This window comes from Nerophis lumbriciformis, linkage group LG04 (assembly GCF_033978685.3).
Source record: "Nerophis lumbriciformis linkage group LG04, RoL_Nlum_v2.1, whole genome shotgun sequence".
NCBI lineage: Eukaryota > Metazoa > Chordata > Actinopteri > Syngnathiformes > Syngnathidae > Nerophis > Nerophis lumbriciformis.
The window spans coordinates 8,019,451-8,080,398 of NC_084551.2; the positions used below are offsets into that span (position 1 = coordinate 8,019,451).

Below are 60,948 nucleotides of genomic sequence, written 5' to 3' on the forward strand. Positions count from 1 at the left end.
TTCAACCTTAAGCCGCGTGCTATTAATCCAAAGCTGTCAGGTTGTCTGAGGAGCGGCGCGTAATCTTCCAAACTGCAAAGGAAGGTATAGAACATGCATCACCCGCTGTAGATTTTAATACTCTAAATCAAAAACAGGGGGTTAGAAGCTACAGAAAGTGCACTTATGTCTCAGTGAAGGTCACTCCAATTATGTTTGATGGAAGTGCATCCTCATAAGCCACTTTTCCATAAGAGGTGTCTGCTTATGAATATAAATCAGAATAAGAAGCCGCGGTGTGGTAGGAAGAAGGTATGCTGTCCAGTTTTTGCAGTAGACGTTCCCAATGTCAGTGTGACAGGAGAGGACGGAGCTTCCATTAGGGCGGGGAATAGGTGCAAATTTCAATCTGAGCTCCACATAAAAAAAAAAAGGCAATATACTTACTAACATTTTTATGTCCTCTGTAAAATGAATGCTCATGTAGTGCAAAAAGCATCTAATATTCTAATATGTTTATTGAAAGGTCATCAGTGGCCATGGCCATATAAAAATGAAGCAATTTAAACAAAATAATAACTCATTAATAGTATATTATGTTGCATTATTGCAGTGCGAGCAGCTTTTACTGCATACATCAAAAATGTCTTTGCTTAGTTGCAAAAAAAAAAAAAAAAACATGCAGTATTTCTCCTTTCCTCCGTTGTTGTGTCCCTGACACAATATGTTGGAGAGTTTGTGAGATTATTAAGGACATAACCACAGCGCGGCAGGTGAAAACAGAATTTATATGGATCCTCCTTGACCTCTAAAAGAGAGCAAGGGGAGAGTCAGACGGAGTTTATTAGATTACCTCTGATGCCTGGTGATGGACTGCTTTCCCCTTTGCAACCAATGGCACGGGGAAGAAGGCTCCATGGCTCCATGGCTCGCCACTGGCACCAAGTGGAATAAAAAGAGCATCGCCAGACAGTGAAAGTATACATTCAGAAGGAATATCACTTGTATATCTATTACATGGGGTTGTGGCCATTGTTACACAGTAGTGCCTTGCTTCTGTGCAGGCATGTTGAGACCAGTTCATTGCGTTTGTTTAACGTGGACATGCTGGGGTGATATATAATAAAAAATGTTTATTATAAAACATTTTCATAATAATTTTTTTTTTTAATTATATACTACCCCAGCATGTCCACTTTAAACAAAAGCAATGAACTGGCAATATAGTGTGTGTGTGTGTGTGTGTATATATATATATATATATATATATATATATATATATATATATATATATATACACACTATATATATATATATTAGAGATGCGCGGTTTGCGGGCACAACCGCAGAGTCCGCGGATTATCCGCGGATCGGGCGGATGAAATTTAAAAAAATTAGATTTTATCCGCGGGTCGGGTGGTTAAAAAAAAATTAGATTTTAAATAGATTCAGGCGGGTGGCAGTTAAACCAATTGGGAAATATACATACATAGTTAAATGTTGTTACCCACATACGAAAAACGAGCAGGCACCTGCAGCATATGCCACAACAGAAGAAAAAAAAAAAAAGAGATGGACACTTTTACGGAGCGGAGAAGTGACGCCTCGCCGGGGTCCGGGACCGAGGCCCCTTCCCCCGAGAGGGCCCCACCGGGAGCCGTAGCTGAGGCGATCCGCGAGAAGGGCCCGACGCACGTCCAGGGTCACCACCGCGCCCACCGCACCGACACCCCGCCTCGTCCGCCTTCGCCGCGGCCGGCGTCACGCGCAGCGGGTAAGCAGCTTACCTGCCCGCCACTCCCCGTGGCCGGGGGCTCGTAACAGGGGTCACTCCGCGCGCAGTGCGCTCACGAAAGGGGTGGGGCTCACCCTGGTTGATATAGACAGCAGGACGGTGGCCATGGAAGTCGGAACCCGCTAAGGAGTGTGTAACAACCCACCTGCCGAATCAACTAGCCCTGAAAATGGATGGCGCTGGAGCGTCGGGCCCATATACCCGGCCGTCGCCTGCAGCGAGACGCGCTTGGAGGTGCGCTCAGCGCGGCTCCCATATGATTGCGCACTGGTGTGCGTCTGGGTTGTGACAGCGTGGCACGCGAATATCTGTGCGGCATTGGATCAGTCTCCTTTCTTTAACAGGCAAAAGCTTTATAACCTCACTAATGCCTTGCATCGTCTATATTAGATATATAACAACGGGCGGGTGCGGGCGGATGGCGGGCGGATGGCGGGCGGATGCGGTTCTGATCAAATGTTAGATCGGGTGGATTGCGGATGGTTGACGACTTTCTGATGCGGTTGCGGATGAAATAATTGCCTATCCGCGCATCTCTAATATATACATATATCCATCCATCCATCCATCTTCCGCTTATCCGAGGTCGGGTCACGGGGGCAGCAGCCTAAGCAGGGAAGCCCAGACTGTCCTCTCCCCATATATATATACTATATTGCACTATTGCTATATATATATATATATATACATATATATATATATAGCCAAAAGTATTTGGCCACCTGTACAAATGATCAGAATCCGGTGTCCTAATCACTCAAGCAGTTTAGGCATGGAGACTGTTTCTACAAACATTTGTGCAAGAATGAGCCGCTCTCAGGAGTATTGAGTTTCAGAGCACAAACTCTTTGGAACAACCTTCCAAAAAAAGATCAGGAAATTTAGCAGATTCAATGTCTTCATTTAAATCCCCTTTGAAAACACATTTTGACAGATCCGCTTTGATTGGGTTTACTTAAATTCCGCTTTTACCTGTTGTTATTATGGGTCTGCTGCTAAAAAGCTGCACCAAATGGGTGCATAGCAACGATGCCCGTATTATTATTGCTCATATATCAAGTTTATATATTTTATGCATGCTGTTTTACAATTGTATTATTTGTTGCTATTACACGTATTGAATGTTTTTAGTACTTACTTATGTCTTGTAGAGCACTTGGTATCTCTGTTTTGAACAGTGTCATATATTATTATGATTGGTATTATTATTGTTACAATGTCATGGCACGGCAATTCATTTTTCATAGCGGACATTCATCAACGTCATACATTTTATTCACGTCATAAAAACGCACCAGCCAGTTATCTCCCTGTTCATTGGCTGTCCACTTCTATGACGCGTTTCTCTGGAGCCAATCAGAACCTACTTCTCGCCCGCGTGCTGTCGCGGGAACTGCCGCAGACTCAAAGAAGGAAGGAAGCAGGAAGGACGGACTTTGTTGTTTTGCGTGTTTCATGTGAGTTGAATTACATACAGTACATGGACATTTTTACAGAAATATAAGTCAAGCCACGTTAGTAATAACTCATCTCGCTTAGTTGCAAGAAATGGAGCTGTGAGCAGTAAGCCAGCCGGGCTAACGTTAAGAGCTAACGAGATAAATAACTTCGTAAACGTCATTAGATGTCTACAGCACCGGAAATAGGATTTGTAACTTCAAAATAAATACATTTGGACTTCTACGTAGCTGCTATTCCGTAGATTAACACTGCAATCACATTAAGATTAAGACAAATTAATAGTTGCTTGTTATATTTGTTACTGCAGCCAGGACAGCGTATTCAAATAAGAATGGGATATTATCAAATGTTTTTTGTGTGAAATATATTTCTGACTTCCACCCAAATCTATCTAAATGTTTTAGCACTCAGGCGATCAAGTTGAAAATCATGTTTGACACTAGTGCCTTTTACAGTTATTTACCGCGCTTGCTAGTAATGTAAACCCAGAGACTAAGTAATGCTTAGAACAGAGGTGTCAAACTCTTTTTTTATTGACAGTTATATTTTTTTTTATTAATGGAAGGGGACAAGCGGTAGAAAAATGGTTGGATGGCTGAGTTGCATTGAAATTATAAGTGAAGGTGACAAGCAGATGTTTCGGTTAAGGGTTCCTTGATCCGATAATAATATGAATACGATATCAGCATAGCAAACACGTTGGTCTTTTATTTTATTTTGTTTATTTTGTGAAATAATTTACCAAAGGTAAACATGGTAGGCCACAGGCTATTAGGAGCTAGCAGCTACACAACAGCTAAGCACAATATTGACATCAATAAAAACAAGTAACAAATAATTATAGTTGCATTTTACTTACGCATACAAAATGTCCAAGGCAGAAACATATTAGAAAGTATCCAGTAACAAATGTGTCCACGTCATTCAACTTGCTAAGTCATAAGCTTGACTTCATGAATTACTGTAACCACTTGGTGTAACCAAAAACAAATACCATTTTACTTCAACTTAAAGACAGTATAAGTCCACTCCAATTGGTTAATAATTAATAGGTTAGTGGGTTTTTATACCTACTATTTTCTGTTTGATTTATTTCACTTGATCAAAACTTTTGTAACACTACAAAATAATATATGATTCCGGCTGATATCATATCAGATTAATATCGGCCAATACTCAAGGCTCCAATGTCCTTATTGTTTTGGAAGTGATAAAGTTGAATCGGGACACCCCTAATCTAAGTATTTATTTTTTGATAACACAAATCTTTTAAAATATCTTGTTGCCTGACCAGATAATGATACAGTTTAGAACAGCTGTGTTTATTTATTTTTATTGTTTTTATTTAAATAAAAATATTTGTAATATATTGCAGTATAATAATTGTTACATGATCGGATGATAATACAGTTTAAAAGACATGCAAATGCGTGCAGTACATGCACATTTTCTGTCAAAATTGAAAGAATAAATGCATTTAACAAGAAAGATGAAGTGGTCAGATAGTTATAAAGTTTAGAACATGTGTGCTTTTTATTTTCAATGTTTTATTTAAACAAAAATGTAATACATGACATTATAATAATTGTTGGATGATCAGATGATAATGCAGTTTAAAAGATATGCAATTGCATGCAGTACATACATTTTTTTTGGTCAAAATTAAAAGAACAAATACATTTTACAAGAAAGATGAAGTGGTTTGTTGACGCACATTATTTTCAGGCTTTCGCGGGCCGTCTATAAAATGCTGTGGCGGGCCAGATGTGGCCCCTGTGCTTTGAGTTTGACACCTGCGCTTTAGAAAAAAGCTTGAAAGAATAATTGACTTTGTAGTGCCACATTTTACTAGTCTTTGTTTTGGATTATAATAATTTGTGTTTATCTTCTTAACAACATAAAGACAAAACACAACAACTTCAAGACACAACACAGGCATGTGATTTTTCCGTCTTTAGTCGGAAATCCGTCTTTTATCTCTGTAAAAATATAAAATCTAATCCATTATTATTATTATTATTAAACAAATATTTTTCAGTTTTTCTTAGTTTTTTCCGACCTACAATGTGTGTTAAAATCTGTCTCTTTGCCATACCTGCCAACAACTACGGTTTTCCCGTAATGAGTACAGTTTTTGATAATCCTTTACGTTTTTTCAGCTGCAGTGGTAAAAACTAGGGTTTTCCCTTAAAAATTATTAACTTAAAAATCGAAGTTACATAGCAAAGCTACGTAGCATAACTACATTTCCCAGTAGGTTGGCAGTAGCGAATTTAAACAAGTGACGATTTCCGTAGCTTAGTTATTTTTAGACCCATGTAGCGGTTAGTTAAGCTACATGCTACAAAAGAAGAGAGAGGTAGAAGAGAAAGAGAGGACTGATTGGTTTACGTATAATGATTGGTTGGTTGGTTTACAATGATGAGTCATGATTGGGTAAGATTAAGGCAAAACATTATGGACAGGCCAATCAGAGGCAAGATAGGGCGGGTCATGGAACCAGGAAGGGAAATCACAACAGACATCCCAAATGACGACGAGAGAGTCGGAGAAGAGAAGAGGGAATATTCAAGCGGTCGATTTATATATTTAAAAAAAAATTGTAGAAGATGGCATAGGGATTTTCTTCCTTAGATTTTTATTTTAACAAAGTAGACGACGTCCGGGAAACCTACTGTGCGTCTACTTGGCCATATTTGGACAAATGTATGCATCTGGATAAAACAATGCCCAAAACATTCATTTTAGTTGTTTACCATATAAGCCCAAATCAAAACTGCTCTCGACATGGAAGACGTGGAACACACATTTAAGAACACACATGTGATGACTTTTGCTACAGTATCCATCCATCCATTTACTACCGCTTGTCTCTTATGGGGTCGCGGGGGGTGCTGGAGCCTATCTCAGCTGCATTCGGGCAGTAGGCAGGGTACACCCTGGACAAGTCGCCACCTCATCACAGGGCCAACACAGATAGACAGAACATTCACACTCACATTCACACACTAGGGCCAATTTTAGTGTTGCAAATCAACCTATCCCCAGGTGCATGTCTTTGGAGGTGGGAGGAAGCCGGAGTACCCGGAGGGAACCCACGCAGTCACGGGGAGAACATGCAAACTCCACACAAGTATAGTCTTGTCTAAATGCTACATTTAATTTTAATTGGTGATTTAGAACAAGACAGTAGCTGACATTTTGTTCATTATTTCTACTGTTTATATTTTGACATTGAATAGTTGAATCATTTTGAAACATAAACAACATGACTGCAAGATATTTGTTATTTTTTTATATATATATTTTTAATTTTTTTTTAATTTTAGCTAAGTACCATGTGACTTGTTGAAGGGTGGACTAGCAAAGTAAGATTTTCATTGTACGGCAAACTGTCTGTTTAACTGTGCATATAAATGGGTTGTACTTGTATAGCGCTTTTCTACCTTCAAGGTACTCAAAGCGCTTTGACACTACTTCCACATTTACCCATTCACACACACATTCACACACTGATGGAGGGAGCTGCCATGCAAGGCGCTAACCAGCACCCATCAGGAGCAAGGGTGAAGTGTCTTGCTCAGGACACAACGGACATGACGAGGTTGGTACTAGGTGGGGATTGAACCAGAGACCCTCGGGTCGTGCACGGCCATTCTTCCACTGCGCCACGCCGTCCCCCCATATGACAATAAACAATCTTGAATCTTATGCTATAAATCATGAATGGTTATTCCGATAAAGGAAGTTAGCTAATAGAATAAAGATTGTTTGTACTCTTTATGATTTTTGCGTTTGGAGCAGTTAGAAATGGAGAGGGAGTTGAAGAGGCAAATTGGTTATAAAATCCAAGGCAGAATCTACTAAAGCAGAAACAAAAAGGAAAATGCAAGCTGCTCAGAAATTTGCCATGAAGGCTCATGTCAGAGCCATCAAAGCAAAAATGCCAAAGTAATGTGTGAATGAACCAATGTAATGTGTAAATAATGTAAATAACTAGATGAGCCATCTGTGGCTGTGAAGTGAACACTAGTAAGGTTGTAAATACTGAATAGAGTGGGCTAACCCATGTGGTTCCTGTGGATGTGAACACAAGTTGTAATTACTGTAGTGACTAAATAACATAGTGACTGAAACAGACATAGTGAATCATTTGGATGAATGGGGTATGTATTTATATAAACTCTTGTTGATCATTTTTAAATTCTTTAAACACTAAAACATCATTAAATGGTGCTTTTTTTTGGTAAATTTTAGCATGTTTAATTGCTGAAAAACCAGGAGCTTCGGTGGCGGGGTTTCCCCCCCGGATTACCCACCAGGGCACCCGGACCTGGCTGGGGACCTGCGGCCCCTTAGACCCCTGGCTTATTTTCAGTCTTTTTCATTAAATTCAAATGACATGCCTGTTAGTGGAACATGTATAGTTGTATTGAATGTAAGATACTGCAGACATGTCTGTGTCTTCACAGATTCAAGTCTTAACAGTCTCTATCTATCCTAAACAGCGATCAACGTGGACGTCTAATCAGTGGAGAGCACCAGTATGTCTCACATTATGTCCAACGAAAAGCTGAATGAGCAGTTTGAACTGTTCATGAAGGAGGTAAGTACACATTCAGATTTAGTAAGATTTTTCCGATTACGCTTAACGTTTCGGTTAAGTCAAATAGCACCAACTTTGTTTAGTTTAGTTTAGAATACACCTGAGTGTACCACCTCAACAGTGAGTTCTTCAGAGGCCCACAGTCTTGATGGGGTTCCAGGTTGTCATGACAGGTGGTTGTTAGACTTAAACTTGTGTTGTTAGTTTTTTTGTGTTATGGTATTTGTTTCGTGTCCAGGGCTCCTATTTTTCATTCACTTCCTGTTTGTCTCCACTATCATCCACTTTACCTTTGCCTGAGTGTTGTTTCCCCCATCTGTTTCCTGATTGGCAATCAGTATACACTCCTGTCCCTGTTTGCTAATCAGGTAGCTCTTATGTCAACGTTGTCGCTCTTGATGCAGAGGCAGTGCATGGAACGGCCACAGTTGCCTGCTGACAAAGCACCCACTCGGTGCTCGACCTCCACGACAGTTGACAATGTGCCAGTCTCGCGTTTGTCTTCCTCCTCTTCTGCCTTTATCGTTTTGCCTATCAATGCTTTGCTCAGCAGAAAGTTTCCTTTTTTACAGCTGCGATGTCCCGATCCGATATCAGTAAAGAAACACTAAAAAAACCAACTATTATCTTTATTATAGTTGTTGAATTATACCAGCTTGCATATAAAATACCTGATATAAGCAGCGAGTTTACTTGCGCAAACTTCGGCAGCCGTTCATTTTCTACCACTTGTCTCTCTCTGGGTCGTTGGATCATATCCCAGCTGCACCCTGGACAAGTCGCAACCTCATCGCAGGCTCCACAGCCAGTTAACAGCTAAATGTTCTCCAATGAGCACAGAAGGTTGGTCTTTTCTTGTGTTTTAGTGAAGTTATTTACAAAAGGTAAGCTTTAAGGTTCCTAGGAGCTAACAGCTAAGCACACAATAGCACACAAGCTTGACATACGAAATTCCTAAGTGTCCTTGATTTAACTTTAATTAACTCAAAAGACTGATCATATTCTGATTTGTTTTCTACATTTAAAACACTTCCTTGTGGTCAGAATTTTGCATAAATTATGTTTTCCAGATCATTTTCAAGCTGCTTTCTGACCATCAGAATGTGCCGTTTTGTGGGCGGTCTTACTGTATGTATGTGCCTCCACTTCGACTGCGTCTCCACCCTGTGAAGCATGTTGTAGTTTTTAGTACTTCCATATAGAGTTTACTGTGACGATCTGTCACTTCATTTCTGTTTGTGCTTCCTTGTTTTGTGTTGATTTCCTATCTTTGCTCTTATTTTGATTTCCATTTTCTGCATGTCTCCTCTGAGCTCTGTTTTTCTCTCACCTGCTGTTGATTGGCAGCCAGTCCACACCTGGTGCCAATCAGCAGGCTTCCATTTATGCCAGCCTCGCGCACTCCTCAAGGATTTGACTTATTGTTTGGTAACTTTTAGATGCAAGACTGCTTTCTCCTCTGTTTAATTTAATTAAAATCATGTTACCTGTTCATTGTCCTCCTGGTTCCTGCATCTTGGGGTCACAAATACTGCAGCCATCCAATCTAATCCACTTTATTTATATAGCACATTTGAACAACAAAAATGTTTCCAAAGTGCTGCACAAAAATATTAAAAACAAGATTCAAATACTATCCATAGTTCCACCAACGACTAAATAAAAACAAAATAAATAAATATAAAACGAGTTCCTGACTGATATAAGTTAAAACTACATGCTACTGTGTGTTAGAAATGGCAACAGCGGAGGATGCATGTACATGTATGACCCAGTCTGCCCCACAACACGGGGATAGAGGGAAAAAAAGGAACTTAAAGTTGGACTCGCGCAAAGCTCTTTGGGTAAAACTTGACCATACATGGAGATATCTGCTGATGTAACTAGCGACAAAATCATCACTAGCAACTCAAAGTCCAAACAGCTCATTTAGAGAAAGTATGAAGGAAGGCAATTTTTTTTCTTTTTTTAATATCTCCCCCATCCCTCCATAGTTTGAATTCAAATTTTTGGGACTTATGGGGATCCTTACTGGTTAAACGCCAAATGTATCAGAAGTGATAATTTAGTTTTTGAGCCCTCTACACAATCAGTGTAATTAGTTATTTCCTAAAAAGCCTGACGTATCAGATCAGATGCATGCATTAAATGTATAATCCACATGAGAACAGTAATTGACTAATTAGAGGACTGTCCAGTGATCCTTCAAGATTGCCACAAAGAAGAAAAAAGAGGCACCTGTTTTTGAAGATAAACTTTGCCAAATTTGAAAGGGATATGGTCAGATTTTATTTTATTTTTTATTTTTTTACTGAGACATCAGTATGTACAATCATTCCGTTGATGCTAGGGGAAATTATTAAATATTTCATAATATATTTTATAGTAAAACTGTTTTGAAAATGAGTCTCAAAATTGAAACAGCAGGTATAGAAGGTCATATAAGACTATAAAAATGGGACCCATTGCCTCCCTGCTTGGCACTCAGCATCAAGGGTTGGAATTGGGGGTTAAATCACCAAAATGATTCCCGGGCGCGGCCACCGCTGCTGCCCACTGCTCCCCTCACCTCCCAGGGGGTGATCAAGGGTGATGGGTCAAATGCAGAGAATAATCTCGCCACACCTAGTGTGTGTGTGACAATCATTGGTACTTTAACTTTAACTTTTTTATACTGTAACTCTAAATGAGTCAATTGGCATTTTATTTAATACTTTTGAATACCATTGAGCAACATACAGTCTTAAAATGTTTCAAATAAACAAATATGATGTTACATTACACAATATGGTATATTTAGAGGTAAACTATATATATCTAAACTGCTGTATTATTTTGTGGCGATTACTGGGTGTGTTAAGATAATAAATTATAGCTTTCTGATTTTTATGAGAGAATGTTGATGACGAATGTTATTTTTATGTTTGGAAATAACCTGATAGACATTTGTGTATTGCATTATGTTTTGGTTTGTTATAAAAATAACAGAAAAATAATATTTTGTGAATATGATACAAATTGAAAATAACATATAGACATGGATTTTTATAAAAAAAAAAAACATTTGTTCAGAAGGACCGATAAAAGCTCCAGTTTCTCTGTAAATGATTTAGTTGTTCAGACTTTAAAAAGTACCGTATTTTTCGGACTATAAGTCGCAGTTTTTTTCATAGTTTGGCCGGGGGTGCGACTTATACTCAGGAGCGACTTATGTGTGAAATTATTAATACATTACCGTAAAATATCAAATAATATTATTTTGCTCATTCACGTAAGAGACTAGACGTATAAGATTTCATGGGATTTAGCGATTAGGAGTGACAGATTGTTTGGTAAACGTATAGCATGTTCTATATGTTATAGTTATTTGAATGACCATAATATGTTACGTTAACATTACAGGCACGTTCTCAGTTGGTTATTTATGCGTCATATAACGTAGACTTATTCAGCCTGTTCACTATTCTTTATTTATTTTAAATTGCCTTTCAAATGTCTATTCTTGGTGTTTGCTTTTATCAAATACATTTCCCCCAAAAATGCGACTTATATATGTTTTTTCCCTTCTTTATTATGCATTTTCGGCCGGTGCGACTTATACTCCGGAGCGACTTATACTCCGAAAAATACGGTAATACACAAAAACAGGTACCAACAAGTAAACAAGTTGGTTTTGCATAATAGGACCCTTTTCAATGCTAACATGAAAACTAAATAAAATAACGTCATTCCCCATTAGGAAACGGCATACACCAATCTTAACTTGTATAAACTAAGACATTAACTTGTGCACTTTGAACCCACACGTTATGCTCTTAGCACGGAGTAATCATTCTATACTCAGAGGACGCAGGTATTTTTACGGTGCGTTCAAAGATAGCTGAATAGAGTAGGACGCCACAATTCCCACCATGGACATTAGATAATAAACACATTTTACTTGTTGCGCAGTTTTCATATATATCAATAACAATGATAATCGTGATAATTTTGGTCACTATAACCATAAAATTTAATTCTGTAGCGTACTGTCGTTATCTGAGTAATTTCACTTGGTCAAGACTTTTCTAACATTCCACTCTATAAAATAATAAGTGTTTCATTTATTGGCCATTCACAGAGCTCTAGTAATCGGTATTGTATTTTAAATTAAAAAGTTTGTATCGGGTCACCCCTATGGATGTTGATTGGAATAGACATTATATATAAATGCATTGCCTGTCTGTACAATGTGTTACGCCTGACAGAGAGCTATGAAAGAACTGGAAAATTACATCACTGAGATTTTGCATTCGAAATTCACAAGAAAATGTAATTTCATACAAAGGCATTTTTGTACATTACTATCTGACAGGAATGAATATTTTTCAGTCTGTTTCAGATGACTCTGGGGATTTTTGTGACAAGCAGCCAGATTCTACTGGCAGGGACCAATTACAGAAAGCAACAGTACCACCGTGGCAAAGTGACGAACATGAACACAAACTCAGCAGTGAAGTGGAAACAGGTAAGGCAACATATAAGAAAACTAACTAACAATACTACTGTATGTGCATTTGGAAAACAAAATGCTTTCCTAATTTGCTATTCGTATTTCTTGTCATTGGGGGAGTCGTTCCTGCAGTGCCATTTCTCTACAGATTAGATACTATTCAGGCAGCACAACAAGTGTTTAGTTAAAGTTAAAGTACCAATTATTGCCACACACACACTAGGTGTGGTGCCGCGCCCGGGAATCATTTTTGGTGATTTAACCCCCAATTCCAACCCTTGATGCTGAGTGTCAAGCAGGGAGGTAATGGGTCCCATTTTTATAGTCTTTGGTATGACTCCGGGGTTTTAACTCACAACCTACCGATCTCAGGGCGGACACTCTAACCACTAGGCCACTGAGTATTATATCTGCCTCATAGCCAGGGGTCGTTCTGGGATCACATATCGGCTCTGATCTTTCTGTGTGGAATTTGCATAGTCATCCTGTGCTCATATGGGTTTTCACTGGGTAGTCTAGTTAACTCCCAAAACATATATTGAATACTCAAAAATAATTTCATAGACATCAGAGCAGGCGGGGGACAACTTTGAGTGAGTGGGAGAAGGCTAGCCAACAGCATGCATTAGTAATGCCCACATAAGTACGTACACCACACCGTGAAGTCACACTGTGCCAACTGTTAAAACAGTACTGCAAAACACAGCGTTCTAGAGGCATCCAAAACTGCTTGCAAGCTGACGCCCAAATGCATGAACCTTATGATTTGACGTTTACGCGTTGTTTAACATGAGTATTCAACACTGTAACAACATTTATAAGTCAGAAAAGAGGATAGTCATCATAAGTCCTCTTTTTAATATTATGCTGTTTTTTGTAGCTCACAGTATGGTGACGATTGATTGATACATCGATTTATATTCCTAAATTACAAGTATATCCATCTGTGCTCAGCAAGTTTGCCTTCCAAGAGATAGGTATCAATCCAAAATTGTTTAAAAGAGAAACGACCAATTTTATTGATACTCGCAAAAGCAAAACATTGGCTTTAAGAACGGCCTTCTTTATATGAAGTTTTAACAGTTTTAATGATATAGATTTTAAACGTTAAGTCTATTTTCTCGTATGTGGCGTCATCAAAACAAAAATGGCGGATATCTACAGTGGTTGAGAAAGGTCTTAACAAACTCAAACGCCACAAGACAATAGTGTAATATCTGTGACAAGTGTGTCTGTGTTTCTTTAAGAAGTGGTGCTGTTGTGTGTAACGTGCGATAGCGGCAGCGTTAACATGAGAGTTTGGGGGTGTGTGTGTGCTGACTGAGTGTCTGAACGTGAGTTGTGGCGAATAGCAACTCTTGTATATCTGTGTTTTGACTCTGCCTTTGTTACCGCCAGTGTTGGGTTGGTTACTGAAAACCAGTAACTAGTTACAGTTACTAGTTACTTTATTTCAAAAGTAACTCAGTTACTAACTCAGTTACTTACACCAAAAAGTAATGCGTTACTGTGAAAAGTAACTATTTAGTTACTTATTTTTTTCCCTTTTTTTTAAGGCTCCCATTAATGCCCTTTTAGCCTTCATTTCAGCACTGTTATTGCACTGGAGAATAATACAATCTGTTGATCAACTTGACATGCATTTGCATCACTGAACTCAGAAAGCAATGTGGTCTACATACAACACACAAAGATATATGTTTCAAAGGGCCAATTTATTTCAGGCCAGAACAAATTGACAAAACTATTTTAAATAGCTGCAACATAATGGCACTTTAACTTAACTTTAAGTAGATAGGATCTTTGATCCAAGACACAACTTACATTTAACTAAAATGTTATTTTCTTTGTGCTCGACAAAAGAAAAGTATTGAGAATGTCTCCATGTTAAAAAAAACTCGACTTCTGGCTTTGCCATGATGTCTTGTTAGTTGTTATGAGAGTCGCGTATGTGTGTGTGTGTGTGTGTGTGTGTGGCCCTTTAAGATATGACAGCGTGTGAGGTGAGTGACGTCAGTGAGTGAGTGGTCGAGAGAGGTGAGCGAGCGGCGACAGTGAGTGCGTGCAGGTGCTCTATCTTGGTGGATGGCTGCGTCCAATAAAGTCACAAAGTTGCAACAAACCGCCCGTCTTGTCATTCACCCTCAGCTGTAAAGACCCACTGCCGGGTAAAGTGAAGGTTGTTAGCCCCGAAGACGTACATAGGCCCTGGAGGAACGTCTCCCTTGCGCTCCTCAACTGCGGTATGGTAGTCTCCCCCGCCCCCACCCACACAAAGCACGCCTTTTCTTTTCCACCGCTGCAATAAAACACACTCAGATCTTCTGTTTCTATCCGATACTACATGAAAAATAACGTAAAATAACGCAGTAACGCATCATGTAGTAACGGTAACTGAGTTACTGAATATAAAAAATAACGCATCAGATTACTAGTTACCGCCGAAACTAACGGCGTTACAGTAACGCGTTACAAAGTAACGCGTTAGTCCCAACACCGGTTACCGCTTGTTAAAAAAAAGCTTCCGAGAATGTATCTTCGACTGTTTATACTTCTCCACTGCCAGGTATTTAAATATCATAACTTTCATCTACAGCAGGGGTGTCAAACTCAAATACAGAGTGGGCCAAAATTTAAAACTGAACAAAGCCGCGGGCCAAGGTTGAACAAATTAACCTTTTAATAGGGACCCAAACAAGTTTTGCATTGAATATTGAACAAGAAATATGGCGCATATTTCTAACAGTGTTAAAATTATTTATACGGGCACCGTCAGTGTAACCTGTATCACTGTTGGCCAAGTATGCATTGCATTTACGTATGTGTGTGTGTGTGTATTATGTGACTGGGCCAGCACTCGCTGGACCGGGTGAAAAGCGGACGTGACGATGTTTGGGAGGGGCACTGAAATTTGAGAGTCTTCCGGGAGGGTTGGCAAGTATGAGAATTAGCGGTGAATATAATCGGCGGGCCAGCTCGAGTGTTAATTTGATATCGCCTCAAGAGCCAAGTGAAATTACACGGCGGGCCAAATTTGGCACGCGGGCCAGAGTTTGACACCCATGATCTACAGCATAATTTCAAAAGCCACAACAAATACAAACGCCGCAACACAACAGTACTGTACTTTTATTGAAAATTGCTTAAAGGTTTAAAATGTGAGCAGAAAATGTTTCTTTATGGTAATTCAACTTTAAGTGTTGACTTTATTCAAAGAAGAAATTCAAATGCATTGACCATTAATTATTGCTTACTTGCTTGTTTGTATCCATAATTCATTTATACATAATTCCTTTACAATAAATAACAGGAATATAGGAAACTTCACCTGCATTGTCCCAGTATCCACTATTTATTCCATAGGCACACTGCTTGATTCATTTTGCTAAAAAGTTACTGAACCGATTTCAACTCACTGTATTGTTTCGTATCGTATCGTTCGGAAAAAAATTATATTGTCCCTGAATCGTATCGGCAACCACAAAAATCTAATCGTTGTTAAAACAAATCGTTACGCCCCTAATAAACATGTGTTCCATAATGTTAGTGTTATCCCTCCAGACATTTATAAGTTCGTTTGGTGCTTTTATAGTGCTCTCATATCAACTACAAGGATTGTTTTGGTCTTCTTTGGTTACTAATAATGATCTAATGACATCCATTATACAGCTCACAAATATATATACACATGCTAAAATGTTGATAAGTACAATATATTAATTCTGTCTTCAACCATTCTTTAATCCACATTTAAATTGCAATTATACTTCCTGTTTGCAATTTCGATTCAAATTCAATCCAAATTCATGCAATTTAAGTGGAATTCAGGATACATTCTCAAATCATTTTGGAATTTTGCTTAAGTCTGGCAGGCACATGTGTTTTAAGCAATGTTAATATCCAGTCCCTGTTGATTTCTATGTTACACGATGTGATGGCCCGTGGTAGCAAAAGGTACTTAGATCAATTGCAACTTGTAAAAAGACGTACATTGAAATGTTCATTCGGATATTGTTAATATTTTTTCTGTTTTGTTTGCATCTTTTGCAGTGATGACCAAAAGCCGATTCCTTAAAACCAAAAAGCCCCAAATGGAAAATGAAGGTAATTTCTGTTTGTGCCTCTCTAGGGTCTTGAGTATGAAGTATAATGAGCAAAAATTATCTGTTTGTGTTAGATAAGTGCTTTGTTTTTAGTTGGTGTAAAATCAGTCTTTAGATGATAAATGACAGTAAGCATGTTACCATAGTTTCCCATAGCTCTCATAAATTAGATGTAATCTAAGCACTCTAATGGTAATAATCAACTAATGTGTTACAGATAGAGTACACAATTGTAAATCATGCCTTTGGTCTTAGCTACTTACCAATTAATAAACAGTTTCCTTATTTACTTTACATTGAGAGAATAGTGCATTTTAATTGGAATTAGATACATTTGTGTGCTTTGTTCGTTATGACACTGTGTTAGTGTAACCTGCCTGGTACAGTCCCTCGTTTCTGTCCAGAGTTTGAACCCGTCCATGATTGAGAATTGAGAGCTTTAGTAAACAATCTGTTGGCTTGTTGTCCTAGCCACACTTGCTGGTATCTGTTACACTCAACCCCACTAAACCTCACTCGGAATCTAGGTAATGGCACAATGTAACCCGCCTGGTTCAGGTCCAGACACATCAGTGGCTACATTATGGAGCTTAATAGTAATGATATCGTAAACATGGATGTGTAGCTCCGCTTCACGCTCGCAGAAGGGGACACAAGCTCTGCCGCGGAAAAGAAAAATAAGTTAAATTGCTAGTATTTTATTTGGCGTACTCTTGCACTGATTTATTGCTGGAATTGTACTATGAATCGAGTTAATTGTGCTTGAGAAAATGCTGAAAGAACATAAATAGATGGATACTTTATTTGTCTTCAAAATAAACACACATTTCCAGCAGCTTTATAAGGGTGGGAACACGCAAAGTTATGCAAGGTTTACATTTTTTTTTTAGATGTTCAAAATGTCATAATAAGCTTAAGAAAATACCCATGACAGGTAGACATTGAAGATAAGGAAACACAGGCTATGGTGTCTATATATTATTATATACATTTTTTTTCCTATAATGTTAACCATATCAGTTTTGAAGTACTTATGGAACAGGGCGAACAAAACGTGCAATGAACTGATCAAAATAAAAGTTTTATATTCCTTTATCCACACTGTCTCTGTGGGGAAATGGGCTCCAGTTCTGTAGGTGACGTCACACCAAGAGACGATAAAAGGGGGGCATGTTCCAAATACAATTAGTTACCTACCATCCATCCATCCATCCATCCATCCATCTTCTTCCCCTTATCCGAGGTCGGGTCGCGGGGGCAGCAGCCTAAGCAGGGAAGCCCAGACTTCCCTCTCCCCAGCCACTTCGTCCAGCTCTTCCTGTGGGACCCCGAGGCGTTCCCAGGCCAGTCGGGAGACATAGTCTTCCCAACGTGTCCTGGGTCTTCCCCGCGGCCTCCTACCGGTCGGACGTGCCCTAAACACCTCCCTAGTTACCTACCAGTTAGTTAAAAACTGAGAAATTAGTGCCACAATAATTTTTCAGAACAAAAAATACATAAAGAGAACTAGTTATGGAAATGTTATCTGTTCGCCATGGGTCCTTCAAGGCATCGGAGAGTGAGGTTTACACACGCTCTTCCGCACAGCCTCACAAGCTGGCATCTGTTACACTCAGCCCCCTCACAATTGTCTCCCTGCAAAAGTAAATTTACTATCTGAAGTCTAGAGTTTGTAATTGTAAAATTAGAGACATATAAGGCCAGCTTCTATTAACTACGGTAAATGACATTACATGAATGTTTTCATATACTGTTATACAGAACTGTTTGGATCGCTGGCAACTGCAACAAAGTCTTTGAGGAAATCTCGGGCAGTTGAAGAAGAGGATGACTATATTACAGGAAACACTGGTTTGAAGGATCTGACTAGAGAAAGTTCACATGCAGAAGGTGGGTTTAGTAAAATAGAAGTGTATTGTGTTTGAAAATTATTTAAATGCTGCATCTTTTGTATTAAAGGCTTAATTGGCATTATAGGTAAAGCAATTGAAATGTCAGTGTGACTCACTTATTCAATGCTACCAATGTCTAATTATTTATATGCACCTGACTAAAAAATGTTAAGTTGCTACTTTGTACATTAATAGTTTACTTACATAACCTTAATCTTGAAATATTAACCAAATCAAGAGCAATTGTCTTTGGTTATTGATATAAAAAAGGTCAATGTGGTGATGATGGTGTCCTGTTTTCACATGACTTCCTGATATGAAATGAAGATTGTTAAAACAAAAGAAAAAAGTAAGCTTGGGATTCAGGCTTTCAGTTTTTATAAACATATGATATGGACTGTCTGCTTATCCTTATGCCAGCTTTGAACTTGAGCATAGGACTGGACACTTTGGTGGAAGAAGAGGAAAAAGTTCAATTTTTTGGCCAATTCGAAGCAAGTGCTTTGTCAAATATCGATTACAGGCAGCTGAACAAAGAGATGGACTTTACAAGTTCTACCACTGGTAGTTTCCTCGGGTAAGTAAAGTGATCTTATTGTATTTCTGTATATCAGTCTTTTTGTCTTTCTATTGTGGATATCTGAACATTTCAAACAAAGTACTGTGAAATACATTTCATGCCTTACCTATTTGCTCTCTGAGACAGAATTTCTATCATTACAACATATTCACGTCCTATCAAAAGTTACTCATTCACCATTAATACAAAATTACTCCAAATTTGGCCAAATTATGGGGTGGCGTGGCTCGGTCGAGCGGCGATGTCAGCAACTTGAGGTTTCCCGGTTCGATCCACGCTTCCGCCATCCTAGTCACTGCCGTTGTGTCCTTGGGCAAGACACTTCACCCACCTGCTCCTAGTGCCACCCACATTTGTTTAAATGTAGTTTAAGGATGTAGATAATGGGTTTCACTATGTAAAGCGCTTTGAGTCAATCGAGCATAGCGCTATATACATATAATTCACTTCACTAATTCACTACATTTGCGCATACTGCACTATGGTTAATTTAAACAGGCATCCTTGTTGCAGGGTTGCAGAAGAGTCTGTTTATCCTAGTGACGATGATCAAAAGAAGAAAGAAAGCTCTCCATGTAAGTGTGATGAAGTTACTGGATGCTTCATAACTTTGCTATTGTGCTTTATTGGCCTTTTTCTTCTCTCCGCATTCATAGGTTTGCAACACTACAGTGAAGATTTTGAAGACGACGACGTGGAAATAAAGGTTTGTGGGAATCTTACATACTGATGTTGTGTGACCTGTGTTCAGCATGGCTCATATGATCAAGTGGCAGTCTAAGATTGTTTGACGCTTGTTTCAATTTAGGTATTTTTAATAAACAAAAACTAGTTCCAGATGATTGGCTTTCTTTAACAACCTGTTTTTTCTGAGTGGGTGAATGAGACAGTACAATTGTGTGTACTTCACAGAACATACTGTAAACCATACTTGCCAACCCTCCCGGATTTTCCGGGAGACTCCCGAAATTCAGCGCCTCTCCCGAAAACCTCCCGGGACAAATTTTCTCCCGAAAATCTCCCGAAATTCAGGCGGAGCTGGAGGCCACGCCCCCTCCAGCTCCATGCGGACCTGAGTGACGTGTTGACAACCTGTTCACACGTCCGCTTTCCCACAATTTAAACAGCTAATGATCGAGGGCGAGTTCTTGGTTTCTTATGTGGGTTTATTGTACGGCAGTTTCATTAACGTCCTCCCAGCGCGGTAACAACACACAACAACAGCAGTCAAGTTTTCGTCCCCCGTAAAGCAGTTCGTCTGCCGTAAACAGCAATGTTGTGACACTTTTAAACAGGACAATACTGCCATCTACTGTACATGCATATGTGACCTCCCCATAATGTGTCACATTTTTGTGTTGATTTATTTATTTTATTTTGTGGTTGGAATTCCTTTTTGGAGCTGTCATTCCACATTTATCAGTATTCACATTGGTCAGTAGGGGGCAGTAGGGCGTTTCTTCCCAATTGAATGCTATCACCTGCAGACCGGAAGTGTCTTGTCATTCTGATGAGCGCGACCAGTCTGAACAATTGAAACGTCCTGTGTGCTTTTTCCTCCTGTATAATAGGTTAGTTTTGGTGAATCAACTCACTGAATAATATCCATGTGATCTTTATAAGTTTAAGTACACATTCTGATGGTGGAGCCTAACTCTAAAGTGTTTGTGATTGTAGTTTGTATTTGTGAATGAATCCAGTGCACAGCTGCAGTAAATACAAAATGGCGACTTGAGTACGATAGGAACTTCTGATCCTAATTCAGACTCCCAAATTAGAGCTCCCGTTTTCTTATTGATTTTATAATGTATATTTGTATAATGTGTGTGTTCTGAAATAGTGACAGAGAATAGAACAAGGATGGACAATTCAACCCTTAACCCAACAATTAGTAGATGAGTGTTATGTGTGTGTTTATGTGTAAATAAATGAACACTGAAATTCAAGTATTTATTTTATTTATTTATATATATATATATATAAATAAATAATTTATTATATATATATATATATATATATATATATATATATATATATATATATATATATATATATATATATATATATATATGTAATAAAATATATATATATAGCTAGAATTCACTGAAAGTCAAGTATTTTTTATATATATATATCTTAACCACGCCCCCCACCCCACCCCCGACCACACCCCCCACCCCCTACCCCCACCTCCCGAAATCGGAGGTCTCAAGGTTGGCAAGTATGCTGTAAACAGAGAATCTAAAAAGTATGCACCAAAACATACTTTCATTCTTCACATTCACACACATATGTGGTAAAAACAATTCTAAAACTGTTTTTTGTTTGTTTTTCAGAAGTCAAGAATATCTCCAATATTGACAAAAGGTAAGAAAATAGACCACCGAGATAGACAGTTGATCCAGCCTGAGAGGAAAACAATACACATACAAATATTTGTATTTATAAGTCTTTATTTTTTTAATACTTATGTACACTGAGGAGGTAGACAGGGTGACAGTTCTCCCACTGTGTAATCCTGTGTTACCCTCTTATTTGCTCTAAGCATGGTTTTCAGTTGGGGCGGACGATACTGGGAATTTTGGTACGCATCCGATACTAAGTAAACTCGGGGCTAGTAGTACCGAGACTGATACTTTTAACTTGAAATGTAATGATTTTTTAATAACATTGTGAGTTTGCTTCTCCATCCATCCAATTTCTACCGCATATCGCTTTCGGGGTCGCGGAGGGTGCCGGAGCCCATCTCAGCTACAATCGGGCGGAAGGCGGGGTACACCCTGGACAAGTCGCCACCTCATCGCAAAGCCAACACAGATAGACAGACAACATTCACACAATTTAGTGTTGCCAATCAACATATAGTTTGCTTCTATTCAGTTGACTTTGATTATGAGAACATAGGAGACCTTTTATGCAACAAAAAATAATTTACAACTAAATACAACAATCTAAACCGCATATGTCAAACTCAAAGCCCGGGGCCCAATCTGGCCTGCTATTTCATTCAATGTAGCCCGCGAAATCCTGGAAATGTGTGTCAATAAGGCATTCCTCTCTCTTGACTAATGTATTTCAATTGTGATAGAAAAACAAGTAATGCAAGCAAATGCAGTCCTTTACTCAATATTATTTGATACAACAAGATTCCCAGTTTGTTGGTTTATTTCCATTGGAACCCTTTTTGGAAAAAAATTAACATTAGCCAAACTAAAATTTCTGCTTGTCATTTTGATTTCTGATTTCAGATTTCCCATCACTTTGTTGGTAAACAATGATAATAATCAAATGAAGGGGAAATAGTGTAAAAATCAATCCCTCCAGGATTTTGCTGGGTTTTTTTAATTGCTGTGGCCTAAAATGCCTGATTTCGGTGCAGCAAAAAAAACTGGCGACATCGCCTCCATGATGCATAGAGACATTTGATTGACAGACAGTTGCGTTGCGTTTGAGAACTGATGGGATGAATTCCTTTGGCGCAAATGTTGATGATTGGCCAAAATTAGCAGGAACATTGCAGGGATAGGGCAAAGTTGGGTGTGGCTGTGCATAATTTGCGTGGCTTGGATGGATTTGTGTAAATTGGCACAATCACAACCTCGGGAAGTCCTGGTGGAATCAATTAATATTCTGAAACGGCCCTCTGAGGGCTTCCACGATTTCCATGTGGCCCACGATGAAAATGAGTTTGCCACCTGTGATCTAGTATTAGTATTAATTCGTATGCCAATGAAATAGTATATAAATTAAAAAAAAATATTCCCTGCTTGAGATAAAAGTCACTATTACAAAATAACACAAAAAAAGCAACAACGTAACAAACAATATAAATAAAAAAAATGTAAACAAAACAACTAAAATGGCAAGCAGATATTTGTGAAAAATAACATTAAGTAACATAGCAGGGAGAGGAGGGGCGACGCATGTCTGAGTGAGAGAGGAAGAAATGCTCTGTTGGCATTGACAGACTAGGACAGATGCTGTTGTTACATGAACTCTGAAGAAAATTGAGTAATTTGCTCCACGTAAGGAAGAAAACCCGTGACAAAGTATCGATTCCACCTTGCTAGTATTGATCTGCCCAGCTCTAGTTTTCCGGGTTGAATAACAGAAGAAGCTTTTTAAGCATTTATTTGCTAGCCTTGACTCCTGCTGTATATTCACTGTATGTGAATATGAAGCAGTGGAGTGACTCTCCTGTCCCTCACCTTGTGTGGGAACTTGGTACACCTTACAAATAATGACTATACGAATGTTGTCCTTTTTTTTTTACGTTTATGTCAAATATTTTTTCATTAAAAACAATAGAGGTGGTAATCTTTGGGCACCTCACGATTCCATTACAGTTACGATTAAGGAGCTACGATTCGAATACAAATGTGTTATTGATGCATCTTTAATTTATCTACATTGATGCAGTTTTACACTTTTTTTTTGTTTCACTAAATCAGCGCTTATCACTTGCAATTTAAAAAAACGGTGCTTTTGTAACAAGAAATGAATGGAAATCTGTGCAAAACAATGAAGGTAATTGCCCCACAATAAAGGAGCTGGTCGGATCTCTCGATAAGGTGGCTCGCTGCAGTCAGCAAAATTTTACAACTGTCTGAATTACTTTATTTACAATAAGGAAATCGAGTATTGACATTTACTTATCAATTTAATCGTCCATGTCCGAACTGCAAAGCATCTAAAAATTGATTATTTCCCCCACCTCTAAAAAACAACACTGTTGTGTAAGTTTTAAATATAAGGTATGTTATGGTAAATTATTTTAATCAAAATTTTAAACAATTGATATTTGGTTTCAGTTTCTTTAGATGATCCGCACAATGACTTCAAAGGACAGATGGAAGACAGAGGGAAAGAAGTACCAGAATCTCTGGACAAAGGTAACATATGTAGCTACTAACAGTGTGCGTGTGTGTGTGCATGATTTCACTGCAAAGCAAACACAAGGGTCAAACTTTAATACAGTGGTACCTCAATTTGAGAGTGTTTTGAGATAAGAGCTGTCTCTTGACTAAATGTTATCCTTTAAGTTGCTAGCAAAAATGCATGTTCATGAGTTGGCATAGCAAATGTCACAGTCAAGCTTGTAAACATTTGGTCTCACTTGCTAGCATGAGCTAATAGCTACAGATCAACATAACTTTGTGTTTCAACCCTGGGAAGAAAGAAAGTTGGTGCGAGGAACAGTGCTGAGAAAAATAAGCAAATGATATTAATTTAATTTAAAAAACAAAGTGATTAAAAACATAACCGAGCGTGTGGCCAACTTGGCAAAGCAGTTAAAGCGTGCTAGACTGCACCATACTGAAGCAGAATGAGTGAATGTGAAAATAATATCTCAACGGTGAACATTGTCCATACAAATATAGAAAAGCTGCTGATGGTGTGTTTGACATAGAAGCAGCTGGAAGGAGGTACCGTAGAAGTCTACTATCCAAGATAAATGCTCATCACAATTAAGCTTGTAAATTGAGGTACTATTGTATTCCTTATTGTTGCCTTTGTGCCTTTTCTAAATGTGGTTTTCTTCAGGCTCCTGATTTACAGATACATAAGAATGTTTAAAACCTATTTTGTGACCTAATTATTACATTGATGTTGTAAATGGGCAAAATCTTAATCCTGTGCCTTTATAATAATCAAATGACATATCCAAAATATATACGAAGGATAAAATAACGACAAAAATATTGTTTGATAAGAGCTTATGTTTTTTTTTAGTTGGCCTGTCGAATGCACATAGTGCAGGCTCAGATATGGAAGCTCTTCACAATGCCTACAGACAGATTAATACTGGGGAGGATTCAGATGATCCTAAACACCATCACCCACCACCGGACAGAAATGAGAGCAGACTCAGTCTGTCTTCCCAACGGCCAATACAGTCTCCTGGTCCTGCTTCTACCAACGAGTCTGGTAACTTATTGTGATTTATATTAAGCAAATATGTATGTTGTAGTCAGGTAATTTTCCCAATCCCTACAATAATACCTTATCCCGGGTTTGGAAGCCCTGATTTAGAACAAGTATGCACAGTAACAATAGGAAAGCTAGTGTCTTAAGTTTAGCTTAAAGTTCAGCTAACTTTGTAGTTACTAATGAAGCTGTGTAGATATATGAGCAGTACAAATCTGGATCAAGATTTAAGAAGTATTTGCCATTGCTAAAGGTTTGATGCAGGTTTACACAATTGCTCAAAATTCATTAACATAATTGTTCAGTTTTGTTCTAATGAATGATTTTGCAGTTGTTAAAATTGTACATACATGACTAAATAAAGTCTGTATGTCTGTACTTAGAGTTACCCACAGCAGAAGAACTGATGAGACCCATCCGACCAGTCAGGTTAGTAATACAACATGTTATAAGAAAATTACTAATATTAATATTGTGGGATCTGAGCCGAGAATGTCGTTGTGGCTTGCTTGTGCAGTGATTAAGGGCTATATAAATAAACTTTGATTGATTGAATTGTGTGGTTGATGTTTTCTAATAATTTACAATATCTTTGCAAACAAACCATTACTGACTCAAACATTTTTCACCCAAATGTTTGGCTTGCCTACTAGAAAACACGCCAATAAAACATGCACGGCGACAAATGATGAATTCCACGATCTGCAGTATTTGTATGTATATACAATAGCTGATGATTGCCTAATATATATATATTTTTTGTCACATTTCTTTGACTACAGTGCTGTGGAACCTGATGAGAAGATTTGTAATCCATTAGACATAACATTTATTGCTACCAAAAATACAAAACAGAAGGAAACATCAGAAAAGGCAGACATTGGGAAGTGTAAAGGAGCCAAGACTTTGAAAACCCCTCAATCCAGTCACTCAAAACATCCTAACCTTGGTGTCACATTCAACATCAGAGAAGAAGTGGAAAGACTGATGGAGGAACAGACCACAGTCGCACAGACGGACAAAGCAAAGAAAGTACCTGTAAGCTAAATGTTTTGCTTGATAATTTCTGGAACTATGTGTTATGGTTGGTGTACAGTAATCGATCACTATCTGTTCCGAGATACTGGTCGACCTGCATTTGGTTGTTCTTATTGTCAGTTTGGGGTTGTCCAAACCTTTCCACTGAGGGACACACACTGAAAAAATCAAAGGTTGCACGGCTAATTTTATCATTTTGATTTTCAAAACCGACACACTATAAACTGTCCCGCAGGGTGTTTAGAAATTAACAAAAAATCTGAATTTTTGCAATTTTGCCGCCATCTCGCTGACATTGTGAGTAAATCAGGTCAATTACCATGATTTGTGTTTTGAAGTCCGTATAGCACCACATTTACTTATATTACCCAATCCAAACAACCTTCCCCACTCATGGCACAAAAAAATGCAACCAACACAAAAGTCAACACACAAAACACAACCTGCCCGCCGAACATTGTAATATAATAGAAAATGTCCACGCACCATATACAATTCAAAATACACCCATTTAAATCCATTACAATGCATGATGGGAAAAATGCAAAACACTCTCCACATCATCCATGTTTGGCGCATTTAAGCTGCTTAATATTTCTGATTGTTTACAAAACTTTAAGCAGGTCGTCACGCAAATAAACAAGGTAGGAGTCACACTTTTACATATTCCTAATATCCAATTATATTAATTATGAATTAAACATCCAATATATTACTATAATATGTACACATATATATGTATAAGCTACATCTATTGTTGCTTTACATGCAGTCGGCTTTTAGACCCCGGCCAAATTTTGTTTGCCCTTAATATGTACAGTGGGTATATATAGAGACATGTAAACGACATGTATGCCAGCTTTGTGTCATTAGCATCAACATTTTAACTTTGCACCTGTTTCCTCTTTAACTCCCCTTTTATTTGTCAATATTTTTTAATAATAGTATTCTTACAATGTGCCACAGGCCGCAAATGGAACTGCACTTTGGACGTCCCTACTTTGGACGTCCCTGGTTTATAGTTTGGTCATGTGCGTTCTGCCAAAAGGCGGCATGTTCACTGCTACTGTCTTTTCTTCTTTGCCATCACTATTACATTTCTGTGGCAGCTTCACAAAAAGTGCCTTTGTCCAGTTAATCCTTATACTCACCAGCTAACATCATGCAAGATATACATACAAACATGCATGGTGGAGGTTCAACTGCAAGTGGTGTGTCATTTAAGCGGAAATGTCTTCCATGAAATGTTGGTCTAATTCAAAATTGTATTGATTGATTGATTGAAACTTTTATTAGTAGATTGCACAGTACAGTACATATTCCGTACAATTGACCACTAAATGGTAACACCCGAATAAGTTTTTCAACTTGTTTAAGTCGGGGTCCACGTAAATCAATTCATGGTAACTGTACCTGTATCGCTAATGTAAAAGCAGCCATTTGTATGGAAATATTGTCCATAAAATCACTAGGAATACTAGTTACATTTTCTAATCTTTTTTTGCAACAATTAAACCAGCATCTATACATACTATGTTTGGTCACTTTTTTCGGTCCATTTTTTAGGTAACTGTAACATTTTCTCATAGAACCACCGTGGCTCTCCCAGTAAACCAACCCTAACATCGTCCGTAAGAAGAAAGCTCATTGGGGCGACTCCAAAAGTCCAGAAGGATGACAGTAGAAGACTGACAGGAGTGAATAAAACCACTGCTGCCGCCAAATCACAATCTTCGGTTTCTCGAACCATAAGGCCTTGCCTCAAAACCGCAAAGAAGAAAGAAAAAGAAAATGCCAACCCCGTCGGTTAGTACTGATGCTTCAGTCATCAAACATTTGGATCATTTACCAATATCACTGTACTAGTACTGTACATATAAATGCAATATAACTGTAAATCATGTTTGGTGATGTTTTCCACATCTATCGTACTTAATAATGAAAGTCACTGGTATTGTAATATCAACATGTTTTGTTTTGTTTTACAGACACAGATGTGAATGTTAGCAGTGAACTTGTGGTGTCTGTCCAGTCATTAGTGACTGCCCTCAAACAGCAGATTATTGCAAGTAGTCGACAGGATGTGACTGATGGACAGGACTGCAAAATGCCTACTACAAGTGTAAGAAAACCCTGTTTATTTTACTTTGTGTCTCAACATCACATACTGTATGACTAATATACCATGTTCCCTTGAATAGCGCGGGTGTTACAAAGGTGAATTTCTGCAAAGTAGGTACGCTAAAGATCTGAATTCGCAAACGAATCAAGTCTTTTGAATGGTTCTTTTAAGTGAACAGTGAGAACGGATTCAAATTTTGGAGCTGTTTTTCATGCTGATGCAGCGTCTGCAATTGCCCACGGTGCATGAAAATGTGTCGGAGGAAACAAAGCAACATTTACATTGCATCCAGGAAATATTCACTTTTGTCTCACGTTCGATAGTTCAACATGTGGCACCGAGGGAACTCATGATCTGATTTGCCATCGCAACTGTCTATCAACTGTATGTGCCCCGTTACAGCCTTATTCCGAAATGGGAAAAACATATTTTTGTACTCATAATTCCACACAACATACCACATAATAACAATATGAAACACATGTTTTTAGATATTTTTAGTAATTCATTAAAAAAAGAAATCACATATGCATAAGTATTCACAGCTTTTGCTAAATACTTTGTTGATGCACCTTTCGCAGCAATTGCAGCCTCACGTCTTGCCACAAGCTAGGCACACATATCCTAGGGCAGTTTCATTCATTCCTCTTTGTAGCACCTCTCAAGCTCTGTCAGGTTGGATGGGAAGCGTCAGATCTCGACAGAGATGTTCAATGGGATGCAAGTCTGGGCTCTGGCAGGGCCACTCAATGACATTTACAAAGTTGTCCTGAAGCCATTCCTTTGATATCTGGCTGTGTGTTTGTGGTCGTTGTCCTGCTGAAAGATGAACCGTTGACTCAGTCTGACTTCAAGAGCACCCTGAAACAGGTTTTCATCCAGGATCTCTCTGTACATTGCTGCATTCATCTTTCCCTCTATCCTGACGGGTCTCCCATCCCTGCCGCTGAAAAACATCCTCACAGCATTATGATGCCACCACCATGCTTCATTGTAGGGATGCTATTGGCCTGGTGATGAGCGGTGCCTGTGTCCTCCGAACATGACGCCTGTCATTCACGTCAAGGATTTCAATCTTTGTCTCATCAGACCAGAGAGTTTTGTTTCTAGTAGTTGCATGTTGGCAAACTTTTTATGACGAAATGGCTTCCGTCTGGCCACTCTACAATACAGGCCTGATTGGTGGATTGCTGCAGAGATGGTAGTCCTTCTATACGTTTTTCCTCTCTCCACAAAGGAATGTTGGAGCTCTGACAGAGTGACCTTGGGGTTCTTGGTCACCTCCTTGACTAAGGCCCCTTTCCCCCGATCGCTCAGTTTAGACAGCCGACCAGCTCTAGGAAGAGTCCTGGTGGTTCCAAAGTTCTTCCATCTACGGCTGATAGAGGACACTGTGCTCATTGGGACCTTCAAGACAGCAGATATTTTTCAGTACCTTTTCCGAGATTTGTGCCTCGAGACAATCCTGTCTCGGAGGCTTACAGACAATTCCTTCGACTTCATTCTTGGTTTGCACTGACTGTCAAGTGTGGGATTTTAAATAAAGACAGTGTGGGTGTGGGTGTGCATTTCCAAATCATGTCCAACCAACTGAATTTATCACAGATGGACTCCAATTAAGCTGTAGGAACATCTCAAAGATGACCAGTTGAAACGGGATGCACTTCTGTGGTTTTGTGGCAAAGGTTGTGAAACTTATGTACATGAGATTTCTTAGTTTTTTATTTTTAACACATTTGCAAAAAAAAAAATTCACATAATGGGATATTGTGTGTAGAATAAAACAACTTGCACTGAGCCTAGTCTACAAAATCCGCTACACCTCCCTGATACCGAAGTACATGTCAATCTACTTCCTTAACGTAAATGACCGTCATAACCACAACACCAGGGGGAGCTCCACTAACCACGTTAAACCCAGATTCCGATCTAACAAAGGTCATTTTCTTTCTATGTCAGGTTGGATGCTTATGCTTATACTTGTATAGCGCTTTTCTACCTTCAAGGTACTCAAAGCGCTTTGACAGTATTTCCACATTCACCCATTCACACACACATTCACACACTGATGGCGGGAGCTGCCATGCAAGGCGCTAACCAGCACCCATCAGGAGCAAGGGTGAAGTGTCTTGCCCAAGGACACAACGGACGTGACTAGGATGGTAGAAGGTGAGGATTGAACCCCAGTAACCAGCAACCCTCCGATTGCTGGCACGGCCACTCTACCAACTTGGCCACGTCGTCTCCCGTCCCCTAAACTAACACCCTCCCTTCCAAATCCTACCTCCAACCCCCTGGATTGTAAATAATCAAATGTAAATAATCAAATATAGATACTTATTCTTATGCTTTCTGATCTCTCTCTCTATGTCCACTACTTGCTGTTCCAATGTCCATTCCTCTGATGATGCAGTTGTTGATGACTGAAGTGTTGATATCAACCAAACCTAAACCACCTATTGCTGGTGGTTGCAGGATGATGTCCTTAGGCGATGGTTGGTAGAGTACTTGTGTTTTCTTTGCATTTATTTTAAGTCCAAGTTGTGTGTATGCATAGTTAAATGCATCCAGTATTACTTGCAAATCTTCTGCACTGCGGGCTGCTATTGCATTATCATCGACATACTGAAATTCTACCACTGTGGACCTTGAAACTTTTGTTCTGGCTTGCAGCTTCCTCAGGTTGAACAGTTTTCTATCTAGCAGAAATGCAATTTGAAATAGCTCAGCTGGTATTTGTGAATATGCAATGTGGATCACAACAGAGATAAAGACGGAGAACAAACATCCCTGTTTTACTTCAGTTTTTACTTCAAAAGGAGCAGAATCATGGCCATTCCCAAGTACTGTAGCTGTCATATTGTCATGCATCAATCGGACTACACTGATGAATTTTAGAGGACGTCCTGATCTTGCCAGTACTTCCCAAAGTAGTTCCCTGGAGACAGTGTCAAATGCTTTTGTGAGGTCAATAAACGCCGTATAGAGGGGTTTATTTTGTTCAGTGCATTTTTCTTGGAGTTGTCTCACTGAGAATATCATGTCAGTTGTTCCTCTGTTTGGTCTAAAGCCGGATTGAGATTCTGTGAGTATGTCCTCAGCAATGGTCTGAAGTCTTGTGTTGAGGATTCCTGACAGGACCTTACCGGCAGTACTGAGTAGTGATATGCCTCTGTAATTGCCACATTCTGCTCTATCACCCTTTCTTTTGTATATCTTCACAATATTGGCATTCTTTAGCTCTGGTGGTATTTCTTCCTCGCTCCAAATTGTTTGTATAATTTGATATAGATGTTCTTGTAGTTTGTTTCCACCATGCTTAAATATTTGAATTGGAATTCCGTCTGGGCCTGCCGCTTTGCCAGCTTTCATTCGTGAGATGGATTTTTTCATTTCTTCCAGTGTTGGTAAGTCTCCTAGGTCCATTTTGATGGTTTGTTGGGGTATGGCATTGAGGACATCCCTGTTATAGACAGTTTGTTGGTTCAGTAGTTTTTCAAAGTGCTCTCGCCACCGTGCATTGATTTCTTTGTTGGTCTTCAGAATGGTACCCCCGTCTTTGCTCTTGAGGGGCACCTGACCTTGTATAGATGGTCCATACATCTCTTTTGTTGCTGTAAAGAATGCCTTGCAATTGTAATCAGCTAAGAGTTGTATTTCTTCAGCCTTTGACTGCCATCATTTATTTTTCATGCCTCGCACCGTTCGTTGTACATCACTTTTTGGTTTCTTGATACTGATTTTTCTTTAAAATGAAGTTAGGGTCATTCTTAAGTTGTATGAAAGCTTCCATTTTTCCATTCATGAGCTGTTGCAGTTCTGTGTTGTTTTGATCAAACCAGTCCTCATGTTTCCTGGTTTTGTACCCAATTGAGTTAAGGCATGCTTTTCTGATTGCTACCTTTAATTGCTCCCAGTGTTCTGTGATGTTTGTAGGGGATTTGTTGGGTATTTTTCTTCCAGGTTTCTTTGTAGTTCCATGGCATGCTCATCTTCCTTTAGACATTCAACATTGTATTTTTTGCTGTGTGGTTTGTTGTGACATTTTCTTCGAGCCTTTAGTTTTAGCCTCATAACTGATGCAATCAATCTGTGATCTGACCAGCACTCATCTGCACCAGTTACAGCTCTGGTATGAAGCACATCTTGTTGGTCCCTCTTCCTCACTATAACATAGTCAATCAAGTGCCAGTGCTTAGAACTTGGGTATTGCCAGGACACTTTGACGGAATTCCTTTGTCTAAAGATGTTGGTGATTATCAAACTGTGTTTCGCACATTTGGTCAGAAGTAAGGCCCCATTTGCATTGGCTTTACCTACACCATTATGTCCAATTACACCCTCCCATATATAGTGATCTTTTCCAACTCTTGCATTGAAATCACCAAGAATAATAAGTTTATCGTGTTGTAGAGATGAGCTCATCAAACCCCGCATAGAAAGCCTCCTTAGTTTCTTCTTCAGCACCTAGAGTTGGGGCATATGCACTTATGAGAGTAGCATGTTGGTTGTGTTTTAGGCTGATTCTCAGAGTCATAAGTCTTTCATTTATACCCACGGGCTGTTCTGTCAGTTGACCAAGTAGTTCATTTCTAATGGCAAATCCTACCCCGTGTGTTCTGGTTTGGTTTGCTGCTTTTCCTTTCCAAACGAAAGTGTAGTTGCCCTGTTCTTCCCTCAACTGGCCTTCTTCCGCCCTCCTTGTCTCTTGGAGTGCAACAATATCAAAATTGAACTTCTGAAGTTCTCTTGCCACAAAAGCTGTTCTTCTCTCTGGTCTGTCTGACTTTTCGTTGTCCATTAACATTCGTATATTCCAAGTTCCAAGTTTCATATTTTTGTACATATCCTTCTTTTTCCTACCGCTTGGGTCCTTGTAGCGTCCCAGGCAGAGTAGGCGAAGTGAAACTATGTTTAGGGCAACTTTTCTAGCCCCCTCCCAAAATTGGGTGAGCAGAGTGGATCCTAAATAGGACTGCTCAGTCAGAACACCGCTGACCAACTTGCTTCTTCACTTCGAATCCAGAAGCACGAACGACATTATAGCAAAATGTTCCCGCTGTACGTGTCAATTCTGACTAGGGGCTTCCAGCCTCACGAGCCTGCCCCCATTGCCAATCCTTGATCGCCGACAGACTTGTAGTGTGGTATGATGATGTAGATGACATAAATGAGATAAAATGAGGTGATGGACGCCTGCGCGTGATTTTTTTATTTTTTTTTATGTATCTGAAGTTGTGCTTCGTCAAACACACAGCACTTGGCAGATTAAGAAGTGGACTCCGTGGCATGGAGAACCAAGACAAACGGCACTTCTATAGTCTGTTGCAGCCTTCATCCGCCCTCACAGTTGCCTGTTCAGCCGTTGAGGTCTTGTTTTCTGTTAGGGTTGTCTCCCTTGTGTAGCTCCTTCTCCCAAACTTTTCATCATGACTAGTTTACTCCTGGTAGGTGGGTTTCTTGGGTCCTGGGGGTAGTCATGCTTAAAGTTTGATGTACTGGAACGTGCTAGATGGCCGTTGGCACTCTTGTGCTCATTCGCCCTTTTGATTATGATAGTATATATCTGTATCATGAATCACTTTAAGTGGACCCCGACTTAAACAAGTTGAAAAACTTATTCGGGTGTTACCATTTAGTGGTCAATTGTACGGAATATGTACTGCACTGTGCATCCATCCATCTATCCATCCATCTTCTTCCGCTTATCCGAGGTCGGGTCGCGTGGGGCAGCAGCCTAAGCAGGGAAGCCCAGACTTCCCTCTCCCCAGCCACTTCGTCCAGCTCTTCCTGTGGGACCCCGAGGCGTTCCCAGGCCAGCCGGGAGACATAGTCTTCCCAACGTGTTCTGGGTCTTCCCCGCGGCCTCCTACCGGTCGGACGTGCCCTAAACACCTCCCTAGGGAGGCGTTCGGGTGGCATCCTGACCAGATGCCCGAACCACCTCATCTGGCTCCTCTCGATGTGGAGGAGCAGCGGCTTTACTTTGAGCTCCTCCCGGATGGCAGAGCTTCTCACCCTATCTCTAAGGGAGAGCCCCGCCACCCGGCGGAGGAAACTCATTTCAGCCGCTTGTACCCGTGATCTTGTCCTTTCGGTCATAACCCAAAGCTCATGACCATAGGTGAGGATGGGAACGTAGATCGACTGGTAAATTGAGAGCTTTGCCTTCCGGCTCAGCTCCTTCTTCACCACAACGGATCGATACATCGTCCGCATTACTGAAGACGCCGCACCGATCCGCCTGTCGATCTCACGATCCACTCTTCCCTCACTCGTGAACAAGACTCCGAGGTACTTGAACTCCTCCACTTGGGGCAAGATCTCCTCCCCAACCCAGAGATGGCACTCCACCCTTTTCCGGGCGAGAACCATGGACTCGGACTTGGAGGTGCAATCTACTAATAAAAGTCTCAATCAATCAATCAATCAAAATTTTTAGGTCAAAAATCAATTAATTCCATTTTGAAATAAGGCTGTAAAATAACACAATGTGGAAAAAGTGAAGCGCTGTGAATACTTTCTGGGTCCACTGTATATTTCACTTTTCTCGTTCATTGTTCCGATGTGGATATGTAAATTACTTTAAGCTTACACACACGAGGTAGTGTAATACACTTTGTAATCATATTTTTATTATATTCCAATTTTTGTTCTAATTTTATCTACACTTTTTATATACTTACACACATTTTATTCTTGCTTATCATTTGTGTATTAATCGCTGTGTTGTTAAAATGATCTTCTGTTACAAAGATTTTTAGTTGCGGAAAATATCTGAATAGTGACTGAGATATTGCACCACCCTATGGAATGTTTACAATTAAAACAAAAACAAAAAAACTATAGTTCTATTTTTCAGAATATCCACCAATAAAGTAATATTGGTGCACATTTAAATGATTCTGAACCACATTTATCTTACAACTGCTACCCTTGATTGTTTCCTTTAATAATAATTTAAAAAAGTAGTAAGAAAAAAACCAATGATAAGGACAAAGTCATTTAAACTGTTCTTTGACAGGAACAGCTCTTCAAGATCTGGCGTTATTCAAATAGCCATAATTCTCATCTCTAAGGGACGCAATTTATTTTTTTATTTATATGAATAATATATGCATTTAAAGTATTTAGAAGCACTCTACACATCTTTGACACACACTTATGAACACTTCATATGATCTTAAAGCACTTCATACACTAAAACCTGCCACATTTTACCATGAGACTTAAATCTCGATTTTATCAATGATACTTTAAAATCTGCGATGCTCTGAGATAATATTTAAGTGAACCTCTGAGTGGCGAGGCAACACAATATATCAAAACATCTAAATATGTATAGAGCTGGGTCAAGAGTTAAGCACTAAGTGTTCAAATAAGTGAGTGTCTGCATTTGCATTCTACCATTTCTTAGCAAGTTATGTTTGCTGCTTAGAAGGACATTTCTGTGGAGGAGGAGCTGAGAATCCAGCTGGCCCAAAGAGACCAGGAACTGCAAATAATGAAGAAAGAAGCAGAGGAGCTTAAATCTGTCCAACAGCAAAACTATGTTTTACAGTCCAAAGTGAGTAATAAACATGTACAAACACGTGTGGAAAAACTAACCCTACCTGTGACAGTCACTGGTAATTTAGGGGTTCACTCACCTGGCTTCTATGCAGCATAGGTTCAGTTCCCACTCAAAAATAGTGGGAATGTGACTATGAATGTCTGTCTGTTTATATATTCCCTGTGATTGACTGGTGACCAGTGTATCTATCTACTGTACCTATTTGCCTTATGGATATACAGTGCTAGATATCACGACTGGCAAATAAGTCCCATTGTCAGTGCACATTCTGACCTAAAGCGCGAGAGAGCAGGTTATTAGCATACACACGTGCCCCTAATGATGGAAATACAAAGCTGAAATGGTATTTATTAAAACAATTGTATTGGCACCAGTAAAATCTGTTTTTTAATAGGGTTTAAGGATTTCTGTCCAAGAAAATATGTTGGGAAAGCAATCGGTGTACTTTCGCTGCCCTCTGTGTGTGGCACTGTACTTACTCCACACATATCTTAAAAATATCTTTAAAACTTTTTTTTTTTTAAATCTTAGCTGGTAGGCATAGCAGAATTTAAAAAATACCCAACATATTCCACACAGCAAACGTCATTTTGGTTTGGAATATTTCAGTTATGGCATGTATAAGCTGCCTTGTTATATCCTTACTTTATGCGTATTTGATTCCATACTTACTACCTTTTGGTCCAGACCAGAGTACCCAAACATCAAAAAAGTATAAGTTATGCTGACAATTTTATATCTACTGTACATCCTATTCAGTGTCATGGATAAGCTTGAAGTCTCTCAATGACTTCAACTTCACTGACAAGAACCATTTTCTTTTTTAACACGACAGGCCTAAAGTAAGAGAAAAAAACGAATCACCAACCCTGTCAGTATTGTGTCTCATTATTTCCAAGAATAGCGCAACCCTGATAGAGGCCATTATCAAGCCATCCAGCTTCGTGTGTTCCATTTTACTCATCATTCTTTTGGTGAACAAGAGGAAAACTCGCTGCATGGACCCTACTTTTTCCCCAACATGTAATGTGCATTAGTCCTGTGTGTGTCTCGCTCAGGCCAAATCCACATACAACCTATTATTGACAATTAAATCATGTTTGTATATTCAAGGTAACTTTTTGTATGATTAAAATACAGAAACAGCTGGAATTTGTCATGTAAGTGAATAAGAAGGGTTTTATTGATCTTTGTCCACTTCTTAGTTGCAGATAGCCGAAGAAGCCAGTAAAAAGTTAAGACTGACAGATACTACAGATCCTACAACTGAAAAAACTTTTAAAGACATTCATAAAGAAATAACAGAGCAGGAGACCATCATTCAAGGTTACCAGCAGGTAAGCATTCTTGAAAATAGCTTTCTTCAATGTCATCCATAATCTTTTCCGTCTGTTTTATTTACTGTATAGGAGGGGGGGTTTTTGGTCAACCCCTCTTCACAGGGGTGGGGTAGTAAGCAGTGGCCCATATGCATGAGAAATGATATGTTGATTTTCAGGAAAGTGAGAAGATATACTTGCAGATGAAGACTCAGCAGGCTAAGAGTAAAGCCAATGAACAGGCCATGTTCAATGAAAACCAACGACTACAAAGTGAGGTTGTTTTTGCGAGGTGGGTTAAGTACAATCGTTTCATAGCAATGGTCATTTGTAAGCATGTAAAAAAACAGGGCGCATTGTGTCTATATACTGTATACTGTATGTACTATCTGGCGATACGTGTTCCTCCTTGGAATTTATACACCTCTTGCATCTGCACTGCGTGTGAATCCAAGGAATTCAGAAATTAAATTACCTTAAATATCATATGTCATTAAATCAAATCAAATGTATGTATTTAGAAGAAGAAAGGGTCTGAGGAGGACTGTTTAGCTTTTTTTTTTTTTTTTGAGTAATATTATTTGGACCTTGCACTCCATTTTAAGATTTAACTCGTTTTGATGTACAGTAATTATACTGAAGGTATTCGCCTAGTGCAGGCCTGGGCAATTATTTTGACACGGGTTGGGACACATTATGAGAAAAAATTTGTCTGGGGGCTGGTATATGTGATTTTTAGGAACACTAATACAAAACCTCACTATAATGTCTGATTGAATGCTAAAAACAATAATGACAGACCGCCTTCAAAAATGGAATGGAATTTTTATTTTTTTACTGAATGAAACACCCACAATGTACATGAAAATAAAGAATGTGGGATTTACAATATTAACTATGAACGATAAAACACTGAATATTGACAACATATGAATGTCACACCGCCTCTCGATCGACATATTTTACAGTCAAGCGAAACGCAACAAAAATACAACAAACGCAGCGAAATATGAACGCAAAGTGTAAAACAAACAAAACACCTACGATCTGATACATCACTGAGCTTTAGAACTTTATGTAAAAATCTCCTTCCGCGTCGTATACCTGACACTCACATTTCAGGCTGGCCGCTGTGGAAACGCTCCCCACCCACACTGCTTGGTGCCTCGTCTGAGCTGCTGTGACTTATATTGACATAGTAACTAGCATATCATGCAGAAGCGTAGATTCCAACCATTGACATACTTTTTATAGTTCAAGACTTAAGGTAATTTGAAAACATCACTGCACATCATAATGGCAGTTACAGTTTTGATCTTAAAGATCTAAAATAATTATTTGGGAATGTCCGGAGGGCCAGATTGAAAAGCTTAACGGGCCCCTGGGCCTTAATTTGCCCAGGTCTAGCCTATTGGTAGAGTTGGTTATGCGTGCACTGCACTGTTTGATTGTTTCTAACCGATAAATCCAAATTATATCAATAAACACGTTTTTTCACCCCATTCAGGGAGCAGCTCAATAAATCATCATTCTCATTGGATCAACGTATTAAAGATCTAATAGCTCACATCAATACATCTCAGGCAAGTACCACTATCGCTGAGATTATCTTTGACCTCAGTTTCATTGGAGTTTACTTACAGTTGTATTCTGACTAGATGAACGAGACCAAACTTTCTGAAGACATTCACAGACTGAAGCAGGAGAACCAGGCACTGCTAGTCGACATGGAGTTACTCAGGAAAGAGAGAGATATGGCTAAAATGCAAAGCACCTCAAACACTGGTACTGTAATTAACTATTAGGTTAAAGTACAAGTTGAAATGCATAATATGCATAGTCATGAGTTGGACTGTGTTTTGAACTTGCCAGGTGGTTTTCCAGAGGATAAGCACAGAGATGAAGTGGCAGCACTAAAAAAGAAGCTCCAGTGGTTTGTTGAAAACCAGGAAGTGCACTCCAGTAATGAAGAGCGATTGGAAGCTGCTACAGTTGAGATCCATCTTCTCAAAGAGCAGGTCAAGTGCTGTTGCATGCATGTGCATAAATGTCATGTTCATTCTGGGTGTTAGATAATTGATTTGAACCATTCTTTTTAGAATTTGGAATGATAAAACAAACCTTCTTCAGTTATGTTTCCAGTATAAACAGGAAATGTTTTGCACACGTTTCAACTTGGTTCAACAGAAATGACCGCAATAAATACATTTCCACAAAGTAGGAATTATTCATTGTAAATTAAATATGTTCATAGATAAAGCATAACAACAATTACTTTTTAAACTCAATGAGAGCCCACTGGTCATGAAATAACACCCTTTAGTCAACTTGATTTTAATCCAATATAGTAATGCTGAGGCTGAGCCAATCAGTGGCCACATTACTGAACAGCGTGATCTGATTGGTATGGTCTCATCTGCCGTAGTATTGATATTTTTAGCTAATTTAGCCATTTTATGTTTAAAAGTGCTTTTGTGGAAATTTTTTTGTAGAATATGCTTTGAAAAACAGAAAAAAAATGTGCGATCTGGTGAAGCTGCAATATTTGAAGCGGGATATGGCGAGGGACAACTACATACTTACAGGCTCAAAAATGTATCTCCAACCTGTATATTGCCAACTTTTCCCTAAAACTGGCAACTTTTCAACTCATCTTATCAACTTTTTCAGATGTTTTGGGGACATACAAGCATGTATCACTCTGCAGTGAATGTCCTCAACAAGAAGGGGGTGCCCTCCTCAAAGGCGGTCAGGTTCTGAGTAGCCTCATGCAGCAGTCCCCGCTGCAGCCATAAAAATGTGCTTGTGCCAAGCTGCCACTCTTTCTGCCTTGGTTTTACAAAGCAAGATGTAAATGTTTCTTTCCTGACATGCTGAAAATAATTCACTGGAATATCCCAATCCCATTGTTCAAGTTAATGAGCCAGTCAAAAGATTTGGTTTGTTGTGAATGTCACAACCCTCCAGTCTATTGATCGAATTTGATATTTTAAAATACATGCACCTGGGAATAGGCTGATTGGCAACACTAAATGGTCCCTAGTGTGTGAATGTGAGTGTGAATGTTTGTCTATCTGTGTTGGCCCTGCGATGAAGTGGTGACTTGTCCAGAGTGTACCCCGCCTACCGCCCGAATTCAGCTGAGATAGACTCCAGCGAACCCGAAAGGGACAAGCGGAAGAAAATGGATGAATGGATGGAAAATTTAAAAATGCAAAACAACATTGATAAGATGTCACGTTCAAACACTGAGGACATCTATTAAACAAGACAAAAGGCAAGGAATCAAACAGAGACAGAATTCAATTTGGACTCAATATTGAGGAGAGACATGGCCACTGCACTCTCTGTACAGTCCTGCACCACGCTCTGACGAAGAAGGTTTTCGTCTCCTCTTTATTACAATATTCAATGTTCACGCACCAACACATGTCTCAGCAGGAATGGGGAGTATGTAAAACAGTCATTGTTTTCGGTCGCTTTGAAGACCAAGAAGTGGGATTTCTCGGGCTTGGGCTCTTCCTGGATCCAGCTGGGGCAGGTGTTGGAGGACAATGGATAACCCCTCCCGTCTCCTGACCACAGTTGCTTCAAAAGGGCAGCGGGTCGTAAATAGCGTTGACTTCAAAGAGAGTTCGTTTAACACTTCAAAGAGAGTTCCTCTGGAAGTTGAGCAGATCCTGCCATCTGTCCGTGTTGAAATCACAGTGGCGTTTCACGAGCCTTCTTCCTCTTGTTAGGCCTCGAAAGACAGCATTCATAATGCAACGTTTCTTTTGTGATAACTTACAATTATTCCAACAATAACATTTAAATAAAACAAACTAAGAGTCAACAGGCAAATGTTCATTTGCAGTTCATACTTAGCTTTTTTTTAAACTCACTTATGTCTCCTACGACATTACAGTATTTCTCTCTTCTTAAACGTCCATTGCAACCAACTATGCAAATGAGGCAATGACTTCATGTAGCCACTTTTAGCATCTTTTAGGACAGCCAATAGCTACTTTTAAGAGTTGGCAACACTGATATCCATACACCTAAACTTTTTGATAAGTAGAATGATAGACAGTAGGTTGCAGTTTCTCTTTTTTCCAGTGTAAAAACATTTTGTGACAACACTCATTGGATGGACCAATACATGGGAAAGTCCAAAGAACTCAGTGAAGATCCAAGAAGAAGAATTGGAGATTTACACACGCTGGGAAAGTCTTTGAGCATTTTTTAAACAACTGCAGATTCCAAGGTAATCGTCAATGAATCAATTTAAGTGGACCCCGACTTAAACAAGTTGAAAAACGTATTCGGGTGTTACCATTTAGTGGTCAATTGTACGGAATATGTACTTCACTGTGCAACCTACTAATAAAAGTCTCAATCAATCAATCAATCAACAATAACTTTTACAAGTACAAGTTACTCCATGAAAGAATACTCAAACTCTCGCCCTCTAATTAAAGAAAATTGTTCATGATAATCAGACCAACCCAGGAACTACCAAGCTGCAGCTGCCCAAAAGGACATGACAAATGCCTTACTTAAAAGTTTTATGGTCAGACAAAACCAAGATTGAGGTTATTAGGAGTCAAGGCGGAGGCCAGAACACTACAAACTGTCAGGCATGGCGTTGGTAGGACAGTTTTATGGGGTTGTTTTGCAATGATAAGGAAGGACTAAGTAAAAAAGATCTTATCAACAGCTAGATGACAATAACTTCGACACTGTCGGGCGTTCCAACATGATAAGGACTCCAGACATTAAATCATTAAAACTGTTTTTAAAATTTGCTATCGATAAGATTCTGGAATATTTTTCCTAAAGCCCAGATCTTAACACTATTGAACTTGTCAGGTAACCAATCAATTGAAATGACCTTATAAATTAAATTCTGGCCAAAAAGAGTGGTCAAATATCCAGACAGAATTATACCAAACGCTTGTGGATGGCCACTAAAATCCTCTGGTGCATGTGAAGCAATATCGTATCATCCATCCATCCATTTTCTACCGCTTGTCCTTTTCGGGATCGCGGGGGGGTGATGGAGCCTATCTCAGCTGCATTTGGGCGGAAGGCGGGGTACACCCTGGACAAGTCACCACCTCATCGCAGGGCCAACACAGATAGACAGACAACATTCACACTCACATTCACACACTAGGGCCAATTTAGTGTTGCCAATCAACTTATCCCCAGGTGCATGTCTTTGGAGGTGGGAGGAAGCTGGAGTACCCAGAGGGAACCCACACAGTCACGGGGAGAACATGCAAACTCCACACAGAAAGATCCCGAGCCCAGGATCGAACCCAGGGCCTTCTTATTGTGAGGCACACGCACTAACCCCTGTATATCGTATCAAATATTAGCAATATGTACAAACCCCGTTTCCATATGAGTTGGGAAATTGTGTTAGATGTAAATATAAACGGAATACAATGATTTGCAAATCCTTTTCAACCCATATTCAATTGAATGCAGTACAAAGACAACATATTTGATGTTCAAACTCATAAACTTTATTTTTTTTTTTTTTTTTGCAAACAATAATTAACTTAGAATTTCATGGCTGCAACACGTGCCAAAGTAGTTGGGAAAGGGCATGTTCACCACTGTGTTACATGGCCTTTCCTTTTAACAACACTCAGTAAACGTTTGGGAACTGAGGAGACACATTTTTTAAGCTTCTCAGGTGGAATTCTTTCCCATTCTTGCTTGATGTACAGCTTAAGTTGTTCAACAGTCCGGGGGTCTCCGTTGTGGTATTTTAGGCTTCATAATGCGCCACACATTTTCAATGGGAGACAGGTCTGGACTACAGGCAGGCCAGTCTAGTACCCGCACTCTTTTACTATGAAGCCACGTTGATGTACTGTAACACGTAGCTTGGCATTGTCTTGCTGAAATAAGCAGGGGCGTCCATGGTAACGTTGCTTGGATGGCAACATAAGTTGCTCCAAAACCTGTATGTACCTTTCAGCATTAATGGCGCCTTCACAGATGTGTAAGTTACCCATGTCTTGGGCACTAATACACCCCCATACCGTCACAGATGCTGGCTTTTCAACTTTGCACCTATAACAATCCGGATGGTTCTTTTCCTCTTTGGTCCGCAGGACACGACATCCACAGTTTCCAAAAACAATTTGAAATGTGGACTCGTCAGACCACAGAACACTTTTCCACTTTGCATCAGTCCATCTTAGATGAGCTCAGGCCCAGCGAAGCCGACAACGTTTCTGGGTGTTGTTGATAAACGGTTCTCGCCTTGCATAGGAGAGTTTTAACTTGCACTTACAGATGTAGCGACCAACTGTAGTTACTGACAGTGGGTTTCTGAAGTGTCCCTGAGCCCATGTGGTGATGTCCTTTACACACTGATGTCGCTCGTTGAGGCAGTACAGCCTGAGGGATCGAAGGTCACGGGCTTAGCTGCTTACGTGCAGTGATTTCTCCAGATTCTCTGAACACTTTGATGATATTACGGACCGTAGATGGTGAGATCCCTAAATTCCTTGCAATAGCTGGTTGAGAAAGGTTTTGTTTAACTGTGCAACAATTTGCTCACGCATTTGTTGACAAAGTGGTGACCCTCGCCCCATCCTTGTTTGTGAATGACTGAGCATTTCATGGAATCTACTTTTATACCCAATCATGGCACCCACCTGTTCCCAATTTGCCTGTTCACCTGTGGGATGTTCCAAATAAGTGTTTGATGAGCATTCCTCAACTTTATCAGTATTTATTGCCACCTTTCCCAACTTCTTTGTCATGTGTTGCTGGCATCAAATTCTAAAGTTAATGATTATTTGCAACAAAAAAAAATGTTTGTCAGTTTGAACATCAAATATGTTGTCTTTGTAGCATATTCAATTGAATATGGGTTGAAAATGATTTGCAAATCATTGTATTCCGTTTATATTTACATCTAACACAATTTTCCAACTAATATGGAAACAGGGTTTGTACATACTTGAGTCTGTATGTTTAATTTGGAGCAAGTGTAGACTGGAAAACATAAAAAAATAAAAACGTGCACCCAATTCTTGTTTTTCTTTGCTGAATATGCATGTTGCGTTATCATTCCACACTAGAAAAGAATATTTAAAATCTATAATACTATTATCGTCCATGATGAGCGTATGTAAACTTCTAACCAAAACATAATCAAATACAATCCCTCTTTCAGGTCGAGAAAATGAAAGCCGAGGTGGGCAAAAAAAGTACCGCTGTACGCAAAAAGATCAGAGAGAAACCAATAGACCTTAAAAAGATGCAGGACTTGGAGCAACAGGTTTGGCTTCCACACAAAAAGTAACAAGCTCGCTCTTTACTTGCATTTCTGTCTCCTTTTTATGACCTTAAGGATCTTCTTTACTTTACCAGGTAAAGCACCTGGAGAATTTACTAAGATCCAGGAACCCAAAATCGTCGGCTAAAGAGGGTGTTGCCAACAGCCGGAAGTTAACATCCAGCTGCATCAACACCCTGCTTGAGCGTAGGGTACAACGTATTGAGGCAGAGATGGACAGTCGCGATGAAGCAGCCAAACAAAACCTGCACGATATGGAGCAACAGTTTCAGAAGACTAAGGTCCAGCCCAGCAGTCTACAGATAATGCATTAGTACTACATTCAAAGTAGAATATGATAACATTTTCCATTTACATGTTACCAAGTATAAACTGTATTTTTAAGTAATACAGCAAATAAACTTTAATGTTTTATTACCATAATGATTCATTTAAAATTAGTTATGGCTACTGCTAGCGTGTTACGACGCTAACATGAAAATCAAAACAAGGCTTTGAGAGGCTGCCCTTCTTTTTTAAAAAGTTTTTTGTAAGGGAAAAAAAAGTGAAAATCAAAAGACAAAATACATTTCAGGTCAGGAGTATCGGTGACATAATGTAATATGAAAAAATGGGGAAAAACGTTTAGACGATATACGTGTATCACACCGAGTTCTAACCCACCTTAATGTTGTATCATTGGAACTCGCGCAATGATGCAGGAGGCAAAATCAAGTGCACTACTCTGACATATGGGCGTAAGTGGGGATCCTTTCAAAATAAGATACCCGTAAGACAAAATTAAGTTGATGTATTTTTTTAAACTAATTTCTTTGCGGCCCAGTACACCCGTATCTATGGCCTGGTACATTCATATTTGTTTGTGCTTCGATGTTTTATTTTGAAAGACTCTCCACTTTTGTCCATGCGTCACACTATCGCATACTTGCCAACCTTGAGACCTCCGATTTCGGGGGGCGTGGTTAAGAGGGGAGGAGTATATTTACAGCTAGAATTCACCTATATATATATATATATATATATAAGAAATACTTGACTTTCAGTGAATTCTAGCTATAAATATATATTTATTTTATTATATATATATATATATATATATATATATATATGTATATATGTATATATATATATATATATAAATAAAATAAATACTTGAATTTCAGTGTTCATTTATTTACACATATACTTGTTGAGTTAAGGGTTGAATTGTCCATCCTTGTTCTATTCTCTGTCACTATTTTTCTAACCATGCTGAACACCCTCTCTGATGATGCATTGCTGTGTGGCACGCACAAAAGTGCTTTCATCAAATGCACTAGATGGCAGTATTGTCCTGTTTAAGAGTGTCACAACATTGCTGTTTACGGCAGACGAACTGCTTTACGGTAGACGAAAACGTGACTGCTGTTGTTGTGTGTTGTTACCGCACTGGGAGGACGTTAATGAAACTGCCTAACAATAAACCTACATAAGAAACCAAGAACTCGCACTCGATCATTCTACAGTTATAACGTGATTGGGCAGGCACGCCGTTTATATTGTGGGAAAGCGGAACTGAGTCCGCCTGAATTTCGGGAGATAATTTGTCCCGGGAGGTTTTCGGGAGAGGCGCTGAATTTCGGGAGTCTCCCGGAAAATCCGGGAGGGTTGGCAAGTATGCACTATCGTACTTAGTTTTACCTCCTCCATCATTGGTGGCGGTTACTGTAAGCTAGCAAAATTAGTTTCAAGGACAAGGGTCCCATTGATTCTGCATTAAATTGTATGTGGTGTGACAATACTGCAGTAATTAGTGTGATGCGTGTAAACTATAATAGTCTTATTTGTATCACATTATTGTGTAACCGTAACCCCTGCTGGGGACCACTGATGTACAGTATATCCCAGCACAGCACAATGGAAGGTTCATATACTGCTTAAGGATCTTTTGCTGTCACTTTAGTAGTGCGGGGAATACTAAGTTGGGTTATTAAATGTTTGATTTTTTTTACTATTTTGTTATTTATATTACCGTATTTTTCGGACTATAAGTCGCAGTTTTTTTCATAGTTTGGTCGGGCTCCAGTGCGACTTAAATATGTTTTTTTCCTTCTTTATTATGCATTTTCTGCAGGTGCGACTTATACTCCAAAAAATACGGTACTTAGTATTATAGAATATTTTGTTAAAGATACATTTCAGTGTTTTCATTGTTGGACAGGGCAACCTACAAAAGGCTATTCTTAAAATTTTGATCACCTATATTTATCACAGCTCCAAAAAATACTTAACTCTCATATCATTTGAATTACTGTATATAGTCAGCGAGATTAAAGATAATGCCAAGATATGTGTATGAAACTGCATGTTTGTGTTTCACTATGTAGCTGCAGTACGAACATCAGATCGCTGAGATGGAGCAGCATTTGAAGCAGAAAGAAGAGTTGGCAGCAGCAGCAGCAATCTCAGCCTCAAGTACCGAGTCATGGATGTCACAAATTGAAAGAATGAAAGTTGAGCTGGAACACATCAAGACAGCACACGAGCAGAAGGAAACTTTTCTTCAGGAACAGGTTGATACTCTCAAGAAGCAGCTGAAACAGAAGGTCTGTGTAGTACTCAAATATTCTTAGTTGTCTTAATAACATGGTAAATAAATGAATGTTAAATCATTTACCTGCTTTCTGCAGGCTCTGTCCAGCCCAGGCCGACATAATTATTTTCCTAAGGACGTACATGCTACCCGCATCTCCCAGCTCAACCAAAAACTTATGGTTAAAACACAAACTATTCATGAGTTGACCTCTACTGTGGAGAGACTGCAGAACGAGAGGAGGAGCATGCTGTCTGGTTCTAACTTAGGACGTGACGCACACTTTTCAGAGAGCACACAACAACAATCACCTATCAAAGCAGGCTGCTCAGCTACTGCAGGATGCTCATTTTCACCGAAAGAAGGTAAGCATCTGGAACTTTACTTTCTTTTCATGTTTGTGTTTGCAGAAGGTCATTTTGGTAAATTACCATGTTTGACTTATGTGCATGCTTGATATGTTGTACTATTGTCCTACATGGTGTGGAAGTGCCACATCGTGAGTTGAGCTCGGTGTGTTTTTAATTTATAGAGTCATTTCTATGACACTTCTAAATCTTGTGAACAGTTAGGTATGAGAACATCCCGAGATTTCCACCAAAGCTGAAAACCTGTTGCAATTGGTCAGCTTGGGGTTTGCCAAGTCCAAGCGTTTGTACCAAAAGGAGAGGAAGGCAGTATTTCATGCACACCAACTTACTTTTAGTGGTCAATCATGTTAAAAGCCTCTGAAACAAGTTGGATGGGGACCCTTTTATTTGTGTCTGTAGGAAGGTTTTCTAAAAATATTCACAAATATTTTATAGATGACAAGTAACTGCATTTTTTGCTTGTCTTTTTTAAATGACTTTACATTTGTATGCCTAAAATATGATTTATTTAAAACATGTATTAATTTTTTTCTCTGGGATGTACTGAGCATGTCTTTGTTAGGGCTAGTGAAGGGGGTGAGATTTTAATGAGCCTCACTTTACACAGGTGCTCCGCTTAAACTGGAAAATCATTTATTATGTAAATCTCAAATTATTATTAAGATAGATCAAATATTTGTGAGTTTGTGTTAAAAAAATATTTTTTACATAGTTACCGTATGCTTAAAAAAAAATATTGTGCATAGCTTACAACAGTGTTCTTCAACCTTTTTGGAACCAAGGCACCTATTTTTCATTGAAAAAATCCTGAGGCACACCACTAGCAGAAAACATTACAAAAATTAACTCAACAGCCATATTGACAGTAAAAAGTCGTTCTCGCAATTGTTGGATATAAATTCAAACCATAACCAACCATGCATCACTATAGCTCGTCTCAAAGTAGGCGTACTGTCACGACCTGTCACATAACGCCGTGACTTATTTTGAGTTTTTTGGTGTTTTCTTGTGTGTAGTGTTAGTTCTTGTCATGCGCTCCTATTTTGTTGTTGATTGTAATGTACGGATGTACTTTGTGGACGCCGTCTGCCGCTCCGCACGCTGTAAGTCTTTGCTGTCGTCCAGCATTCTGTTTTTGTTTACTTTGCAGCCAGTTCAGTTTTAGTTTTGTTTTGCCTAGCCATCCCTAAGCTTCAATGCCTTTTCTTAGCGGCACTCGCCTTTTGATTATTTTTTGTTTAAGCATTAGATACCTTCTTACCTTTACTGTGCCTTCTGCTGTCGTCTGCATATTGTGATCACGACAAACCATGTTCCCGACATCCACAAAGCAATTAGCTACCTGCTGCCACCTACTGAAATGGAAGAGTACTACATGATTGGTTTCTCTGCCGAGCTCTTGACAGCACAGACACTCAACAACGGCTCATTATTTGCGGATTATAATTACTTGTTCGCCAAAAATATTTTTAACCCAAACAGGTAAAATTGCATACTGTATTTTTCGGAGTATAAGTCTCACCGGAGTATAAGTCGCACCTGCCGAAAATGCATAATAAAGAAGGAAAAAAACATATATAAGTCGCACTGGAGCCCGGCCAAACTATGAAAAAAAACTGCGACTTATAGTCCGAAAAATACGGTAATCTCCCACGGCACACCAGACTGTATCTCACGGTACACTAGTGTGCCGCGGCACAGTGGTTGAAAAACACTGGCTTACAATGCAATACAATACTTTGGTTCTCCTTGGGTTACACTTACCGTCAATTTTGTTTTTAACAAACATTTTATGACGAGAATTTTGCCCCGTAAGGAAGTAGTTAGTTTCCTGTGTATCATTCAGCGGAATTGAGAGCCAAGACAAAACATTTCCACTCCTCCGCCTCTGCTTTTTAATTAAGTACAGTTAAAATAAGCCACAATGGGGCCAAAGAAAGTTGCGAGTGCCAGCATTTTGATAAAAAAGGTGAGAAACACTATTGAATTCAGGAAAGAACTTGTTGTATAAAGTACAAGGGTGAAAATGTTAATTAATCCGTTTCAGTTCTCATTTATATTTCACATTGTTTTCTGCATGTAAAACTTAAATTGTTACCTATGTCAATTAAGTGTTAGTGTTAGTTGGATGTGTGGGACGGATAAATTGGATTTACATTTTATCTTATTGGAAAAATTGCTGCAGTTTTCATACGATTGAGTTTTTGTGAGGCATTTTGGAACAATTATGAAACCAAAGTCCCACTGTGCTGTGTATAACATAAAACTGCACTGTACAGGGAGTCGCCTCAGAGAGGTGCTGCAAGAGAACGAGGCTCTTCGGGAGCGTGTGAAGCTGCTGCAAGTAAACAGTGAGCTGGAAAGAGAAGCACTGAAATCGAATGTTGTGCAAGCCAAGGAGGAGCTGTGCAGGTGCTGGTCCTCCTGTGACAAATGTTTTTGACAGCGCCAAATCAGGACTAACTAATTAACACGTCATCTTTTCAGGCAAAGGGACCTCTTCTTTCAGCAGATTTCCTCTCTGAAGGCAGAGCATCACAAGGCGTTGGACCAATTGCGTGCAGATCACGCCACAGAGTACTCCTCTTCAAAGGTGGCCCAACTTACCAATCAGCTGAACACGCGGGATGTAAGAAACAGGGTGCAAATTGTGTCAGCAAAATTAAATTAGTCCTATGGAATTGAACAAAAAACATCACAGTTTTTAAATACATATATTTTCATGTGTTCCCTTTCCCCACCAGATAATGGTGAAGCTTTTGCAGGACCAGCTGAAAGAGCTGCATGGGGTCAAAGAAGCTCTTGCAGTGTCCAGAACTCGAGAGGTTGCTTTGGAGACTCAGGTTTCATTCTGATATTTATTTGTATTAGTAGAACTACAATAGTGAAACCACTGAAGGCAAGTGCTGGACTGCGACAAGGATTTTTTCCAGACTGGGCCATCACAATCACAGATACTGTGACAATCCTACCCATTAATAACACCGCTGTGCTGAACAATAAATAACCTTTTAAATTCCGTCCTCTTGAAACTAATACTGTATATCCCGGGCTGTAGAGCGCACCAACCATATTTTAAAGGAAATAAGTATTTGTACATACATTAACCACACCATCATAGTCATAGAATATATCCCGGTACGAAATATTTTGTAAATGTTTATTCATCCATCCATCCATCTTCTTCCGCTTATCCGAGGTCGGGTCGCGGGGGCAGCAGCCTAAGCAGGGAAGCCCAGACTTCCCTCTCCCCAGCCACTTCGTCCAGCTCCTCCCGGGGGATCCCGAGGCGTTCCCAGGCCAGCCGGGAGACATAGTCTTCCCAACGTGTCCTGGGTCTTCCTCGTGGCCTCCTACCGGTCGGACATGCCCTAAACACCTCCTTAGGGAGGCGCTCGGGTCACATCCTGACCAGATGCCCGAACCACCTCATCTGGTTCCTCTCGATGTGGAGGAGCAGCGGCTTTACTTTGAGCTCCCCCCGAATGACAGAGCTTCTCACCCTATCTCTAAGGGAGAGCCCCGCCACCCGGCGGAGGAAACTCATTTCGGCCGCTTGTACCCGTGATCTTGTCCTTTCGGTCATAACCCAATGCTCATGACCATAGGTGAGGATGGGAACGTAGATCGACCGGTAAATTGAGAGCTTTACCTTCCGGCTCAGCTCCTTCTTCACCACAACGGATCGATACAGCGTCCACATTACTGAAGACGCCGCACCGATCCGCCTGTCGATCTCACGATCCACTCTTCCCTCACTCGTGAACAAGACTCCGAGGTACTTGAACTCCTCCACTTGGGGCAAGATCTCCTCCCCAACCCGGAGATGGCACTCCACCCTTTTCCGGGCGAGAACCATGGACTCGGACTTGGAGGTGCTGATTTAAATGTTTATTTGCATACTTAAATTGTTTTCAAACGGTGCCTTTAACACAGCAGTAAAACGGCTGATCAAACAAAACAGAAGTCATCGTCATGGACCCACTAGCTGCGGAAGCTTACTCTCCAAAAAGTAAACAATGTTGGCATAACAATATGCTGCCCGCCTCCAGTAAAACACAATGGTCTGTTTTGTGTTCAGTTAAGCAGACTGTTAATGGAGCTGAAGGATGCAACAGAAGCTCAGAGTCCAGGAGTGAAACATCTACGTAGTCTGGAGTCCAAGATCGTCAACATGGAGCAGAGACACCAACACCGGGAGAAAGAACTCCAGCAGGTAGAATTGCTTGAAACATAAAATCAAACTGGTGATTATTGTGCATGTACTGTAACACGACTCAGTTTTGTTGGGATCTCCTTACCAAGTTTGAATGTACTATGTAATGTAAAAGCAAACACGATCTCAACATTGGCCACAAATACAGTTCTGTTCAAAAATATACAGTGCATCCGAGAAAGTATTCACAGTGCTTCACTTTTTCCACATTTTTTCATGTTACAGCCTTATTCCAAAATAGAATTAATTAAATTCTGTCCTCAAAATTCTACACAAAATACCCCATAATGACAATGTGAAAAAGTTTGAGAAAAAAAAAAAAAAAAAGCAAATTTGCTAAAACAAAAAAAATCACATGTACATAAGTATATACAGCCTTTGCTCAATGAATGATTTGTTGATTCACCTTTGACAGCATTTACAGCATTATTTTGTTTAACATGATGGCACAAGCTTGACACACCTATCTTTGGGCAGTTTCACCCATTCCTCTTTGCAGCACCTCTAGTGTTGGTTTTCATTCAGGGTGTCTTTATGATTTCTTAGTTTTTTTAGTTTGAATACATTTGCAAAAAATGTATATATAATATAGAAAACATTTAAAAAATATATAGTATATATGTATATATTGACATATATATATGAATATATACGTACACTAGAGATGCGCGGATAGGCAATTATTTCATCCGCAACCGCATCAGAAAGTCGTCAACCATCCGCCATCCACCCGATGTAACATTTGATCAGAACTGCACCCGCCCGTTGTTATACATCTAATATAGACGATGCAAGGCATTAGTGAGGTTATAAAGCTTTTGCCTGTTAAAGAAAGGAGACTGATCCAATGCAGCACAGACATTCGCGTGCCACGCTGTCACGACCCAGACACACACCAGTGCGCAATCATATGGGAGCCGCGCTGAGCGCACCTCCAAGCGCGTCTCGCTGCCGGCGACGGCTGGGTATGGGCCCGACGCTCCAGCGCCATCCATTTTCAGGGCTAGTTGATTCGGCAGGTGGCTTGTTACACACTCCTTAGCGGGTTCCGACTTCCATGGCCACCGTCCTGCTGTCTATATCAACCAGGGTGAGCCCCACCCCTTTCGTGAGCGTACTGCGCGCGGAGTGACCCCTGTTACGCGCCCCCGGCAACAGGGGTGGCGGGCAGGTAAGCTGCGCGGGCGGAGCGCGGAGTGACCCCTGTTACGAGCCCCCGGCCACGGGGGTGGCGGGCAGGTAAGCTGCTTACCTGCTGCGCGTGACGCCGGCCGCGGCGAAGGCGGACGAGGCGGGGTGTCGGTGCGGTGGGCGCGGTGGTGACCCTGGACGTGCGTCGGGCCCTTCTCGCGGATCGCCTCAGCTACGGCTCCCGGTGGGGGCCTCGGTCCCGGACCCCGGCGAGGCGTCCCTTCTCCGCTCCGTAAAAGTGTCCATCTCTTTTCTTTTCTTTTTCTTCTGTTGTGGCATATGCTGCAGGTGCCTGCTCGTTTTTCGTATGTGGGTAACAACATTTAACTATGTATATATATTTCCGAATTGGTTTAACTGCCACCCGCCTGAATCTATTTAAAATCTAATTTTTTTTTATTTCAACCGCCCGACCCGACCCGACCCGCGGATAAAATCTAATTTTTTTAAATTTCATCCGCCCGATCCGCGGATAATCCGCGGATTCCGCGGTTGTGCCCGCAAACCGCGCATCTCTAACGTACACATATATATACATTATATAAAACATTTTAACATTGTCATTATGTGGTATTGTCTGTAGAATTTTGAGGTAAAAATGAATGTATATATAAACATACACACATATATACGTGTATATATTATCATATATACATATATTTATATATACGTTTATATATGAATATGTAAATATATCAGTGACGTGCGGTGAGGTTGATGGCTGGTGAGGCACTGACTTCATCACAGTCAGATTTACAAACATATGAACCCTAAAGAGTATCTTATTCACCATTTGTTTGGCAGCAGTTAACGGGTTATGTTTAAAAGCTCATACCAGCATTCTTCCCTGCTTGACACTCAGCATCAAGGGGTTAAATCACCAAAAATTATTCCCGGGCGCGGCGCCGCTGCTGCCCACTGCTCCCCTCACCTCCCAGGGGGTGATCAAGGGGATGGGTCAAATGCAGAGGACAAATTTCACCACACCTAGTGTGTGTGTGACAATCATTGGTACTTTAACTTAACTTTAACTTTACACATACAAACTGTAGCACACAAAAAAGCACATTTAATTAAAAAAAACGTTATTATGGTCTTACCTTTACTTATAAGTGCGGGAACAGTGGTGTTCGTGTTGGAGGAGTTGTGAATGAATGAAATATGAAATCCGTGCTGCAGTCTGCAGGTGTACCTAATGTTGTGTCCCTGCAGAGCAATGTTGTTTTTGCACTTTTCGGCTTCTTGTTAAGTGACTTTTTTTGGGTGGATTCGGTCTTGCACGTGGAGGGTTTAGGTGTGGGCTTTGGTTGGTGTGGCGCTCCCGTTGGGGAGTGTGTTCTGCGGCGGGTGGTGCATTAACCAGCACCAGGAGGCGGGATTACGGGAGCCTCAGCCAGTGCGTCTTCGCAGCAGTTTTATGATTGCTCAGCACAAGAAATACTTTACACACATACAGTTGTTGACAAAATACACTGTACATTATATACCTCAGCTAACTAAACTATGGAAATGTATAATATAGTTCATAAAGCAATACGGTCTCACTGCACAGCAGGCCAGCAGTTAGCCGAGTCCGCAATCCATGTTCACCGCACCGTCTCTTCTCAGTATTTGAACGGCAAATGTGAAAATTCAGCGATTTTGAATAAAAATAATCTAAAACTGGTGAAGTTAAATGGAAAATAACTTTATAGTATAATCACTGACTACATATAACAATTTAATAGATTTTTTTTTTCTTTTTACATTTTTTTTCTTTTTAGTGACCGCACGTCACTGAAATATACAGTGGTGGGCCGTGTGTTTCCCACCGAGGCCTTCAGTGATGTCCGACTTCAATGATTACCTCTCAAAATACCATCATTGATGTCACCACATGACCATTGCTGGAGAAATACTATACAGGAACACATTTACTGGGCATTGAATCACCACCAACTGTGTACAAAATGGGTTATTTTCTGGCGCATTTAAAAATCAATAAACCCGCATCAGCAATTAAAACATATCTTATGTGGTACTGTCAAAATTAAAATTGCAAAAACCATATTAAACTTGAAATAAAATATCTGAACTCACAATCTGTAGAACCCATTCGAGCTTCCGGGGTTGACCGACATCGTGTCACAAGATGTAATTTCTCTTTAAATATCCTTCTTGAAAATGGCCTTGCAAATATATGTGTTGTCTTGTCTAACCACAAAAGATGCAGACGAGGCGTGTTGGCTGAGTTCTTAAAGTTTACTCCACAGCGTGCTCATCAAAAACATCCCGCTAAACCTGGCGACTGAGCATACTCTTCACTACTGTGGCATGCTGGGAAATGGAGTTCTTATGTTACCTAGCTCATAACATCACAATATATATCTGCCTTAGGCAAGCGAGAAGGCCTTACTGACAACAACTCGTGATCTGATTGGCTATTGCAACTGTCTATCACCTGTATGTGTTCCTTCACTTACAGCGTACGGACGCCTGCATTGTTGTTTCTGAAGGCTCAGGCAGATTTAGCAAAATAAGCTAGCTGAATTTTGATTGGATAAAAACTCTATAACCTAAAATCAACAGCAATGGAAGGAGCATAATATGACATGAAGACATACCTGCCAACTTTTGAAATCAGAAAAACCTAGTAGCCAGGGTCCAAGGGCCGCAGGCCCCGGTAGGTCCAGGACAAAGTCCTGGTGGAGGGTTCAGGGCTTCGCCCCCCGACGCAAAATGATTATTAGCATTCAGACAGGTTAAAATGTTGCTAAAACCATCACTTTTCTATCAGTCACAGTGACTTTTCAAAACAAAAATATTACAGCAAAAATCATATGGGTTGATTGACATGTTTATTCTGTAAGCTAACTTCAATAGTTTGAAATTATTTTGACAGTCAATGCCAGTTATCCTGTCAACCTTTCACAAGACTTCAATTTGTTAATTGAAAGTATAAACACTTTTTACAGTAAACAAATGGTAAAACAGTACTAAACAATTCCATTAAAAAAAAAATTGGTGTCATTATTAACTTTCTGTCCAAGCTTGTATAATCTACTGCCTTGTTCAATTGTAAAAAATATTCTGTGCCTAAAATTCACATTTCTATCCCAATTATCATACTGTAAACATGGTAAGCTAACTTCATTAAAATTAATAGTCCTGTCAATAGCATGGAATTACAATTCAAATGTAGTTTTTTTGTAAGCCTTTCAAAAGAATTCAAAATATGAAAAATTAATGAAAATTAATTTAAGCCATCAGACACTTGAAAAGTGGCACATCGCATCTCTAATGTAATCATTTGAACTTTTCAACAGAAATAGCACTGCAAAAATATTAAGGACATACTTCTGTATTTTGGTAGTTATGCTGTCAACATTTAACAAGATTTCTTCAACTTGGACTTGTTTTAAATGTTTTATGCCACTTCAAGTTGTCAAAGACGTGCTGTGAAATACAGCCGACAAGATTGCGCACCAAACACGAAGCAAGGCCAAAGCGCATGCTATGGTGCAGGAGAACAAAGGACTTCTTTCATTTAAGGTTTGTGATAAACCATCAAACTCATTCGTTAAAAGGACTCTATAGTAATATAAAGCGAGTTTTTCTGGACATTATCATGCAAGAAAAGTTTATTTTTGGGACCGCGATCACCGCGTAATGATTTTTAAAGGTTGCATTACAAACATTTAACTGTCCCATGTGATCAGCCAGTGCGATTGGAAGTCCATGCTCAATTATTGCCTCCGTAAATAAAACTTCGGCATTTATCACATCCAAAGAATCTGTTTGGGCGACAAAAAACGTTGAAAGTTTTCCACTTGTATCGCTAGCAACGGCATTAGACTTGTGTTTTTGTCCCAACGTGGTCTTTTACATCGCTAATTCCTCCGTGTCCGATCGAAAAATCTTGTCTGCACAAGGTGCAATTCGCGTAGTTTTCACCCTTTTTTTTTTTTTTTAATTAATGAAAAACCGTATTTTTTATCACTGCAACCGTAACCCGGAATAGGTTGATGAAAACCGTACGAATTACGGGAAAACCGGAGTAGTTGGCAGGTATGTGAAGAGAATATGAATACTTTTAAATATTTAGGGAAAATAAATAAAAAATTACTTTTATCTTTAATTATGATCATAATTTCTGGTTATGTTAGGCCAGCAGAGAAGGCCTTGCTGGCCCTGACGGCACACTACTGTAAATATATATATATATATAACCTTTTCACATTGTCACTATGGGGTATTGTCTGTTGATTTTTAAAGGTAAAAAATTAATTTATTCCATTTTTGAATGAGGCTGTAACATAAGAAAATAAGATGCATTGTATATAGTCTTTCATTTTGAACTTTCAATCATTTATTTTAGCCATGAATAATTTTTTAAACAAAAATTAAGTGTAAAAGTTTGAATTTTGTGGGTATTTTCTGTAATTTACACTAGTTGAAAATGACAAGTACATGCTTATAAATAAATACATCATGTATATATAATTTATTTATATAAATAAATATACTATCATCCCACTAGAAAGTTTGGGATGACTTTTAAGATTGATTTGTTTTCTGAAGAAAAATTGTATCCATTACAACAACAACAAGTTTGATATTTTGAAATATATTATTAACAGTCTGGTATGGCTACTAGCCCAAGTTAATCATTTTATTAATTTATCAATTGATGTTATGTACTGTAAACATTTAACATTACTGTATTTTCCGGACCATAGGACGCACCGGATTATAAGGTGCATTAAAGGGGTCATATACAGTGGGGCAAAAAAGTATTTAGTCAGCCACCGATTGTGCAAGTTCTCCCACTTAAAATGATGACAGAGGTCTGTAATTTTCATCATAGGTACACTTCAACTGTGAGAGACAGAATGTGAAAAAAAATCCAGGAATTCACATTGTAGGAATTTTAAAGAATTTATTTGTAAATTATGGTGGAAAATAAGTATTTGGTCACTTCAAACAAGGAATATCTCTGGCTCTCACAGACCTGTAACTTCTTCTTTAAGAAGCTCTTCTGTCCTCCACTCGTTACCTGTATTAATGGCACCTGTTTGAATTCGTTGTCTGTATAAAAGACACCTGTCCACAGCCTCAAACAGTCAGACTCCAAACTCCACTATGGCCAAGACCAAAGAGCTGTCGAAGGACACCAGGAAAATAATTGTAGACCTGCACCAGACTGTGAAGAGTGAATCTACAATAGGCAAGCAGCTTGGTGTGAAAAAATCAACTGTGGGAGCAATTATCAGAAAATGGAAGACATACAAGACCACTGATAATCTCCCTCGATCTGGGGCTCCACGCAAGATCTCATCCCGTGGGGTCAAAATGATCATGAGAACGGTGAGCAAAAATCCCAGAACCACACGGGGGGACCTGGTGAATGACCTGCAGAGAGCTGGGACCAAAGTAACAAAGGTTACCATCAGTAACACACTACGCCGACAGGGAATCAAATCCTGCAGTGTCAGACGTGTCCCCCTGCTTAAGCCAGTGCATGTCCAGGCCCGTCTGAAGTTTGCCAGAGAGCACATGGATGATTGGGAGAACGTCATGTGGTCAGATGAAACCAAAATAGAACTTTTTGGTATAAACTCAACTCGTCGTGTTTGGAGGAAGAAGAATACTGAGTTGCATCCCAAGAACACCATACCTACTGTGAAGCATGGGGGTGGAAACATCATGCTTTGGGGCTGTTTTTCTGCTAAGGGGACAGGCCGACTGATCCGTGTTAAGGAAAGAATGAATGGGGCCATGTATCGTGAGATTTTGAGCCAAAACCTCCTTCCATCAGTGAGAGCTTTGAAGATGAAACGTGGCTGGGTCTTCCAGCATGACAATGATCCCAAACACACCGCCCGGGCAACGAAGGAGTGGCTCCGTAAGAAGCATTTGAAAGTCCTGGAGTGGCCTAGCCAGTCTCCAGACCTCAACCCCATAGAAAATCTGTGGAGGGAGTTGAAAGTCCGCGTTGCTCGGCGACAGCCCCAAAACATCACTGCTCTCGAGAAGATCTGCATGGAGGAATGGGCCAAAATACCAGCTACTGTGTGTGCAAACCTGGTAAAGCCCTTTGTAATCGTTTGACCTCTGTTATTGCCAACAAAGGTTATATTACAAAGTATTGAGTTGAGTTTTTGTTATTGACCAAATACTTATTTTCCACCATAATTTACAAATAAACATTCTGTCTCTCACAGTTGAAGTGTACCTATGATGAAAATTACAGACCTCTGTCATCATTTTAAGTGGGAGAACTTGCACAATTGGTGGCTGACTAAATACTTTTTTGCCCCACTGTATATATATTTTTTCTAAATGTAAAACACTTCCTTGTGGTCTACATAACATATAATGGTGGTTCTTTGGTCAAAATGTTGCATAGATTATGTTTTACAGATCATCTTTTTTACAGTCGCTTCAGGATGCACCGTTTTGTGGGCGGTCTTAATTTACGTGGCTCACCTTCGACAGCGTCTTCTCCCCGTCATCTTTGTTGTAGCGGTGTAGCGTGCAAGGACGGGTGTGGAATAAGTGTCAAAAGATGGTGCTAACTGTTTTAATGACATTCAGTCTTTACTTAAATCAATAACGGAGCGGCATCTCCTCATCCGTGGCTCACTAGTGCAATAACAATCTTGGAAATCTGTCTCGTGAAAAACCGTCCGACCGGAACTCTAATAACTAAAGTTCCTTGGGTGAATAATGTAAACGCACTACACCGGTATGTTTTAGCGCTTTCACGGCGAGTTTACTGACAGATATAAGTAAGAACTTTACACTACTTTATATTAGAAATGGCAACAGCGGAGGATGAATGTCCCGTAACAAGAAGATAAAGAAAAAGGAAGAAGCTTATGGACTACGGTGTCGGCACGGATTACAAAGGCGGACACGCGCAAATTTTCAGGACGTATGCAGATCCCAAATACAAATCAGCAGGTACCAGAAGGTAAGACAAGTTGTTTTTGCATAATATTGCAAAACAAAATGCCAGATAATACGTCTTACCTTATACACACACCATAATAATGCTTGTATGGAGAAGCACAGTACAATCCATCAAGCGTACTAAAACATTTTGATAGATTTTTGAGCGCCGTGTGTAATGTTCTATATTTTCAATAGAACATATAAAATGTTGGTGGTGTTTACTTGAGTCATATTGCAGTCTACACATATTTCTTATGTGTGACTGCCATCTACTGGTCACACTTATCATTACACCATGGACCAAATAAAATACCTTCGAGGTCGGTAAGCACAACCAAAATTATTCCGTACATTAGGTGCACCGGCTTGTAAGGCGCACTGTCGATTTTTGAGAAAATGAAAGGATTTTATAGTCCAAAAAATATGGTTCTAATCATTGGTAGAACAGTACTTCTACAAAAAGTAACGATAGGAAATGTAATTATATTGGTTAGATTGTTTAGACTTTTTAAAAAGATAATAGAAAATGAATAGAAGTAATCCCTTGTAGGAGTTGAACTTTTACAATCCTTCACTATAATACTAAGTCTAATACTGTACAACTGTAAGTAAAGTTTGGGATGTCTTATTGCTTGTCTAGTTGTAACCACTCTAAATTGTCTTCCACCAGATGATTGCAGGTACATGGGTGGAAGGTGATCAGCAGTCAAAGGTGGAACACTGGAAGTGTGTGGCAGTGGATAAAGCCAGAGAGCTGGAAGCTTTCCGCTTGGAGTTGGACTCCATTCTGGATATCGTGAGACATCTTCAAAGACAGGGCGTGACCGTGCCCACTCCTTGACTTGGCACGTTTATGGACTTCTAAAGCACAGACAACAAAGGAAGCAAATACGTGGGGAGAACGATGGTTGTCTTGAACAGGTGAGTTTTGACGGACTGCTGGTGGAGGAGATTGTTGGGGTAAACTGATTTGTTTGGGAAGGAAATTCCAAACCAGGTAGAAACTCCCCATTTTTTGGATGAATGATTTCTGATTTGTCACTGTAGAGGTGAAAGAGCTTAACGGATTGCTTTTAATAATAAAAAATCATGCTGTGATTGTCCCTTGACACTATTGTTACACTTGATGGGAACAGCTCACATTAACCAATAATAACCACTCACATCCACAGCATTCATTTGGTTTTCGTACATCCCACTGTCCGTATAGTTTCAATGAACATTTTTGGCCAAATGTTTGCCCTAATTTTTTGTCTTGAATGGCAGCACTTTGATTACACAAAAAAAAGGTGACTACCATTGTTTAGTTCAAGAAAGCAAAGTACCAAGATGGTGTCGCATGGCTCTTCCCTTCCTTTCCTCTACGCTCATCGCTCTTTTCACCAACACAAATCTTCAAAAAGGTAAGAATGATTAAGTAATTAATTTGTATATACCAATGGCTCTCAAATTTTTTTCATCAAGTACC

At 39.6% G+C, this 60,948-nt stretch overlaps 1 protein-coding gene across 2 annotated transcripts; it reads left to right on the plus strand.

Moving 5' to 3' along the window:
• Positions 1-3,160: 3,160 nt before the first annotated feature.
• On the plus strand, positions 3,161-60,589 carry cep162 (centrosomal protein 162). Of its 2 annotated transcripts, none has more exons than XM_061948509.2 (30): positions 3,161-3,231; positions 7,744-7,841; positions 12,213-12,348; positions 16,384-16,437; positions 18,198-18,326; positions 18,749-18,905; positions 19,422-19,483; positions 19,565-19,614; positions 21,245-21,275; positions 23,720-23,800; positions 24,642-24,836; positions 25,220-25,265; positions 25,619-25,874; positions 27,464-27,680; positions 27,863-27,996; positions 35,435-35,563; positions 36,775-36,906; positions 37,068-37,180; positions 38,396-38,471; positions 38,547-38,673; positions 38,761-38,906; positions 44,072-44,176; positions 44,269-44,475; positions 46,561-46,779; positions 46,864-47,131; positions 49,417-49,549; positions 49,625-49,766; positions 49,882-49,980; positions 51,219-51,353; positions 60,151-60,589. In XM_061948509.2, exons 2-30 carry the CDS (start codon positions 7,782-7,784, stop codon positions 60,319-60,321), a joined length of 3,810 nt encoding a protein of 1,269 aa, XP_061804493.2. In that variant the 5' UTR covers positions 3,161-3,231; positions 7,744-7,781; the 3' UTR covers positions 60,322-60,589. The 2 variants fall into 2 exon arrangements, with proteins under 2 accessions (XP_061804493.2, XP_061804500.2); XM_061948516.2 differs by having other exon boundaries at positions 35,438-35,563.
• The last annotated feature ends 359 nt before the right edge of the window (positions 60,590-60,948 follow it).

Bases quoted from the DNA above. Each gene is read 5' to 3' on its own strand.
- cep162 (XM_061948509.2), top strand. From the start codon at position 7,782: ATGTCTCACATTATGTCCAACGAAAAGCTGAATGAGCAGTTTGAACTG. The intron at 16,438-18,197 runs GTAATTTCTGTT...ACTGTTATACAG, and splicing joins GCCCCAAATGGAAAATGAAG to AACTGTTTGGATCGCTGGCA. The intron at 23,801-24,641 runs GTAACATATGTA...GTTTTTTTTTAG, and splicing joins ACCAGAATCTCTGGACAAAG to TTGGCCTGTCGAATGCACAT.